Source organism: Hordeum vulgare, chromosome 5H (assembly GCF_904849725.1).
Source record: "Hordeum vulgare subsp. vulgare chromosome 5H, MorexV3_pseudomolecules_assembly, whole genome shotgun sequence".
NCBI lineage: Eukaryota > Viridiplantae > Streptophyta > Magnoliopsida > Poales > Poaceae > Hordeum > Hordeum vulgare.
Window position 1 is genome coordinate 63,279,505 of NC_058522.1, and position 72,089 is coordinate 63,351,593.

The following is a 72,089-nucleotide window of genomic DNA, read 5'->3' on the forward strand; positions in this document are numbered from 1 at the left end:
TGACGAGGCCTTCGTGCCAAATTGAGGATATGGTCGCATCTTGGGTGTGACATTCTCTCTCTGATGCACAGACGGAAAGCAGACACAGGGGAGGAACGGCGTCAGAAGAAAGAAGAAGGAGCACACGCTTGGGCTCGCTGGGGAAACACAGAAGCTCGGCCTGCTAGTGGGAGGAGGCCCACTAGTTGGCGCGAGGTAGAGGGAAAAAATCTCTGGGTTTTTCCATTTAAAACCAACACCAGAAAAACAATTAAACTCTCAGGGAAACCTATGGCACCAAAAATAAAAATAAAAATACCCCTGGTCATAAGAAATTATGACCTATTTGAATAAAATAGAAAAGGTATTTTTGGAGCAAGTAAATATTTGCAAAACTGAATTTGATCCTCTGTTTTGTGAATATTTGCACCTCACAAACCAAGTTTCAAATCAGCATCTACATAACTTCACATCCACCACAAAATATACTAAATCATGGTCATTTTTGAAATAGGTATGGGGCAAGTAAATATTGGCTTGAGATAGATAGAGAAAGGGAGTTGATTTTTGAAACCCTAGTGCAAACCAACATAGTGCTTACTACTAACACTCCATCACATATTCATCACACCACATACACACATGGATACACAAAGGCACAAACACAAGACATGGATGAATGGAATGGATGCATGCATGCAAGGAAAGGCAAAACAAGGTGACAAATGAAATAACACATGCAATATGCTCTCATTGCAATGACAAGATGGACCCAAATAGAGAAGGTTCCAAATATGGCAAGTTACACTGTTGGGGCATTACATAAAACTTGTCAACTGAGTGCGTAACCGTGATTGTCTCTTTCAGAGCTCCTTCTCTGATCGAGAACACAGTGGGGTTATGAATGACGTAAGTAGGTGTTCAGGATCACTTAGTGATCAATCTAGTTTTCGACCGTCTTGCGTAGTCCACCATATGTTAACTCTGTTCATCTAAGATAGCCACCATATAAGCTTAGGTTGCTGCAAACTCAAACACTTAACCTTCCTCACCTATTTACCTTAGTTAGATTCAATACCAAGGTCATGAAATTGCTGAGTCCTCGTGGCTGACGGTTTACTACCAACACCCACAGGTACAGGTACCCTTGATGTAGGAGATCCCGATGGCAGCCAGTTGAAGTGGGAGTTCGATGTGGACAGCGGCAGGCTGTATGTGACTTAACCGGAGGACTAGAGGTCGTGGTCGTGATTGTGGGCCTAGCATGCGAGATATCATAGCTTTTGTTGTTTATCTTGTCTGTAGCCGGACCATTCCATGTTCTGAATAATGTATGACTGTATGACTATGTACTTTATCAGATGGCAAGTGTATGCCCTACTTGTCACTCTTTCAGTTATTTATATTGCTATGATTATCTTGCTTGCGAAACGCATAGATGCGCCTCTTTCCCCTTTTGAGGCCTCGCCCCCAATTAAGGAAAGGGCCGCATATTAGTCGTTACAAACCGCCTGGAGTTTTAGTTATGTCGACGGCAGGTATGATCAAGGTTACTGTAGGATGTCCTACCTTCGAAGGAAAGGACTTCCCCTATTGGAAGAGCAAGATGCAAATGCATCTTCAAGCAATTGACAACGATCTTTGGTATATTGGGGGAAATGGTATTCCCTCCATTACTGCTACTATCTGTGCCTCTGATGTGAAGAAGTTCAAGCAAGTTGACTCGCAAGCAAAGAATATCATTTGTGGCCACCTAAGCAAAGGTTAGTATGGAAGAGTTAGTGCTTTGGGCACAGCTAAGCTTATCTCGGATAGGTTTTCCAAAGTCAATGAGGGAGTCCCAACACAGCGTGACTCTCATGTCGATGTTCTTCGCAATCTCTTCAATCGTTTCAAGAGGATTGACAATGAAAGCTGGCAAGATACCTTTGACCGCCTCAGTGATATCTCAAATTAATTGCAAGCTCTCGGAGCTAGAGACGTCATTGACCATGAAGTTTTGAAGAAACTGCTATCATCTCTTGCTCCATCATTTGACACACTGGATTTGATAATCCAAGGACGAAGATACTACAAGATGCTTGATCCTGCTGATATACTTGAGAGACTCAATACTCATGAATTCCAACAAGAAGAAAAGAGAGATCTGTATGGACCAAGCTATTCAAGACCTCGTGCGCTGAAGGCTAAGGCTGTTTCCTCATCCGAAGAAGAAGATTCGAATTGCAGTCTTGGTGACCCTGAAGAACTTGGACATGAACTTGGAATGCTCGTGAGGAAATTACAAAAGTTCACAAAGCGTGGCTAGTTCAGAAAATATTCAAGAAAAGATATGAGGAAATCAGAATCTTCATCTCAAGACTACAAAAAAAGAACCTGCCACAAATGCAAGAAATCTGGTCACTGGATTGCTGATAGTCCTTGCTGGGTGAAAGAATCAAAGAAGAAGAAATACAAGGATGAAAGTTCTGATGACTTGAAGAAAAATAAGAAGTCTTCAAAATCCTCATCTTCAAAGTCCTCAGTGCACAAGAAGACAAGTTTCAGAAAGGCTCGGGCACTCATTGGCAAGGAAATGGATTCTCAAGAAGAATCTGAGGAATGTGATGAAGAGGAAGGTTCTGAAGTGGAGACAGAATTTGGTGTGGCAAGCCTAGAACTTGCAACCACATTCGTCAGCATGTCGATCTTCAACCTTGAAGAAAATGACAACGCAAACTACACTGGTGAATATGCTGATGAATTCGCTCCAACCTATTGCTTCCTGGCAAAAGGTTCAAAGGTACCAAACCACACTTCCTCCTCTAATTCTAGTGATTGTGAACCTCATGAATATCAAAAACCCAGTTACTATAAACTTGCCAACATTGCCACTAAGCAACAAAGTGTTATTGAAAAGCTTCAGAAACTGCTAGACAAAAGCGATGATCTGTGGAATGATGAAATGAATCGTACTCAAGTCCTCACTGAAGATGTTCAAAGTCTTCAGTCTAGATTTGATAATCTTCAAGATCGCTATGGCACACTCTTGGCTGGTCATGAGAAACTTTCCTATGAATTTATTCAAATGAAGCTTGATCTTGAGAAGTTAAGAATGTCTCGTGATGATCTTCGAATGGAAAATGATTCATTGCTTGCTCAACAAGTCAATACCGCTCAGGTAGAATTCATTCCACCATGTCTGAAATGCATCGAGCATGAAACTGCTAATTCTTCACCTGAATCATCAAATGCTTATATTGCTACAACTTCGCGTGAGGAAACCACAAATGCTACTGATGAAAATGCAGGATTGAAGGAGTTGTATGTGACAGGCATATACAAAAGTCTCAAAGCGCATCAAACCCTTTGTGATGTGCTCAAAAAGCATATACTAAACAGGAACCCGAGGAAAGAGGGCATTGCCTTCGAGAGGAAACTGAATGTTGATGCATCATACTCGAAACCTGAGGAGTACCTCAAAACCTCATGGATTGTTGCTAAAGGCCCTCCCATTGATCCATCTATTCTAACAGGCTTTGCATGCGAAATGTCCTATTCCTCTGATAAGTCATTTGATTCCAACTATAAATTGTTCAAAAATCAATCTGGTGAAGTATTTGCTCGATATGTTGGAACTACCTGCAGGAATGGACCTCCCCTAAGGAAAATCTGGGTCCCCAAAAGTTGCTTGGAAAATCTTAAGGTGAATGTACTCATGACACCACGAGTGAAGAACCAGAACCCCGGATCAAATTCCTTAGGTGGACCAAAGTCTTTATGAGGATCAAATTCCTAAAATGGACAAAATTATGCTCGTACTCGCACTAATGCTTCTGATATGCACGGAAACTACGAGGGACATGAATATGAGCATTATTCCTCAAATCATTATGTTCATAAGTCCTCAAAGAATTTTTGTGCCTATTCATTTGAGTACTCTAACCCCCTTACTAAGAAAAGAAGTGCATTAGCTTCAATGCCTCCATTATCATATGGTGCTCGCAGGATGATGAACTCTTTGCCACCCCTCCACATGTGGGTGGTGAAGAAATCAAACTAATCACTTCTGCACGACAGGTCTCCAGATGAAAGCCATCATCTAAAGAATTTTCTGGAGACCTGAGGGAATTGCTTGATTAGACACAAGCTAAAACATGATGAAATGATCCAACATTTCACATGTCCTCAAATTTACTATTTATGATGAAATTCTTGTCTAATGAAATTGATATCATATTGTTCATGTCTGAAGCATATGAGATGGTAAGTTGTACTAATTCATCTACAGGATGACAAACCCAAGAACACAGAGTGGGTTCTTGACAGTGGTTGCACAAATAACATGACTCGTGATAAAATCTTATTGATGAATATACCAGTGACTCCATCACCACTGAAGCAACTCACTTACGATGGTAAAGGGCAAGGTATTGGGACTTGGTAAAGTGGATATCTCTAAGGATCGGCACATGGACAAAGTCATGCTTGTCGAATCCCTTGTGTTTAACCTCATGTCAGTCTCAATGCTTTGTGATCTTGATATGATTGTCATCTTTGGAAAATATAGATGTGTAGTCATCATGGAATCTGATAAATCCGAAGTCTTTGAAGGTTTTAGGAGAGGAGACTTGTACATTGTTGATTTTTCCACAGGTCCTCAACCAGCCACATGTTTACTAGCAAAAACCTCAGAAGGCTAGCTATGGCATCGACGATTTGGTCATGCAGGCATGAGGAATTTGCACACCATGGCGAAGAAGAAGCATGTCATTGGCATAGAATCTGTCAAATTCCTCAAGGACCATCTCTGCGGCGATTGTGAGTCTGAAAAAATGACTAGATCCAAACACCCCTTGAAGACTATCATGACTATTACTCGTCCGTTTGAATTCCTTCACATGGATCTGTTTGGACTTACTCATCATGCTACTCTAACCAATGCAACATCTTTATATGGCTTTGTCATCGTTGATGACTATTTTCATTATACTTGGGTACACATCATTCTGTATAAAACTGAAGTGCAGGAAGTCTTCAAATGATTTTCCTCATGGGCCTTGAAGAACTTCGGCATGAAGATCAAACACATCAGGAGTGATAATCGGACAGAATTCAAAAATACTAGTCTTGATGATTATCTTGATGAACTTGGTATTACTCATGAATTGTGTGCTACTTATACTCCTCAACAGAATGTCGTCGTTGAATGTAAGAACATGACTCTAGTTGAAATGGCATGGACTATGCTTGAAGAATATCAGACACCTCGTCGCTTTTGACCTGAAGCAATCAACACTGCTTGCCACATCATCAACAGGGTATATCTTCACAAATTCTCAAGAAAACCTCATATGAACTCTTCACCGACAACAAACCCAATGTAAGTTATTTCAAAGTCTTCGGTGCAAGATGCTGGATTATAGATCCTCACCATAGCTCAAAGTTTGCACCTAAAACACATGAGGGTTTTATGATTTTATGGAAAGGACTCGCACACCTATAGAGTCTTCAACACCTATCACAACAAGCTTGTTGAAACTGTAGATGTACGGTTCGATGAAACTAATGGCTCACAAAGAGAGCAACTGCCTCTTGTGCCATATAAATTGACTCGTGAGGAAGCTATTAAGCACAAGGCTACTGAAGATATCATTCCTACTGAGGAACAACGCCTTGTTGAAGAAGTCATCCCCAACACTGGTGAAACTCAAGCCGGTGCACCTCAGGAAAATGCTACAGATCAAATTCCTCGGCCCAACCAAAGTCTTCAACCAGCACATCCAAGGATTGCAAATGAAGTGGAACTTGACTAAATCCTCGATGACATCAATGCGCTAGGTCCTCTCACTCGCTCAAAAGCTTCACATTTAGTTAACTTTTGTGGGCATTCCTCTTTTGTGTCTATCACAGAACCCTCAAAAGTTGTTGAAGCCTTCATGAAACCTGAGTGGATTCAAGCCATGCAAGATGAACTTCTTTAGTTAAAGCTAAATGACATATGGGAACTCGTCAAAGGACCAGATCCTCGCAAACATAATATCATCGGCACCAAGTAGATCTACTGAAACAAGCAAGATGAGGATGGTCAGGTTGTGAGGAACAAGGCATGGCTTGTAGCACAATGCTACACACAGGTTGAAGGAATTGACTTTGATGAAACTTTTGCACCTTTTGCTAGACTTGAAGCTATTCGAATATTACTTGCTTATGCTAATCATCACAATATTACTCTATATCAAATGGATGTGAAAAGTGCATTCCTCAATGGTAAGCTTAAGGAAGAAGTATATGTTGCTCAGCCCCAGGTTTTGAGGGCCCGAAGCATCTTGACAAAGTCTTAAGACTCAAAAAGGCACTCTATGGCCTCAAGCAAGCCCCTTGGGCGTGGTATGATACACTAAAGGAATTCCACATGAAGAAAGGCTTCAAACCGGGTTCACTTGATCCTACACTTTTCACAAAATCCTATGACAATGAACTATTCGTGTGCCAAATATATGTTGACGACATTATTTTTGGTTGTACTCACAAACGTTACAATGATGAATTTGCCTACATGATGGATGAAGAATATCAACTGTCCATGATGAGGGGGCTGAAATTCTTCTTAGGTCTGCAAATCTGTCAACAATGCAATGGCATCTTCATTTCTAAGGAGAAATACCTCAAGGATGTTCTCAGGAAATTCAACATGCATGAATGCAAAGGCGTCAAGATACCTATGCCTACCAACGGCCACCTCTACACTAACGAAAAAAGGTATAGATTTTGATCAGCAGGTATATCGTTCTATGATTGGCTCCTTGTTGTACATATGTGCATCTAGGCCAGATATTATGCTTAGTGTTTGCATGTCTGCATGTTTTTAAGAAAAACCGAAGGAATCACACCGTAAAGTTGTGAAACATATTCTTCGATATCTAGCTCACACACCAACACTAGGATTATGGTATCCCAAGGGCTCAAGTCTTCACCTTGTTGGATATTCTGATTCTGATTATGCTGGTGACCGTGTGGATTGCAAGTCAACATGAGGCACATGCCATTTCCTGGTACGATCCTTAGTCTGCTGGTCCTCAAAGAAGCAGAATTGCGTATCCCTCTCCACTACTGAAGCTGAATACATTGTTGTTGGATCTTGTTGTGCTCAACTTCTATGGATGAAGCAAACCCTCAGAGATTATGGCATCAATATGAAGAATGTGCCCCTCTACTGTGACAATGAGAATGCAATCAAGATCGCCTAAAACCCATTACAACACTCAAAGACCAAGCACATCCAAATTCGTCATCATTTTCTTTGTGATCATGTACTCAAGGGCAATATCATCATCGACCATGTGAAGACTGATGGCCAGCTAGCAGACATCTTCACAAAGCCCTTGGATGAGAGAAGGTTTTGCAAGTTGCGGTGTGAGCTAAATATCCTAGAGTCTTCAAATGTTTTGTAAACATGAATACATCCTAACACTTATGCAAAATTGATGACTTAGATGTGCAACACACGAATTAACAATTTTCTTCAATCAATGAAGAATATCAATATAAGTGTGAAGAAATTAATGAAGAATTTAGTCCTCAGGGCCCTACGACAATTGTACGCGGTGCCTGAAATCATCATTCTTATACGGTGGGTCACGCCACCACCAAACTTTGAAATTCTTCAAAGTTGAAATTCTTCAAATCTGAGACTTTTCACAAAATCCTAAAATAAATTCAAAGTCTTCAAAATTTTCAAATTCTTCAAAAAAATTATGTGATGATCTTCATTGACTATATATTATATATTGAGCTTTCAATATCTTCAACAGCATTCACTTATTGCTAAGTCTTCAATTTGGTATTTCTTCTAAGTGAATGTGATCAGACCCGTCTCCCCTCTATGCTAAGCTCAATCTAGTCTATTCTCAATTCTTCATATGCATTCTATTTTACACTCGTTCTAAGTGCTCGCTGAATCCTTGTCAGTTGAAGACTTTGAAACAAAATCCTCAAAATTAAAAAAAACCTATTTTAATGTTACCACTTTAACTGCACCCACTACTCACGATAGGATAACCACAATCTCCACCGCTTCGATCGTGGGTAGCATGTGTCATGCGGAGACAAAAGGGCAAGGGCGGTTTTGTCCGAAGTTTTTTGCTTCAGACCGTTTTCACCTTAGCTATAAATAGCCCCTTACCCCTTCAGTCAAAAACTCTTCTCTCCCTCTCGATTCCTCCGCTCGAGCTCAAAACCTAGCGCCGCCACTAGCATCCTCGTCGCCGGTGAGGCACAGCTTCACCGCCTCGACATCGCCCTCCCCGGACTCACGCCGACTGCGGATCATCTTCCTCCGCCGCCGCTGTAGCTCTCTTGAGTCTCCAAGTTAGGGCACTGGAGATCTGAGCCGAAGAACTTCTGTTTTTTACTTCCCCAATTCATCGAGTTCTTCATACAGGGTAACTAAAATCCTATTTTATTGTCCTCATTTGATCCATTTATTCTCTTTGGATTCGTGAAATCAGTTTTTCCTCAAAAAATCTCTGAGCTGTGCACACCCATGTCTAGAACACTTGATGAATTTTACTAAGAACCTCAATTCTTCACGATATTCCTCAATTGTAAATTTTTGAATCTGCACAACTCTGGAACCCAAGATCATAATGCTTAGCCAAATTCCTCAACACACTGGTCAAATTCCTCAACTTAAGTAATTTTTCAATTTCCTCAAATCTGAGAACGCATATGACCTCTCCAAATTCTTCGCACCTATACTATGTTCACAGGTACAAAATGTCAGCTGATGAATTACTAGGTTCTCATCAACTTAACTCATTTGCAGCATTTCTCAAAGAAAAAGTACCTCTGTCCTCAGATTCCTCAAGAATACAAATTCCTCAGCAAAAACCTCAGCTGAAGAAAATGGAGGAACACAGAAAATAGAAGGGTGGCAAGAAACTGGAACAGAACACTGGTTTTGAAATCCTAGAGGAGATATATGATGAGTACTGCATGCCAGATGAAGAAATTCATGGAAAAGAGACCATGGCAAAACACAAGATAAGGCTTCAAAGGATTGAACGCAGATGGGCAAAGGAGTGGAAGGAATACATGTATTTCACTCCAAAGTATGCCAAGAAGTGTGCCCTCAAACCTCCTTGCAAAATATTGCCACAGGGAGACCAACAAACAACACATCCCTCGAGCGTAGCCACAATTGAGGACTATCCTGGTTAAAAAGACAAGTATTTGTCTAAGCTGCAGAAAAAGGCAAAGTTCTTGGAACACAGTTTAATGAGGATTCTGCTGCTGCTGCCACTTCTTCTGCTACTGAGGCTTCTGCTACAGAACAACCTCATATGAAGGTCCTCATGAAGAAACCATGTCTCAAGTCAAAACCCTCAACAACATTGTCAAAAGAGCAAATTCCTTAGAAAGAAGCAACAATGGTTGCCAAGTCCTTAACTGCATCAAAGTCTTCACCTCCTCTGCAGTCATAGCTCATGCAACATCAAACAGGAAATCCAAATTCCTCAGTACCATCCGCCTAAAGTTCAGTTCTCAAATCTTCACCTGGCATACTGAAGACAAAGATGACTGCTAAAAGAGGAACAAGGCCAAGCCCAAGCAAGGTTGTCAACATCCCTTCTGCATGAGAAGGAAGTGAGGAATATGATGATGAAACTCTTCAAGCCATCATTAGAAACAAGCATGAAAGGGTTGCACAAGCTATTGGCAACACCATTCCCCTCACACTGGATCTGAAAGTTGTGCCGAACTTCATCAACCTTTGGTATGAGGATCCAAACACACCAATTGATGATTTGAAACTTCCACCTGGACTCAGTCACATGGTTACCTCATTCATCAATGAAAAATGGAAGGATCAGCAAGTCAAACAAGCTCGGACTGCAAAGGTTAAAAAGGAGAAGTATTTGAAGCAAAACATCCTTAACCTGACGCTTGAGAAACTTGTTTCTACTCAGGCAGAGCTGAAAACCCTCACTGACACATACACAAGTCTTCATGCGGACCAAAAGGGTGTCAAAGTGAGGTTTGTCAAAGCCGCAATTGAAGCAATTGATGAATACAACAGGAGGGTTGCGGCCCCAAAGCAACCAACAAATCCTCAGCCCCACAATACTGTACAACTGGCTGATTCTGATGAAGATAAAGAACCAGCTGCTGATGAAATTACACAGAATATTACTGCTGAAGAACCTGCCAGGCCTGACACTGCTCATGCAATGCCTGATGAAAATGCTCCTTCACCAATGTCTTCAAATGTGAAGAAAGTGACTCTTCCGTCTGCATTAGACGCGAAGAAAACAAAAGCTGCTGAGAAGAAAGCAAAGAAGAGAAAGGCATCAACACCTTCAAAGTCTTGAGAGGCGAAACACCTAAAGACTCTGCCTACTACATCATCAGCTCCACTGGATGCAACTCCCCTTAGTGTTGCACCATCATACATGATTGCACCATTTGGTGAAGAGCACATCATTCCAGAACAGGATGAGGAAATGGATGACAATCGCTCTGCTGCATTCACACCAATAGATGAGGAAATCCAAGATGATCAAATTACTCAAGTGGCAACACCTCCTCCTCAAAACCCAAAAATGACTGCTGAAGAAAAGGAGGCTGATGAAGACATTGGCAGCCACACACCTGTTATCCATGATGAGTTTTGGGAAAAGGCTCACCCAAACTCGCCAATGACCGCTCAAATTCCTCAAACTCCCGTAGCCACTGAAATTCTAACTAGCTCTGAAGAAAAGAGCTCACATGTGAAATCAGCACGATACCAAGAATCAGCTGCATCAGCTGAAGAAACTGAAAAGGAAACTATTGTACTAGAAACTGCATCTGCTCCTTCAGCATAGTAAATTCCTCAAACTGGAGAACACACCCCTGATGAAAATGGCTCATCACAGGATAAAAATACTACCGATGAAATTGCAATTGTGGTTGCAAATCCTGAAACTGCAATTGTGGTGGCCAAAAATCCTCAAGATGATCAACACCATAATCTTCAACCAAAGCCTCATCAGCCCTTCTCAAAGAGGCCAAAGTTTTCGAAGGAAGACTTCTATGATGAACATCATTTCTTCACTGTAGAAAATCCTTATGATAGGCTTCGTATCAGGCATAGAAAGTTCTTGACTAGAACTCAACTTAATTACTATGCTTCTATGCTTTGTGGGAAAAGGAAGACATTTCACCACACGCACATTCCTCATTGTGATATGGAGGAAATTCCTTGCTTCACCCCAGTACTGAGTATTCTTCACGAAGCAGGGCTACTGCCATTCTGCATAGATATAGGTGACTAGAATACAAATATTATTCTTTAGTTCTATGCCACACTGCATATCTCTGGTGGCCCCAAAAACATCAACTCTTGGGTCTTGGACTGGATGACATAACACACTCACTACAAAGCTCCATCCACAGAATTGCTTCGAGCTCTACCTATCTCAATTCCTTCAGATGATGCAATCAACCTGTATGATGAAAGAGAGTTGCCAAATAATCGCATGGAGGTCCTCATGAAACCTTTGGCTCTGGGCCAACCTCCAAGGACTAGATTCCTGGTGAAGGAATTGAAGTATGTGCCTAGAACTGTCTACAGAATATTGGCATATTCCATCGCACCAATCAAAGCCATGATAAGGAAGAAGATGTTGTTGGTATCATGAAGAACATCCTGTTCAACGTCATTCATGGCATCAAAATGAACCTTCACGATTTATTCTTAAGGACTTTGGCTGATAATGCTTTGTCACCATTTGAGTTGAACATTTATGCGCCTTGGATCATGAGATTCATCAGAACCAGATCCGACATCAACTATCAAGCTGACTATCAGAATCACCTCGGTTATCTGCCGCCTCTCAAAGTCATCAAGAAATCTTTTGAACCAGTTGAGGGCAAAGGCAAGTCAGTAATTTATGAAGGAAATCGGCCACTAGATGGTCAATTTCGCAAGGCTGTCTCCTACTCCTCATATGATGACACTGCCACTCAAGAATCTGATGGCAGAGCAAAACCTCCAAGCCCAACTGCCCCAAGGGTGATGACTAACAGAGAGCTTCTCCTTAGTCTTCATCAAAAAGTCGATCACAATCATAACTGCGTGAAACGCCAGTTTGGCTCTTTTGTGAAAATGCTCAATGATACTCAAAATGTTGTGAAGAAAATCACTATTATCTTCATGAGGTATTTGATTGCACTTGGGCCATATTGTCCCGTATAAAGACTCCCAAGGAACTTGAAGAATTGGAATTCACTCGTGACTTTGATTGGTCATGGCCACCAAAGAAAAAAATTCAAGAATATTCCAGTTCCTGACTTGGTGGACAGCTCATTTTCTTCATTCCGCACTAACGATTCCGATGAAGAACCTGCGGATACTGCAACTGGCCCAACAAGGAAGTCTGACTCAAAGAATGCTCACGCCTCTTCCTCAACACAGAAGTGAAGTTCTTCATGGGCGTTAGTCCTCAGTTTCGTCCCTTTTCGTCACTTGATGACAAAGGGGGAGAAATCTGAGAGTTAGTCTTCAAGCGGGTTAAATTTATGGGCTTATAAAATTTATTAAGTTACAAACTCTTAGTTCTTCTAAATTTTTGATGTAATGAGTTGTAACTTAAGCCCGATGGTGTTCTGACACTTTTGAATGTTTTTCCTCGCATGCTTATTCCTCAAGTTAATTAATGCATGCATGTTGAAACTCGTGAGACACCATCTTTCATCATGCATTTCAAATTCATCATACTATATGTCAAATGTATAAAAGAATTACAAGATACAGGGGGAGATCTCCATGATATATATCATCAATGTGCATTTGTTGTTCAAAGCAAATTCCTCAAACATGCACATCTTCAGGGGGGTTTCTCTGTATCTTACCTTCAAATTCCTCAAACTCAGTATTTACATTTCATATTATTATCCCCATTGAAAACTTAGCCTATTTGTCATGAACCACCAAAAAGGGGGAGATTGTAAGTGCATCTAGTGCCCCTTAGTGATTTCGGTGGTTTCAAGACTTATAGGTTAAGAGACTGATATGTTTGTAAGTGTACACAGTCTCTATAAGTCGATGAGGAGCTTGAGTTATTCGATGAATATCGACCCCTAAAAATGAATATCTTCAGGTGAAGACTTTGTTCATTCCTTGAAGACTTTGATCGCGAAGAAATTGCAAAGAAATTGGTATTCCTCGTGAAGCTATTGAAGATGAAGAATTCGGTGTGTCCCGAAGAAAATACACTGAAGACATTGAAGCTCGAAGATTTACTCTATCCATTTCATTTTCTTTATACTTGAGTCATAGGAACACCATACTGTTAAAGGGGGGCGATGTAAAACTATGGAACGAATTTCCTCATGATGCTCAACCCAAACCTACATCCACCAAATCCTCAAAGTGAGGAACATGAGAGACATGAGGACTATCACAGTTGAAAGTTCTGACCGTTTCCGCGCCATGCATCCCAGATCTAATCCACCCAACGGTCATATTATTAAAGGGCATTGATGTCAAATCATGTCGGGATGCTCCCAGGCTATAAATAGCCGCCCCTACAACCACTAGCCGGTTGGCTGCTCAGAGAGAAACTCACTCTTTTCATTTAGAGCAACCCAAATTCCTCAGAGTCTTTGAGCGAAAATCATCAAGTGAGGAAATACCCCAAACACCCAAACCAAAACCCAAGTGATTGAGCATAACTAAAGAAGTTATTCCTGTGTGGAACCGACGCTTGTTACCTTTGAGGACTGTGCATCCTCAAAACGGCTAGGCGTCATGGTTTAGAGCATCCAACAGTCAACTGTCGATCGTCGGGTGACCGAGTTTGTGAGGGTTTGGAAGTCTGCCCTGAAGACTTACCACGAGTGTTGGGCGAGGACTGTGTGTCCTTAGCTCAAGGAGAATACGACAGGGATTGTGTGTCCCGGGACTGTGTGTCCTTTGGTTTCAATACCAAGCAGCTCCATACCAGATGTACAACTGTCACAGCAGTTGGAACTGGGTCATCAAAAATTGTCTTCATCAAGCTATTGGTTCTATATCCTCAACTAGCTTCATTTCCTCAATTGCATGTTGAAGACTTTCATCTGTACTCTTTGAAGAATTTGACTGAAGACATTCTCTGAATTCCTCACCTCAAATTCTTCAGCTGACTTATTCTTCACCTGCTTATCATGTACTTGTGACTTGCACAATCCGATTCACTGAAATCACGCTGAGTACTTTGTTGTAGACGTTTTTGCACTTCTGACTTGTACTATTTCCGCTCCACTCAGTTCATGACTGAGGACTTTCCTCACTAGGAATTTCCTCAGTGATGAAATTGTAAAAATCACCTATTAACCCCCCCCCCCTCCTCTAGTCGATATAACGCACTTTCAAGAGGGTCCGCTTCGTAAAGGTTAGGGTGGAATTAGCACGTGCACATCTGTTCTTTTGCACCACCTTTCCTTTGCTTCAATGGAGCTCCAGTTCGTTTCCCCCTGCCTGTGCGAAGTGCCAGCGGTAGTAGTTTTTTACTACCGCTCTCTGGCAGTAGTATCGTCCGGTACTACTGGGTCGGACATTTGCACAACCGCAACCTCAGCGTGGTAGGCACGGAAGTAGTTTTTTTACTTCCGTGGTTGGTGGATCTACCGTGCGGTAGTACCTCTCCTAGCAGCGGTAGTACCGCTCGTAGTAGCGGTAGTACCGCTTTTCTCGGGCTATGAGTGGGGGTAACTATTGGATTCTTTCCCCCACTATATAAAGGGGTCTTCTTCTCCAAGAATACTACCTCTTACCTCCTCAAACTCCATTGTTGCTCCAAAGCTCATTTTCGCCCGATCTCTCTCCCTAGCCAATCAAACTTGTTGATTTTCTAGGGATTGGTTGAGAAGGCCCTGATCTACACTTCAACCAAGAGATATTTGATTCCCCCCCCCCCACTAATCCCTTGTGGATCTTGTTACTTTTGGGTGTTTGAGCACCCTAGATGGTTGAGGTCACCTCGGAGCCACATTCCATTGTGGTGAAGCTCTGTGGTCTTGTTGGAAGCCTCCAAGCTTTGTGTGGAGATTGCCCCAACCTTGTTTGTAAAAGTCCAGTCGCTGCATTCAAGGGAACCACTAGTGGAATCACGGCATCTGGCATTGTGTGAGGGCGTGAGGAGAATACAGTGGCCTTAGTGTCTTCTTGGGGAGCATTGTGCCTCCACACCGCTCCAACGGAAACGTACTTCCTGTCAAAGGGAAGGAACTTTGGTAACACATCCTCGTCTCCACCGGTTCCACTTGTGGTCATCTCTTACCTTTACTTTGTCCTTATTTTAGTTGTGTTGTATTCCTCGCTTGCATTAGTTGTTGTTATTGTTAGCATCAAATAGGTTTCTCACCTAGTTGTTTATCTAGAGAACCTTTTGTTGCTAACCCTAATTTGTTAAGAAGAGCTAAAATTGGTAGTTGCCTATTCACCCCCCCCCTCTCTAGTCAACCATATCAATCCTTTCAGTGGTACTGCTATATCATGGAAGTCTTCAAAATAGACTCTCGTGGCAACATCTACAAACCATTCTGAAATAATTTCATTATTTGAAGCATCATGTGAATGTGTATGGCTTCGCAGAATGATAAACCACATACAACAGTCGTGTGGAATTGGTTTGATAGGATCACCCACCATTATCTATGAGGATAATGCGGCCTATGTTGCACAGATGCAAACATGATGCATCAAGAGCAATATCACTAAGCATATTTCTCCTAAGTGGGTTTTCCCCCATAATCTTCAGAAAAGTGGGAAAATAAGCATCTTGCAAGTTAAATCATGCGACAACCATTCTGATCTATTTACTAAGCCTCTACTAAACTCAACATTCCATAAATATGTTCATGGAATTGGTATGCGACGACTTACAGACTTGCATGCATCAAGGGGAGTCTCTTCTTGAGATATCCTTGTTTATGACATCACATTATGTTATCTCTTTGTGGGTTTGTGTTTCAGGTTCTCATCAAGTTTTCATGAAGAACTTTTTAGAGGAGAATCCTTTTTGAGATGATAGCACTACCCGGACAATCATGGGATGATTCTATATGGTCAAGCGTAAATTAGGAGGAGTGTTAAGATTAAATTAACAATATGTAATTAAGGGGAATCTCCCCTTGCCCAACCGATATTGCGGATGCACCCGCACGGGCAGGTCCCGCGCAACTGTCGTGTCTTCCTGAAACCGACGCATCCTCTCAGATCATCGCGTCTTCCCCCATGTATAAATTGCAGATTCCTGCACATCAATGGATCAAAGATTCGACTTTTCTCTAACAATATGAACCAGACATATTGTTGACATAACATAGCATTCAATGAGGAAAGAGATTGATATAACATAGCATTTCAATGAGGAAAGAGAGGTTACTCGTAGGGAAACACTTCCTATCATATATGTCTAACTAGATCATGAAAGGCGCGCGTTGCCGCGCCCGTCCATTCTACAATGGGTTAATATGAATTGTTATAAACACATTAAAGTTTGAAAGCCAAAAGTTAAATTAGCATAAATTGGCCCATATATTGTGAAGTCGTCAAAGGGAAGAAACTCAATCGGCTTGCAGTGAAGCAACACAAGGAATACTATCTTTAAAAAAAAGTGTTCCTTAACATTGTTTCTTCTGAGGTTGCTTACCATTGTCTTGTTGTTGCACAAGGAACACTTGGTATTACTATTGCACTCATCTGTCTCGAAAGATGAATGCTAGGGATATACTCTCTCCATCCTAAAATAAGTGACTCGAAAATAATTTGGTTTTGTACTAACTTTAGTACAAAGTAGAGTCACTTTTGAGTCATTTATTTTGGGACGGAGGGAGTAGTATATATTGTAAGAGGTGAGCAGATTAAAGTTTGCTGGTTCATTGTTCTTCACGTTGTAGTTATCATAGAAATGGACCGGTTATGTTCATAAAAAGAGATGATATAATCTGATACTTGAACTAAGTATTGCTAGGGAATCACATAGAAATATATGAACATACAACCAAATTTGCTAATGGAAACACCTTGGTATTTCTAAGTGAATGTATAATTTTCCTTTTCGAGATAACTACACGTTCTTGCCCTGGAAATTATCATTTGCATAAAAGTGAAACCTGATTCAGATGTAATAAGCAAAGCAATCAACATATATAATCAAAAGGAGGGGAGACTCTACCGGCTCTCATAAGGAATGAGTCAAAACTCAAAACTCCCTCTTGTGATGGCAATTACAAAACCAACAAATCAAATCCTCATAGAGCAAACCACATAATCAGACATGGAAGGACATTCGTGGCCCATAACCCCTCACCAAAGATGGAACTCATGGCCGCATGAGCCCCACCGTGGTCCTCACCACCCCCAGCTATCACCATATCTAGCAAGTTGTACCGTCAGTGGATGCTTCATTGAGTGGTTCAAGGAGTTCTTTATAACTATTGGTGGTGTTCTTGCAGTTGCTTCCCATTTTTGAAAAGTTTGATGTTCAGCTACACAATTATGGTCAATTTAGGAGGACAAAATGGAATTGAAGCAAGAGTATACTCATTATTTAAATTATTAACTGTGGGATTTTAACTATTTTCAACCTCTCGGCACTGTGAGTAGTAGTAGCAACATGAGGAAAAATGCATCTAATTAGTTGTCAAAATTCCTTTTAAGTTGGATTTGTTAAAACATACTTACAAATTCTTATCAACATAAAATCTGTCTATGTAGATAGTGGTGACAGTCCTAAAATTCTAGTACCGAGCTTTATTGACTGAATGGTTTCATCCTAAAAATAGAAGTATACATTAATTGGAGCCAAATAATGCTAGAAGGTTTAGCATGGAACTTAACTGGTCGAATGATTTAAAGCGAAAAAACACAACTACATCGGTAAATCCTTAAAAAATTGGTATAGTTGCTTTAGTTGTTCAAGGAGCTATGTGGCATATGAAATGGAATAGTTTTTGTTTGCAAAAGAGCATAAGCATGAATGTAAGACACAAAGAAAGTGCTTATCGGATTCAGTAGGAAGCTTGCCTAACCTATGGGGATGTAGAGGAGGCAACGTCGTTGTTGAGGATTGAGTCGATTGCGACAATACAAAGAGTAGCCGGTGTAGGATCTATAAATAGATTAATTTTGTGAGCGAACATCGTTACTTGAGGAACGTGTCATGCTTGGTCATCGACTCGTAGAGCAGGCAAACATTATGTTGGAGCCATGGCCAACGGGAAGGGGTGCCGATCCATAGGCAATGGTTGCAATGATGCTCCTAGAAAGATCATGGCTGAGGAGAAGGAAACACGGGTGAGTGTCTCATCTTCCATGAGCCCAATACATGATATGTGAACCATCTGAAGTGCATCCTTGGCAGTTGGTACCGCAGCTAGATTTGCCGGGCTCGCCATTGAGCACCATGGTCTCGTCACACATCTCGGAGAGGGTGGCCAACACATCAGCTATGTCCATCAACTCTTTGACTTGGGGCTACATGGGGAAAGTGTCTTCCATCGATGCAGCACCCTCCCACCCTTCCATTGCCCCCTGCGCACATGGCCCAAATTTAAATCAAGAAAAATGGTGTTGGAGCGTCCATGAGGATTGGCCGGGGAATAGGGCAAGAGCATCAGTGGGAACCTGTGCGGCCATTGGGGCGTCCGCGAGGATTTCAGTGTTGTATAGTTTGACCTTGTTCGAATGAGAAGCATGTAAACATCAATTCTCGTGATGCTGGCCAACTGTTCCACAAAATGAGCGAAAGCACTACTAAGTTAATCATTTGTGCTAATACCACATCTAAGCCAACGACAGGGACAAAGCACTCATAGAATCATAGAACAAACTACAAAGACCAGCAAGTACTTGAACGCCGAGCAGCTGATGTCCTGGAATGCGGCGACCTTGTCATCCTAACCTGCGCACAACAACAGAAGGTCCCACGTTAAGTAAGCAAATCGACAGATGAGGGGACGGTCTATGGAACGATGGTGAAAGCGAAGGCTGTTGGCGTCCTCCCCGACGCCATCCGCCTCCACGACCATGTTGACCTTTCCCTTGTGGTTGCCTTTGGCCTCGGCAACCTCTGAGGACGGCGGCGGCAGGCTCGGATACATCGTCTTCCTGCGCGACAGTGACACACATCTGCTCGGCCTCTCCTCTTCCTCTTTGGTTTGACCATCTCAGAGACCAAATCGAGTAGGTGATTCGTAGAAAACAGGGGATGCATAGAAGGAGGAGAGATACACAGACCTGTCGATGATGTACGAAGTGACTTCGGCCGCCGCCATCACGATGATCTCTTTTTTTGTGCGAGATTCGGAGAGTCGATCAAGGGCAGAGATTCGAGTGGCTCCACTTCGCATGATATGCTTGGTAGTCCGTTTGGCCGGTTGCCATAGTCAGCGCTCTCTCTTTCTCTCTCTGCGGTGACGACAGCAGCGGCGGCGGATCGGGCCTGTGGAAGTGTGGAGTGCAAGGCGCGTGCGGGGAGGGGAGAGGAAGTGGATGGGGCTACGAATAGCACAATCTTTTTTTAGAGAGCGGAGCAGAATCACGTTCATCAGTTCCGCATCCAACGTTGGAGAATGTAAGCGAACGACAAGCTTTGGATTCGGCCTCGGGAATAGCTGCCCAAGGACAGACCTAACCGGCCCAATAACAGCCCATGTGGGAGAAAAATTGCCTTGGACGGTCAGGGACAGCCGAGACACGCGATCCGACGGCTTAAATTTATGGGTGCGTGAGATGCCTCAAAAAGGGTTCAGTTTTACTGTCCTTAATAGGAAGCATTCTTCACATTGTGCCGAGTTAACGAGATGGAGTATTTTGGTACCTTGAGATCTCAGGCCAGGGATTGAAATGCATCTAAGATGCCGTTGTTTCTTACTACTCCCTTTGTACCGGAATATATGTCGCTGGAGTAGTTGAAGATCATATGTATTTTTGATTTTTATTATGGTCTACATGTTATCATCAGCTTTCGCATGAACGAAAAATCACATCAATGTTTCTCGGAAAACCTGTACATCAGTGTAGCACCTGCATTTCTGTTCATAACAGCAGCGGAAGTAGGAGATACAAGGAGCCATGTTGCCAGCTTCAGCTATACACATAGCATGCATAATGGCATGGTCTGCACTTGTGCAGTGCCACTGCAGGCAAACATGGTTACTTGAAACTTTTGTTTCTAGATGAGATTACTTGAAACTTGCGTGACATGCCATGGTTGCATTGTGCCACAATGGCCTCAAGGTATGTAAGATGTGACCAACCTGCATTGGTGTTTGTTCTTCACTTGTCTAAAACATTTGTTTCATCGCTCATTCGTTGGGAGTACCTGTCAAAAGAATACTGGCTTGTCAAATATTATTGATGTCTTTTTCAGATCACAATATATGCCATTTCATACTCCCTCTGTACCTAAATAATTGTAGTTAGGAAAAACTAGACTAGTTCTCCTTAACTATAATTATTTAGGTACAGAGGGAGTAGAAGATACGGACATGCATGTTGTCAAAAAAAAAATATCAGAACTTTTAAACAACTTTTCACAATTTTACTGTTTGTCCAGGATCATGCATATGATTTCCCGGGTGCCAAGATACTGTCCCCGCCAATCTATGATTTCTGATTGCAGCAAACTGAATCAAATAGAAGTTGGTAATTAGCTACAAGCCAACCCAAAATAACGGTGACAATGCTGAATGCCTTCTTGCCTTTCTATAAGCAAGCAAACAAGGACAGAAAGGCAAATGCATAGCAGTAATTTGTAGGAAGGAAACAAAGTATAGCTGATGGGAAGAATCAACACAGTATAGAGTCACAACAAAATAAGTAAACAAAACCGTTTTACAGGCAAAATTGTTTGGGAGGTAGAATCCCATTTAAACATATTCTATGATTTGGTACACTCAACCAGAGACTGGCCAGAAAGACTTCTCATGGCTAAACAAAGGCCAGGTACATTTAGGTTTCCTGCTTCAAGATAACTCAGTGGGGATCACTGAATTGTAGTGCTCGCCAAGGCCATAGGCATGCCTGTGGTAGGAAAGCCTGATGCTAGGGTCACCTCCTGGTTCCGACTTCTTGTTGTATTCTTTGCCCATTTCTACATCTGGAAAGGAGCCAGAGTATACGACGATGTGCTTCTTTAGGCAGTGCGTCAGAGCACCTAGCTCGAGTTGCCCACCCCAAGCAGCGGTGGATTCCATCTCCTCGCAGTACTTCTCGAAGCTCTCTGAGAGATCTGGTCCGGACTCGGCTTTGCCCTCCGATAGGAAAAATGGGAGGAAATCTGCAGCATGCTCTCTCATATACTTGGCTGTCATTTGCCGTAGCTCCTGGTGATTGTACTGTGTAGTGCCCTTGGAATGGAGTGACAGCTGGTTCTCGATAGCACGGTACAAGCAATGGCCGTCTGGCTTTATCTCATGAATGGTCAGCCCCAAGGGCTCAAGCCTCCTTCCAAGTTTCTCGTCTTCTAACATGCGATCACTGACAAGATTGGTTTGTTCTTCTTGAATTCGCTGCTCTCGAGCAGCTTCTTCCTTTGCCTTCTTCTCTCGCCGTTTTGCAGCCTTCCCCGGCTTCGCAGAATCTGCATTGCTAGAAACAGAAACGCCAGCTATGGCCTTCACTAAGGTGTCGAGGTTCCCCTTTTCAGAGCTTTCTGCGGGTTTGTACCCAAAAGAAGCAAGCTCTGCAGCATGTTTCGCCTCTAATGCAGCTGATAGGCGCGATATCTCTTCCTCGACCTGCTTTTTCTTGGCCTTCTGCTCAGCTTTGCTGCCTTTGGCAGCTGCTTTCTTCAGACTTGTTTCCTTATCCTGGAGTTTGGATTTCTCCTTCCTGTTACATGTATAAAAGGTGATTGTTCTTAGCCACACCATGTAAATCAACTGAAAACAAAGCATCCTCCACAATTTCTCAAACAATCAAGTTACCAGGAAAATAAATTAAGGATGATAGGTGAGCTACACAAGCACAATTTAACAATGAAAACAAAGTAACAAATGAATCACATTTATTTATTCATTGTTGACAAATTGTTACAATTTTCAACAGGGTAACTTAAGCGGAACCAAGAACTCTTACACGTGCTCACCCTAATAACAAAATCATTCATTATCCTTTCAATTATTTCCTTTAAAATAAGACGGTTAATGGCAAATAACTTAAATGATATTATCTCAACTTTAGAATTTGGACAGAATTAGCTATTATATTGCAACACATGAAATATTCCACTGCCTAAGCAATTTGGGTAGTCCTGTGCAGAAACTAATGTTACTACTGCTAAGTTGCAGTCACCCTGGCTGCAAGGCACACTGGTCTATGACATACTGCAGCACATACGGGATATACCTAAAGAGGGAGAAACTTGCACTGTATGGCTGTATTTAACTAAAACTTCACCATATTAAACAAGAACGCTTATAGTAGGCACTAGGCATCATTCATTAATTATCATCAATGAAGGAACTCCTAGATACCTGAAACATGTATCTGGTCTATGTCTTATGTGTAACTTACATGCACTGTGCACTGTTGTACTGGTGACCTATTTTCATGTGTTAATGAGAGTTTTAGTTCAAGTAGCGTAAGAGGAATTATTGCCATCTAGGTACAGGGAAACATGTTATAACTTCTCTCGATAATTCAATGCAACTCTGATATGGAAACAAGAACGGCTAAGATAGCGCGCCAACATGCTGCACTTGTCCATAGCACATGACGGGCTCTCAACCATCGATGGGTCATGCAAAACCGGACGCTTGCCATGCAGATGTCGCATGTGCTGATGTCACACGATGTGGCAACGTGTGCGCGTGTCGCTCGTATTGGTTTCCAAAAAGGTAGTGCAGAAACAAATATAATTACAATGTGTTGGTAACCTAATGAGATGCTAGCTATGGAACCGTGAACTTGCTCACTCAGAAGCAAAACCAAAGATACTACTCCAGGGAAAAACAAGAAAATGTCATCTTTTTCAGCTTCTCTTATTCCAGGGACAAACAAAAATGACAAATTTATAATGAGCTATACGAGGTTTTGAACTACAACCCTGATAATCATGAGAAAAGTTATATCTTCGTTTTCTCACAGGCAGGACCAATAATACTCACTAAACACATGGCTCGGACCATTGCAACCTCCTAAATCAACAAGAACAACATGCATCTCGCACAAAGCAAATGAGCAAGCTTAATTAAGATTAACCTAATCCACAGGTCAGCTAAATGCCTAAAGCACTTAGAACCAGAACAAAGTCAGGGAGGCTAAGTGATGCCTCAAGATGACCTCCTCCAGATACTACTGCTAAGTGTAGAGTAAATTATCCGAGTGTTAGTAATGGCTAAGTTGCAGGACACACTGGTCTATGACATTAGCATATACACAATAGATCTAAAGGAGGATACACTTGCATTGTACGGCTACATTTAACTAAATTTCACTGTGTAAAACGAGAATGGTAATAGTGGGCATTAGGCATCATTCATTAATTATTATCATCAATGAAGGAGCTCCTAGATACCTTAAACATTTATCTGATGTATTTTTCCTGTGGAAAGCGCTTAACAAATCAAATTTAGCGTTTCATTTATTATGTGAAAGATATAAAAGCCAGGCTTCCATCATTCGCATGCCTTATGTGCAACATACATGCATTGTTGTACTTGTGACATATTTTTCATGTGTTGATGTGAGTTGTAGTTCAGGTAGCCTAAGAGGAATTATAGCCATCTAGGAACACCGACACACGTTAATATGTTATCTCAACTTCCCAAGATAATTCAATGCATCACTGATAGAAAACTAGAAAAAGAAAGGTAACGATGAAACACATACTATAATCACAATGCCTTAGTAACATAATAAGCTAGCTCTGCAAACTGTGAACTTGCTCGCTCAGAAGCAAAACCCAAGATTACTACTCCAGTTAAGATGAAAACGTCATCTTTCTCAGCTTCTCCTATTCCAGGGACAAAATAAAACAAGAAATCTAATGAACTAATCCAAGTTATGAACTAAAACCCGATAATCATGAGATAATTCAATCTTTGTTTCCTCGCAGGCACGACCAGAATTATCAGTAAACGCATGGCTCGAACAATCGCAACCTCATATAAATCACCAAGAGCAACGCGCATCTTGCCCACAGCCAACGAGCAAGCTTACTGGCGATTAACCAACTCCACAGCTCGGGTAAATGCCTAAAACGCCGAGGACCAGAACAAGGTCAGGGGGGCTAACCTGTGCCTCGAGATGACCTCCTCGAGCGTCTCCGGCTGCCGCTCCGGCACCGCCTTCTCCTCCGTCGCGCCGGCGGCGGCGGCACCGGCTTCGGCGGCTAGGGTTTCGTCCATCGGCGTGGCGCGGGGCTAGCCGGCTAGGGCTGCCTGACCAGCGAGAGGAACCGCGTCCGGGTGGATGGGTGGGAGGAGGAAGGGTTCCCACGGCGCGAGATGGCAGGCAGGCTCCGGCGGTAGGAGGAGGAGTTTCGGCGGCGCGAGACTCCGGCAAGGACGAAGAGCTGGGGAGCCAAACAATGTGGGGTTAACTTTGGGCCCAGGTCAGGAAGCTGCGGGATATTTGGATACGACGATAGACTAACGGGGCGGTCGTGTGCGCTGGAAACCTAACTAACGCTCAAACTCTTCATGGGCGGAAATTTTCCCCTAGCGAAAAACTTACACCATGATTAGATGTAGGGAAATTAGCTTGGAACTGTTGAACATGTTAATATTACATGTACATATATAGGTCTAGGGCTCTAGGCTTTGTAAATTGCATCTATCACGTCTTTTTTTCCTTGTAACGTGTATGTATTTTGGAGGACAAGGGAGTCGTGCAACCCATGTGTCTCTATATAAGTGCCTAGTGCATCATCAGTTAATCTATCGATGCAACCCAATTCTCTAATCCAACTAGATCATTGATGGCGCGCGTTGCTGCGCCGGTTTATTTTTACTTAGAATGGTAGGTATGTCAAAAGTGTGTAAACTGAGCCATATTTTGTCAATAATCGAGTCGGAAACTTTTCCAACTTCGGTCAGTTTGCAAAAATGAAGAATAGTGATGATCAAAATGAGTGGTGAATTTCATTTGATCTGCAAAGGGGGTGTTATTAGTAATGAGCTTGGAGGTTCAACTCAGAGCACCAGGGGAGGTTTAAAGTAGACTTAACTCTTACAATAATAATCATGCTTAACATAGATTGCTTCCATACTCAGCCCAGAAACTATTTTTTATGCATTAACCAAGAAAACGCATATCCTTATTAACTGACTATAAACTCTATATTTTACTCATACAGTATATAAGATCATTGTCAAGCACATAACCATAGCAAACTTAGTATCAAATACTAAAGATATGGTGAAAAAATGTATGTCATGACTTGTAGAATCTTAACACTTGCTGGACATAAATCATGAAAACAATATATTGTATACATTTGTAGTATAAGAATTTTCCTGATATTTTTATTTAGGATCAACATTCAACTTTCAAACATATGTGTTATGTTGAGCTTCTTGCCACAAAAACGTCACGAGATAACATTGCAGGTATGTAGAGCTGATCACAACTTATGGTAGGTACGAGGCTATGATCCCTTGATACAAAAGCATATACTTGATCCGGGTCTTCTCACCAACCCATACACCATCTTTCCTTATAAAATCAACGCAACCAAGTTCCATATTAACTAAGCTTGAACCATGACGGTGGGCGTGAGGGTACCTACAAATTTATAATTCATGAATTTAACAATTTTATGATACCAAGAACATAAGAAGTAACGGACATGTAGTGAAGTGGGAGGTCAGCACTTCTCCCTTGCGAACGAACAACAACAACAACGGTGATAAATCAATAAATGTTTTCTTATCACTGAAACCTATTGGAGAAAAATGTCATCCACAAATATAAGGTAAAGTTAAGATACATAAAAGTATTATGTGGGTGTGAATCTTGATTGAGTACATGTTGAGAAGGTTAGCTCTTCCATATAAAAGGCTTTACTACATTCTTTGGTCAGGAAAGTCACAAATCAAGCTCCTGAGAGGCCAATGAAGAATACCAATGTAACAACCAGCGGGGCAGGGTATGGATCTCAGCACACTTAAGGTTTGAGCTAGCATGCGAAGAAGATGACGAAACATGGCTACACCTACCATTCATGTGTGTCACCCCCGGGCCGCTGGCACAAGCATCTTGGTGAGGTGTAGGCACCAAAAGCTACAGACATCAATATACGACTCCAATACTCTAAACAAAAGGTCTGATTCAATATCTCAATGCAACATTAAACAAACTTTCAGTACCGAGTGGAACACAAAATTGAAAGGTCCAGTAAGGACTCTTGCGGATAATAAATAATAAGTACGACAACAAACGATTGTCCTGTGATAAATATTATCAATCAACTTAGTTTTAATATTTAAACTCCCGGCGAATATATATCACTTAGACGTACTTACAGACTATTTATTAGTTAAAGCTAGTATATCCAGGAGAACATAAACTTTGCTAGTTGGTTACAAATAAGGTTGGATCTTTTATAAAATTCTCAAGATTATTTTTTGGGATTTAGTAAAGGCAGTTGATGCACCCATCGACCAATTAAGCTTCTATGAAAGAAACCATATGTGCTACTAATTTGTGAAAGAAACACCCAAAAAAAGCTATCTTGTCACACTAATTAACGAAACTGAGTTACAGTTAGCTCCAAAACAGTGGAAAGGCATGAGGTAATAGATCATTCTCTCACAAGCAAATGTATCATATCATTGTATGATAACCCAATCTCCCATTATTTTCATTAACAACCAACCAAAGAGAGCTAAATGGATTAATTGCAAATGAGTGAAAAAAAGGAGAAAAATGGACCTGGTACCATTCTAGGTACAAAAGGTAGCATTCGATTGGATGGTGATGCCTTTCTTGCACTCGAGGTCCATATATTCTATCTGTGCATAGATGCCCCTACAACCACGCACATTGTGGATCTGGTGAATCCCAGGACCTGCTACCTGTTCATTGTTACTGAGTCTTCATAGAGCAATGGTAAGTGGCGAGCTCCTGAAGCATAAGTGAGGGGCAAGGGTGCCACCAGCGCGCTTCTACAATTCAGTCGAGGTTAGAGGCATGATCGCATCGTCGTAGAGGGGGGTTGCTGTAGCACGTTTTTATTACGCTGCAAGGGACGGTCTGCACCACCGTCATAGAGCTCTTTGAGGTTCTAGATGGAGTCGAACACGTGTTTGATTCTTCTACCCCATACCTACAACAATTAAGTGACAAGCTGAAGCAAATACTCTACACAAAAAAGATATTCTAATCTGAAGATACAAGAACGTACTAAGTAAATACGATCATCAGCAGTCAGCAAACTAACCCGACAATAAAAAACATTATCGACTTCAGATTGCATTATACTTGTCCCTTGTGATGTTGATGGTGAGAACTACCTGCAGTGTGGGGAATTTAATCCATGTTGAACTTAACATAAGTACACCACTCAACCTAAATATTTGGTGGCAATTCATATATGCTAGATTGGCTAATTTTCTCAGCAATGATTCAAATGATTTACATAGTTAATTCTTGAGTAGTATATTAAATTATCAACAGTCTACAACCATAAAAAACTAACAAAGCATCAGCCAATAATTCAAAAGTAGGATCCACAGAATAAGAACACAACAATATAATGGAACATGGAACTGGAGATGGGCCTAACCTGAAGATCGTAAAAGACATTGGGGGTAGAAGAAAGAACAACTCCAGCGCGAGGTTGAGCTTGGCCACACCCGCCGGCGAGACCACATACATCGCCCGCGCCTGGCACGCATACATGGGGGTTGTCCCGTTCGCGCCACCTCCTCCATCTCCCTCTCCTCCCCTCTCTCTCTCCCCCTCTCTGCAACGGCAACTGCATAGGTGGCGCACCAGATCTCGCCCTAGGCCAAGGTCAGGAGGGACCAGGGTGCAGAATCAAAGTCAGTGGTGGACACTAGGTCATGGAGAGACACGGGATCGATCCAACCGACGTAGAGGGAGGCGGGTGAAACAAGGAGCTGGTGGCGGCGGCGTTCGTCGATCGCCATCGATGTACTCCCTCCGTTCCTAAATATAAAATATAAGTCTTTTAAGTGATTTCACTAAGTGTCTATATACGAAGCAAAATGATTGAATGTACACTCTAAAATATGTCTATATACATCCGAGAGAGGAGACCTCATTTTGTGTTTCCTTCTTTTCTTTTCATTTTTTAAAACATTTTTATCGATGACGCTGACTATACGCCAGATACCGAGGGAGCTAAATGGGCTTGTTGTGGCCAAATTAACCAGCGGGCTCCGATTTTTCTTCGGGAGTAGCTTCCCTTTAGGACATCTAGTCCATGAATCTGTACGTGGCCCAACCGAAAATGAACAGCAGATCTAACGGCCAACGACGACCGGAAACGAAAATCAACGGCAGAAAACACACATGACGTGAGAAGGCTCGAAAATGGTTCAGTTTTACTGTCCTAAATATGATATCGGTTTAGTTCATCGATCCCTAGCCTCGCTTTCGCCTCTTCCTCCCGCCGCTGTTGCATCTTGTCGTCGTCACCGTAGCCTACCGTCGTTGCACCACCTCCTCTCCCCGCATCCGCCCGCTACCCTAGCTGGCACTGCCCTCCTCTACCTCCTCCCTTTAGCCTCCGTTGCCCACCTCTCCACCCAAACCTTAGCTACTAAACGCCAGTTGCTGCCACCTCATCGCACCCATGGACTCCATGATGTCTTCGCTCTCTAGTGGCTCAAACCCCCTCGCGAGCACCGATCATCCCATCGCTGCTGACATCCATGATCTCAACATCCATGGTCGTGTTCCCATCAAACTTGATCAATATAGCTCCTCCTACTATGTGTGGAAGACCTACTTCAACCACGTCTTTCGCGAGTACTACCTCACCGAGCACGTCGACGGCTCCGTTGACGGCGTGGTCATGAAGGCCGGCCCTGAGTGGTCTACCATCAAGGCTACGCTCATCCGATGGTTTTGATGCACTTTATGAAGTGTTCGTGCCATATTTACCTATGTTTACAATACTTCTAGATGGTTTTGATGCACTTCATATGATTTAATTGAAACTAATCCGGACCGATGTTGTTTTCAGCAGAATTATCATGGTGTTGTTTTTGTACCAAAATAAAAGTTTTCGGAATCGCCCAAAACTTTTTGACGATTTTTTCTAGAACATATAAGAAATACTGGAGTGAAGAACCACCGGAGGGGGCACAAGGTGCTCCTGGTATGTCTCCAACATATCTATTTTTTCAAACAATTCTGCTCTTGTTTTGGACTCTAATTTGCATGATTTGAATGAAACTAATCCGGACTGGCGTTGTTTTCAGCGGAACTACCATGCTGTTGTTTTATGCAGGAAAAAAAGTTCTCGAAGTTGGACGAAACTTTTTGGAGATTTTTTCTAGAATATATCAAAAATATTGGAGCGAAGACCCACCAGAGGGGAGCCACCTTTTGGTGCCAAGCCAATAGGGTGCAGGCATGCCCTATTGGCTTGGGACCACCTCGTGGCTCCGTAGACCCTAGTTACAGTCCTATAAATTCTTATTTTCAGAGAAAAATAAGAGAGAAGTTTTCATCGTGTTTTACGAGACGGAGTTGCCGCCACCTCCCGTTCTTCCTTGGGAGAGCTGATCTGGAGTCTGATTGGGGCTCCAGAGAGGGGGATTCATCGTCGTTGTCATCACCAATCCTTATCCATCAAAACCATCATGGTGCTCACCACCGGAACTGAGTAATTCCTTTGTAGGCTTGTTGGACGGTGATGGGATTGGATGAGATTTGTCATGTGATCGAGTTATTTTGAAAGGGCTTGATCCCTAGTGTCCACTATGTTCTTAGATTGATGTTGTCATGACTTTGCTATGTTTAATGCTTGTTACTAGTGCTTGAGTGCCATGATTTCAGATTTGAACCTATTATGTTTTAATGAATATGAGAGTGTTTTGGATCATATCTTGCAAGTTGTATGCACCTATTACGTGTCATGATCTGCATACCCCAAGGTGACAATAATTGGGATTATTTCCAGTAATTGCCGTAGTTTGAGGAATTCATGTATTCACTATGTGTTAATGCTTTGTTTCAGTTCTCTATTAAAAGATGGCCTTAATATCTCTTAGTTTGCTTATGGACCCTGCTGCTACGGGAGGGTAGGACAAAATATGTCATGCAAGTTCTTATTATAAGCACGCATGACTATATACGGAATACATGTCCTATAAGTTCATTGCGTGTAATTATCCTCACTATATCCTTTTGTGTGGTGCTACACAGAATGAAGTTGTTTGAAATGAAAGGAGATGGAGTCTTTGACATTGGCTTCATTGACCCAAATACCATTTATGATAAGATGGTAACATATTTTAAAGATGAAGTTGTTAGAGCATATATCTCCATATGTGGTTTTGGTAATTGATGACAATTCCTTGGGCTAATGGTTTCCTTAAGTTATATTTATAGGATTTGTCCATAGGCACTTCTTGAAGTCCATCTGTTGGGTTCAAGGAGTTTATATGATGACCAAGATGGTATTCAAGGTATTATCCAAATAATGGTCATAGAGACACTAGGTTGATCAAGATCTCAAACAAAGAGTAAATCAAGATGATCAACACACAAAGCGTATAAGATGTACCGAGAGGGATCAAGTGATCCCATGGTATGGTAAGCATTGTGCATTACGTGTTTGTGTACTAACCCATGGTCTCTGTGAGAGTCCTATGTGGGGGTTAGGTGTGCTTCCATGGGCTTGCGTCAAAAGGAAGATCTCATACAACCCATGAAGGATGACGTCAAGTGGTCATCGTCATCAAGATTGTGGTGTGCAAATTCAAGTGGATCAACACGAATATATCATTGAAACTATTGTTAATGATCATGTGTTGATAAGGACAAGCTCATGTGCTAACAAGGACAAGATCAAGATAAGCATTCCTGAGCACTACATGCTTGATTCTTGTGGATGTTCACATGGTGGACAAATGAAGATGAATACATAAGCTAGGCTTTCCACATTGTGTATGGGAGAGCTGCTTGAAGAATTCATCATGTCTTGCTTTCAACTTGAGCCAAGAAGGAACAACAACATCAAGCTCAAGTGAAAGGGCTAACTCAAAGGTATCAGTTCCTTTGACGTTAGTAGTGCGGAGTGATGATCAGCGAATAAAGTATACACTCAAGTATGGATCATCGGTACCCCTTTTATAATTCTTGAGTCTTTAAGGGATCCCGCACTATTAAGAGGGGATCCCAGGTTTTGTGATGAACTTTCTCAAACTAGATATCCACTGTTCTGCTCTTACCACATCTCCACTGCTCTGCTGTTATCAGAAAACAGGACCAGTGCCTCGGACATCCGGCCTCCTCCGGACGTCCGAGTCCCGGACATCCGGCCTCCTTCGGACGTCCGAGGCCCGGACCCCCGACCAGCTTCGGAAATCCGGAACTATGCACCAGAGAAACTTGAGCCATATAACTCGGACTTCTGGCTCCCTTCGGACCGAACGTCCGACCAGCTTCGGAAATCCGGAGCTTTGCACCAGAGAAACTTGAGCCATATAACTCGGACTTCCGGCTCCCTCCGACGTCCGAGGGCCGGACGTCCGACCAGCTTCGGAAATCCGGAGCTTTTCACCAGAGAAGTTTGAGTCGAATAACTCGGACTTCCGGCCTTCTCCAGACGTCTGGTCCCTGTTCAACTCCACAGTGGTTCCAGATATATTTACTGCCCTTGGACGTCCGACCCATGTCGGACGTCCGACCCCTTGTGGACACCCGGACATCCGTGAACTGCCGGATGTCCGACCCCTGTGTGACTTAAAGTGTCCCCAACGGTTGTTTCTCTCTCCCCACTATAAATACCCCCTCCCACTGTTGGGTAACGTAGCATAAATTCAAAATTTTCCTACGCATATTCAGATCTTCCTATGGAGAGACCAACAACGAGAGAGGGGTAAGAGCATCTTCATACCTTTGAAGATCGCTAAGCGGAAGCGTTACTAGAACACGGTTGATGGAGTCGCACTCGCAGCGATTCGGATCGCGGTGTGATTCCAATCTAGTGCCGAACTACGGCACCTCCGCGTTCAACACACGTGCAGCCCGATGACGTCTCCCGCACCTTGATCCAACAAGGAGGAGGGAGAGGTTGGGGAAGAACTCCAGCAGCACGACGGCGTGGTGTCGATGGAGAGACAAGGTCTCCCGGCAGGGCTTCGCCAAGCACCGGCAGAGAGGAGGAGAAAGAAGGGCAGGGCTGCGCCGAGGGAGAGGGAGAAGTCTGTCCCCCAAGGGCCAAAACCCCTCTCTATTTATAGGAGGAGGGGGAGGGGATGCGCCACCCCTAGGGTTCCCCCCTAGGTGGTGCGGTAGCCACCATATGGAAAAGGAGGCGGCGGCTAGGGTGGGAGGGGGTGGCGCACCACCTGGTGGGCCTAAGGCCCACCTGTGCCTAGGGTTTGCCCCCCTTCCCTCTCCCCTGCGCATTGGGCTGAGTGGGGAGGCGCACCAGCCCACCTAGGGGCTGGTTCCCTCCCCCACTTGGCCCACCTTATCTTCCGGGGTCGTTGCCCCCCTTCGGTGGACCCCCGGGGCCACCTCCGATGGTCCCGGTTGTTGGGGCATAGTTTATGCCTAAGTAATTTTGGTGATTGATGACAGTACCATAAAGGACTAACCGTGTGTGTTAAGGTTTCAGATAACACGTCAACGGCACAAGACGACTCGTCTCCTCATTCATGGAACAGAAGCACGACGCTCTCTACGATTCTCTTTATTTGAGTCATAGGAAAGTCGTACTATTAAGAGGGGATCCGTAGTGGAAAGGTTTGGGTGGAATCTATCTTTGCACGCGCACACTTCACATATTCTCCCTTACCTTCATCTTTGGTGCGGCCCTCGCCACTTTGTTTCTTGTCTCTTTGCAAAATGGTCCCTAGCGGTAGTACCGCTGGACTGCTAGCGGTAGTACCGCTGCAGCCAGCGGTAGTACCGCTAGCTGGCGATAGTACCGCCCCTGGTCAGCGGTAGTACCGCTCCAGGAGCTTAGTACCGCTTTCCTAGCGGTTGTTCGTGGATGGACCTTTTTGCGAAGACTTTCTTGGCGGTAGTAGTGCTTTTGCACTACCAGGGGCCCAGCGGTAGTACCGCTGGTGTCAGCGGTAGTACCGCTGCATCCAGCGGCAGTACCGCAAGGCGGCGGTAGTACCGCCCCTGGTCAGCGGTAGTACCGCTGGAGTGCCAGTTGTAGTACCGCTGGAGCTCGGGAAGAGAGTGGGAAAACGGTCTGATTCCCCCCCCCCCACTATATAAAGGGTTCTTCTAGCTGAGGAACCCTATCTCTTACCTCTATAAGCTCCATTGTTGCTCCCCAAGCTCAAAAGTGCCCAATCTCTCTCCCTAGCCAATCAAACTTGTTGATTCTTTAGGGATTGGTTGAGAAGGCCTAGATCCACACTTCCACCAAGAGAAAAGTTGATTCCCCACCAATCCCTTGCGGATCTTGTTACTCTTGGGTGTTTGAGCATCCTAGATGGTTGAGGTCACCTCGAAGCCATATTCCATTGTGGTGAAGCTTCGTGGTCTAGTTGGGAGCCTCCAAGCTTTGTGTGGAGTTGCCCCAACCTTGTTTGTAAAGGTTCGGTCGCCGTCTTCAAGGGCACCTATAGTGGAATCACGGTACCTTGCATCGTGCGAGGGCGTGAGGAGAATACGGTGGCCTTAGTGGCTTTTTTGGGAGCATTGTGCCTCCACACCGCTCCAACGGAGACGTACTTCCTGTCAAAGGGAAGGAACTTCGGTAACACATCCTCGTCTCCATCGGTTCCAATTGTGGTTATCTCTATCCTTTACTTTGTATTTGCTTATGCTTGTGACTATATCTTACTTGTCTTAATAGCTCTCGTTGTTAGCTTCTCTAGGGTTCACCTCATTGTCATATTATTTGTGAACCCGTATGGTGTTTACCTTAACTTGCTAAGATTAATTAAAAAGTGGTCGTTGTCTATTCACCCCCCCTCTAGCCAACCATATCGATCCTTTCAATTGGTATCAGAGCCACGTCTCTTTATTAAGGGTTTAACCACCCGAAGAGTATGGAAGGCGGAGAGGAAATTAACCATGGGCAACCCGAGGCCATGGACTTGACTTCGGTCACAAGGGACGACTTGAATACGGCTATGGCAGCCCTCAAGACGTCCTTGACGAACGAAGTCAAGACCATGCTTAAAGAGTTAATTGAGGGACTTAAAAGTTCACCCGAACCAGCTATAGTGGTCAAACCCACCATCACCAATTCGGAGGCCGACTCCTCTAACGAAGCGGCTAAAGGTATGCGACCTGCTTCATCTCACGAAAAGGATGGGACTGGAACATATGCCTCAGTTCCACCCCCATGGTCTATGGAGGATCCGTTCCCGCACCTCGTCTTAATCCTGTTGGTCCTCCTCCTAAGCTTGTGAAAGGTGACTTTGCTAACTGGGTATTTTCTATTAAGTCTCATTTGAATCACAGCTCAACAAACTTGTGGAGAATCATCGAGCAAGGATATTATCCCCATGACCCAAGCAACCTCACTCCAAGAGAAGATGCAGACAATCAATATAATCACTCTGCGTTGTTTATTCTCCAGTCTGCTGTGCCACCTGAAGATCTTCCCCACTTACGTCCCTTCACGTTGGCCAAGGATTGTTGGGAGCATATTATGGTGTTGTACAAGGGAAGCTCAAGCATTCAACGATCCAACTATGAAGTGATACTTGATAAGGCCGATGAGTTTGTGACGAAGGAAGACGAGGACCCTCGTGATCTCTATCGGAGGGTGACTGCTATTGCTGTGGCGCTAAAGGATCATGGGAGTAAGGATGTGGATGATACATGGGTCAAGCGCAAGTTCCTCAAAGCCATCATGCCTTTCAACAAAGCCATGTCATCTGTCATTCGTCAGCGGCCAAACTTCCACTCCTTGTCTTCCAGTGAGGTGTTGGATGAGTTCATTGCAATGTCAATCATGAACGAAATAGCCGACAATGCACTTGCTCGTGTTCGATCAAAGACAACTTCACCCAACCTTGCGTTGAAAGCAAGAGCAATGCTTGAAGAAGAAGAAGAAGAAGATGAGGAAGAGGAGAGCTGCCCTGAAGACATAAAGTATGCCTATCATGATCACATGGCTCTTGCATCAAGGCAATTCTGGGGCAATAAAAGGAACTCAAGACCCACCTTCACCAAGAACAACTCGAGTGGATTCAAACCCAAACAACGAGTAAGGACATGTTATAACTGTGGCAACGTGAGTCACTTCGTGGCAGAATGTCCCTATGAGAAAAGGGAAGACAACGGAGGCAAGCTCATTCGCAAAGACAAAATCAAATCATTTCCAATCAAGAACAACTTTGTGAAGAAACCTCACCCAAAAGGGATGGTGGCCCTGGAAGAGTATCCTTTCGATGATGATGGTGATGATGATGATACAGTGGCAACGGCAACTGTTGCTATTGCCACTACCTCTTCCCAGAAGGTGTCTCTCTTCAACGCCCCCAACGAGAACCACATCACCAAGTGCCTCATGGCAAAAGGTATCAATCAGGTAACTCCCATCATTAAGACCAACATTGCTTCTGCTCCTTCATTGTTAAATTGTGTTGAAGATAGTGATGTTGGGGAACTTAATGAGCATGATCTTGATAAGTTTCTGTGCACTATTAAGGGAGAACCCAAGAAGCACTTTGTTGCTCTCTTGGAACAACTGGGTGAGGCCACTGACCTCATTGAGTCTCATCAGGAGACCATCTCCGACCTTCAGGGACATAGTCGTGACTATGCCGATGAAATTGCCGAATTATCTAGTGCTCTAGAAGAGGAGCGCACTCTTCGTTTGGCTCTTGAAGAGTCATATAATGATGACTGCACTAAAATGCAAAAGAAACTAGATCATGATGTTGTTCTTACTCGCATGCTTAAATATGAAAAGTATGCTCTTGGGGTTGGCCATGACAGACTCAAAGAGGAGTTTGACATACTTGACAAGGCCCACAAATCCTTGAAAGGTGCTCATTTCTCTCTGAAAGAGTCTCATGATCAACTCCAAGCAAAGCTTACCAAGGAGATCTCTACTTGTCCTCCCTTTGTGTTAATTGATAATGCTTGTGCAACTAACCCCTGTTGTGAGCATGTTCATCTTGTGGAGGAAAATGCCAAGTTAAAGGAGAAACTTGAGAAGGGCCTTGTGGCATGCATACAAGGTAAGAAGAGTCTGAACGATTTCTTGAGCACTCAAAAGGGTGTTGTAGGAAAGGAAGGACTTGGACTTACCTCCAAGTCAAAAGGTAAAAGGAAGAACAAGAACAAACGATCTCTCACCCTGATGGACATCTTTGTCAAAGAGGGTGAGGGGACTCAGAAGGTGAACAGGAACAAGGTGGACTATGGGAACCCCAAGAAGGGCAAAACCGTTCCTACTAACACAGCCAGCAAACTCAATTCTTCTTATGTTTTGTGTTGTGCTAGTGATGGGCATGTTTATGCCAGATTTGTTGGTTCCTACGATGAGGATATTGAATGGGCTATCTGGGTTCCTAAGACCCTTGTCTCTAACATGAAAGGACCCATTAAAAAATGGGTACCTAAAACCAAGCCTTGATCTATTGCAGGAGTTTGCTTCCGGTGGGGTGTCATGGTTGCTCGATAGTGGAGCAACAAATCATATGATAGGAAGCAAGGACTTAGTGGTGGATGTGCATCCTTCTCCATCTATGCCCACCCATGTCTAATTTGCCGATGCATCCTCTTCAAAGGTATTGGGATTTGGTAAGGTGGTCGTCTCTCAAGATTTATCTATTGAGAAGGTCATGCTTGTTGAGTCACTTGCCTTCAATTTACTTTTGGTTCGTCAACTTGCAATTATGGGTTTTTCCACATTCTTTAATATTGACACTGTGGTCCTCCTGAGGAGCAAGACTCTTAAAGTAGCCTATGTTGGACATGTCGAAAATGGTCTTTATGTGGTGAACTTCTCAAAGCGACCCACTAAGACCGCGACATGTTTAATGGCTAAAGTTGACGTGGGCTGGCTTTGGCATCGCCGTTTAGCTCATGTCAATATGAGATATTTGCAAAGTCTTCTGACAGGGGACCATGTTCGTGGACTAACAAATGTGAGCTTTGCTAAAGATCGTGTTTGCAGTGCCTGCATTGAAGGAAAGATTCATGAAACTGCTCATCGTCCAACGACTCTTATCTACACTAAGAGGCCATTGGAACTTCTCCATATGGATCTGTTTGGTCCTCCATCATTTGATAGTCTTGGAGGCAGAAAGTATTGCTTAGTGATTGTTGACGACTACTCAAGATATACCTGGGTATATTTCTTTAAAAGGAAGAGTGAAACTCAACAAACGGTCATCAACTTTGCTAATGAAGCGCAACGTCAACATGAAGCAAAGATCTTGATGATTAGGAGTGACAATGGCACCGAGTTCAAGAACTACACCTTTGACGAGTTTCTAGGTGATGAGGGAATAAAGCACCAATATTCTGCACCATATACCCCTCAGCAAAACGACATGGCAGAAAGGAAGAACCGGACCTTGATAGACGCTGGAAGGACAATGATGGCAGAATTCAAATCTCCATATAACTTCTGGACAGAGGCCATCAACACAGCATGTCATGCATCCAATCGGCTCTACATCCGCAAAGGCTTGAACAAGACTCCGTATGAGATTCTAACTGGAAACAAACCCAATCTCAAGTACTTCCGGGTATTCGGTTGTAAGTGTTTCATTCTCAAGAAAGGAGCACGGTTAGCTAAATTTGATTCTAGAGCACATGAGGGTATCTTTGTTGGTTATGCTACAAACTCTCATGCTTACCGTGTCCTCAACAAGTCCACCGGACTAATTGAGGAGACGTGTAACGTAGAGTTTGATGAAAATAATGGCTCCCAAGTGGAGCAAAGTGGTCTTTGTGATGTAGGTGATGAAATTCCTCCCCAAGCCATAAGAAGAATGGGGATTGGTCAAATACTCCCCATTGAGGAACCCCTTGTGGCCGAAGGAGAAGGACAATGCTCTACTCAAGTGGAACCATCACCTCCACAAGTCCCACACGCTTCCGATGAACAAAGAGAAGACTCTCAACAAGTTGAACAAGCTCAAGGTCAAGATCAATTGCCCAACAATGGTGATGTGTCCCATGATATTCAAGAACTACACCAAGACTCCGAACCTGCTCATGATCAAGATCAAGTGCAACCCTGAGATCCACACCAAGTAGAAGCACAAGATCAAGATCAAGAGCAACCACTAATACAAGAACAAACTAGTGAACCTGCTCAAGTCGAAGGACAAGATGATCAGGAGACTGTCTCACAATTCCCCTCTAGAGCTCCAACAGCCAGCTCAAGACGCAAGGGAAAGCAAAGGAAACAAGTCGATGCTCCCCCGTTATCTAATGAAGAACTCTTGGAGCGTCGAGCAGCCAAGAATGCGAACAAGCTGAGAGTCAAGTCACATCTTATGAAGAATGTACTTGGCAGTTTAAAAAGGGGAGTATCCACCCGTCAACAGCTTTGGAATTATTGTGAGCATCACGCGTTTGTCTCATATTGTGAACCTCAACAGGTACAGGAAGCGCTCGATGATGAGGATTGGCTTATGGCCATGCACGAAGAACTTAACAACTTCGAGCGCAACCAAGTCTGGGATTTAGTGCCTCGGCCAACAGAGGAACATAATATCATCGGGACCAAATGGATATTCAAGAACAAGCAAGATGCCAATGGAATTGTGATTCGAAACACGACAAGATTGGTGGCTCAAGACTACTCCCAAGTCGAGGGTATCGACTACGGTGAAACCTTTGCCCCTGTTGCCCGTCTAGAATCTATTCGCATGTTGCTTGCATTTTCTTCTCATCATAACTTCAAATTACAACAAATGGATGTGAAAAGTGCCTTTCTTAATGGTCCTTTGAATGAGTTGGTCTATGTCAAACAACCCCTGGGATTCGAACATCCCAAGCTCCCCAATCATGTGTACAAACTTAATAAGGCACTCTATGGCCTTAAACAAGCCCCACGCGTGTGGTATGAGTATCTTACTGAGTTGTTACAAGATCGTGGGTTTGAAATTGGGAAGATAGATCCCACTCTTTTTACTAAGAGGGTTAAAGGGGATTTGTTCATATGCCAACTATATGTTGATGATACTATCTTTGGCTCTCCTAACATTTCATTCAATGAAGAATTTGATGCACTAATGACTGAGAAGTTTGAGATGTCCATGATGGGAGAGTTGAAGTTCTTCCTCGGGTTCGAGATTAAACATGGTCTAGAAGGGACATTCATCAAACAAGCCAAGTATACTCAAGACATGCTCAAACGGTTCGAGCTCGAAGATGTCAAACCGGTCAAGTTCCCCATGCCAACAAGATGCAAGCTTGACAGTGATCCCAATGGTAAAGCAGTGTATCAAAAGGTATACCGCTCCATGATTGGATCCCTTCTTTACCTTTGTGCATCTAGACCGAATATTATGTTGAGTGTAGGGATATGTGCACGGTTTCAATCCGCACCAAAAGAAAGTCATTACATGGCTGTTAAGCGAATCTTTCGATATTTGGCTCATACCCCAAACTTTGGCCTCTGGTATCCCAAAGGAGCAAACTTCACTCTAGTTGGCTATTCTGACTCAGATTGGGCAGGAGATTGTGTGGAGAGGAAGTCAACGTCTGGAGGATGCCAATTCCTTGGTTGCTCTTTGGTAAGTTGGTCTTCAAAGAAGCAGAATTGCGTCTCCTTATCATCCACCGAAGCTGAGTATGTGGCAGCTGCAAGTTGTTGTGCACAATTGCTATGGATGAGGCAGACTTTAAAGGATTATGGTGTCACTTGTGACAAAGTGCCTCTTCTATGTGACAATCAAAGCGCTATCAAGATTTCCCTCAACCCAGTGCAACATAGCAAAACCAAACATATTGATATTCGTCGTCACTTCATTCGTGAACATATCAAGCTAGGTGATATTGAAGTTCACTTCATCCACACTGAAGAGCAACTTGCAGATATTTTCACTAAGCCTCTAGATGAAGCAAGGTTCCGGGAGTTAAGGAATGAGCTAAATATCATTGATTCAAGTAATGTGGATTGAAACTAGGCATGTTGCACCTCACTTTGCATTCCATCTTGGTCTAGATGTAGGCATGGACATAGGGGGAGTGTTGTTCTCTCAATGAACTTTCCCTCCCCCATTATGCATAAATCAATCTAGTCTTCACTTTAGCCATTGTCAAATGGCACTTGTGCTTCAAAGACGAGCATTGGTCATGAACCCAAGGATAATTCTTCGCGGTGTCATACCATTGTCTCAAACATAGGTGGCCTCGGCCACCGCCCCTCCACCCTTTCTTTTGTATAGAAGAAAGGATATACAATGACAAGTCAGTACATTTTTCTAGGTGCTTTCTCATTTTTTTACTTACTTGTCATGTGCTCAAGTTCCTCTCTTATCCTAAGCCGCGTTGTGACATTTGCAGCGGTACTACCGCCAGGGTAGCGGTACTACCGCCAGGGGTAGCGATACTAGCGCTAGGACCCCATCGGTACTACCGCCAGGGGTAGCGGTACTACCGCCAGGACCCTAGCGGTACTACCGCCAGGACCCCAGCGTTACTACCGCGAGGTATGGCGGTACTACCGCCAGGATTCCCATCTAACACGACCGGCTAGGAAATTTTTAGGGCTGTCTCAAGGGGGAGCGGTAGTACCGCCAGGGGGAGCGGTACTACCGCCAGGACCCCAGCGGTACTACCGCTGCATCTGGCGGTACTACCGCCAGGTAGCGGTGCTACCGCTAGGTCCTCAGCGGTACTACTGCTGGCCCGTACCCTTTGGGCTATATAAAGGAGGGGGAGCCCGTTTTTCTCATCCTGTTTCTTCTTTCTCGCGGCTCCTCCCTCCCCTAGCCCGAAATCTCCCTGTTTGGATCTCGTTTCGTGGAGCTCCTTCTCTCCGTTGGATTGGAAGGGTTGCTCCACCTCTCCTTCCTCCTCCAAGAGCCATGAATCCCGGTAAAGCTCCTCCCTTCTTCTATTTGGTTGATGCTCTTGTTCTAGGTATAGGAGCATTAGGGATTGGATCCATGTCTTTGATCTTGTGCCTTGTTCTTGGATGGCATGAAGAAGATATTTGAGGGGAGTGTAGGTCCTATGGATCGTTGTTGATTATGTTGCCATGCCCTAGGATTTATTTGTTTTAGATCTAGCACTTGAACTATGTTTGGATTAGATCTAAAACTTGCTCTCTCTTGCCTAGGCATGTACTTATTTCGGTGATACCTGTGATCCTCATGTAAGTAGGGCTGGGGTGGAGTTCTTAGTGTTCATATACAACCCATGCCCTCGTAACGTTTTTTATCTGTCAGATCTGAAAGTCAAACCCCAGCGGTACTACCGCCAGGGGTAGCGGTACTACCGCCAGAGGTAGCGGTACTACCGCTAGGACCCCCAGCGGTACTACCGCCAGGGGTAGCGGTACTACCGCTAGGCCCTAGCGGTACTACCGCCAGGGGTAGCGGTACTACCGCCAGGAGGATTCACTGTGCATTCTTTTTATGTGCTTGGCAATGAGTATTTATTTTTCTACTTTTTCAAGATTCATTGCCTTGACTCTTTTTGTCGCCTCTTTTCGTTGTGTGTTATGTGTCACACGTAGTTCTCGCTGTTCGAACCCCCCACGGGACACGCAGTCAAAGCAGTATCGCAACCAAGAGGCTCCCGAGGGGTCTGCCACCTCAGGTCTGCAACCCAAAAGGCAGTCCTTCAAGAAGACCGCGCACAAGGATAAGAGGATCAATGTCCGAACAATGTCCCCCAAGGACTTTCTGCAGTTTCGCACTCAGAACCACTATCTCAACGAGAGGGCTGTGATCAAGGATGTTGACCATGTCTGGGCAAAGGATCAGTGCAGGATCTACCGTGATGTTGTCGCGCATTTCAAGAAAAACTATGTCTCCGTTCAGTGGATTGACCTAGCTCATCTTCAGCGGAACCTAGACTATTTTGGTGATGCCCTCTCTCTGATTGACAAACTGGGCATCAAAGACATCATCACTTACAAGACAAATTTTGACCCCACTGCTATTGCTCAGTTCTATGTCATGGTCCACTTCTCTCCTGATGAAGAGCGCTCTATGGTGTGGATGACTGGGACTCAGAAGATGACCAGTACCTGGCGTGAATTCATGCAATTCCTCAACATTGACTTCCAGGGAGCTGACACTCCACTTGGGTTGCATCCTCATGCTGCAGCCCCCACCGATAGGGCCCCCGCAAAGGACAGATTGCAGAAGCTCTATGTGAGGAAGGGTGTGCTCCCCAAGCATCTGGACATCATGCATCGTATCCTTCGCAACACCCTCTTCCCTCGCATTGGTAACTTCGACGAGGTTCATGGCTCCTTGGCTGAGATGCTGCTGCTTTGTGAGGAGGCTATGTCTAAGGAGTCTGCCCCTCTGGATATTTCTGATGTGATGTTCACGGAGCTCTGGAACTGCATCATCATGCGTAAGGTTCCCATCTACGGGCCCTATCTGTTCGCATATATTCGTCATAAGTGGCAAGAGGCTTTTCCGGAGGAGGTACTCTACGCTCAGTCTGACTACATTGTGCACGACCCGATCAAGCTCCGCGTCAAGGAGAAATGGGCCAACCCATCAACTTCCTCTCAGCACATGGATACTGACACAGAGACTGCTGCTGACAGAGGAACTGCCTCTCAGTCCCGCTCTTCTACCATGCCATCTTGGGCCATCAAACTGCAGGATAAGATGAAGACTCTATTCTGTATGCAGGCTAAGGGTCAGTACCAGACGCACGTGGCTCAGAAGGAGAGCCGCCAGAGGCACAAGCATGTTCTCAGGACTCTTGATGTGGACATCTCCAGCGGATCAGAGGACGACATCACTCCAGAGGCTACTTGGATGCAGGCTCAAGGATACCAATGGTCTGGCGATGAGGCGGAAGAGGAGGAGCAGGACGATCAGGAGGGTACCGACGAGTCTGGCGATGCTGAGGATGAGGAGTAGCTACCTGTGGCATTAGGTGTGCCCCTTTTTGGTGTCTTGTGCCAAAGGGGGAGCGAGTCTAGGAGCTGGATTTGCTTTCATAGTCAAACTTTGCTTTGCTTTGCTTTCTTTCGTGTGGTTTGCTTCGAACTTGGTTTGCTTCTAGTTTGCTATCAATTGTGAGACATGAACTTACGTGAGATTTATTTCCATCATATGCTGTGAGTCATATGCCCCGTATTGTCATATATCTCTATCTTTTTGTTCTCATATTATTCTCTATGCAAATCCGGTATTGTCATAAATCCACCAAAAAGGGGGAGATTGTTGGGGCATAGTTTATGCCTAAGTAATTTTGGTGATTAATGACAGTACCATAAAGGACTAACCGTGTGTGTTAAGGTTTCAGATAACACACGTCAACGGCACAAGACGACTCGTCTCCTCATTCATGGAACGGAAGCACGGTGCTCTCTACGATTCTCTTTATTTGAGTCATAGGAAAGCCGTACTATTAAGAGGGGATCCGTAGTGGAAAGGTTTGGGTGGAATCTATCTTTGCACGGGCACACTTCACATATTCTCCCTTACCTTCATCTTTGGTGCAGCCCCCGCCACATTGTTTCTTGTCTCTTTGCAAAATGGTCCCTAGCGGTAGTACCGCTGGCCCTAGCGGTAGTACCGCTTGACTGCTAGCGGTAGTACCGCCCCTGGTCAGCGGTAGTACCGCTCCAGGAGCTTAGTACCGCTTGCCTAGCGGTTGTTCGTGGACGGACCTTTTTGCGAAGACTTTCTTGGCGGTAGTAGTGCTTTTGCACTACCAGGGGCCCAGCGGTAGTACCGCTGGAGTCCCAGCGGTAGTACCGCTGCATCCAGTGGTAGTACCGCCCCTGGTCAAGGGTAGTACCGCTGGAGTGCCAGCGGTAGTACCGTTGCAGCCAGCGGTAGTACCGCTGGAGCTCGGGCAGAGAGTGGGAAAACGGTCTGATTTTCCCCCCCACTATATAAAGGGTTCTTCTAGCTGAGGAACCCTATCTCTTACCTCTCTAAGCTCCATTGTTACGCCCCAAGCTCAAAAGTGCCCGATCTCTCTCCCTAGCCAATCAAACTTGTTGATTCTTTAGGGATTGGTTGAGAAGGCCTAGATCCACACTTCCACCAAGAGAAAAGTTGATTCCCCCACCAATCCCTTGCGGATCTTGTTACTCTTGGGTGTTTGAGCATCCTAGACGGTTGAGGTCACCTCGAAGCCATATTCCATTGTGGTGAAGCTTCGTGGTCTAGTTGGGAGCCTCCAAGCTTTGTGTGGAGTTTCCCCAACCTTGTTTGTAAAGGTTCGGTCGCCGCCTTCAAGGGCACCTAGTGGAATCACGGTACCTTGCATCGTGCGAGGGCGTGAGGAGAATACGGTGGCCTTAGTGGCTTTTTGGGGAGCATTGTGCCTCCACACCGCTCCAACAGAGATGTACTTCCTGTCAAAGGGAAGGAACTTCGGTAACACATCCTCGTCTCCATCGGTTCCACTTGTGGTTATCTCTATCCTTTACTTTGTATTTGCTTATGCTTGTGACTATATCTTACTTGTCTTAATAGCTCTCGTTGTTAGCTTCTCTAGGGTTCACCTCATTATCATATTATTTGTGAACCCTTATGGTGTTTACCTTAACTTGCTAAGATTAATTAAAAAGTGGTCGTTGTCTATTCACCCCCCCTCTAGCCAACCATATCGATCCTTTCACCGGTGGTCCCGGTACGTTACCGGTGATGCCCGAAACACTTCCGGTATCCGAAACCATCCGTCCTATATATCAATCTTTACCTCCGGACCATTCCGGAGCTCCTTGTGATGTCCGGGATCTCATCCGGGACTCCGAACAACTTTCAGTAAACTCGTATAACAATTCCCTATAACCCTAGCGTCACCGAACCTTAAGTGTGTAGACCCTACGGGTTCGGGAGACACGCAGACATGACCGAGACACCTCTCTGGCAAATAACCATCAGCGGGGTCTGGATACCCATGGTGGCTCCCACTTGCTCCACGATGATCTCATCGGATGAACCACGATGTCAAGGATTCAAACAATCCCGTATACAATTCCCTTTGTCTGTCGGTATAGAACTTGCCCGAGATTCGATCGTCGGTAAACCAATACCTTGTTCAATCTCGTTACCGGTAAGTCTCTTTACTCGTTCTGTAGCACGTCATCGTGTGACTAACTCCTTAGTCACATTGAGCTCATGATGATGTTCTACCGAGTGGGCCAGAGATACCTCTCCGTCACACGGAGTGACAAAACCCGATCTCGATTCGTACCAACCCAACAAACACTTTCGGAGGTACCCGTAGTGCACCTTTATAGTCACCCAGTTACGTTGTGACGTTTGATACACCCAAAGCACTCCTACGGTATCCGGGAGTTGCACAATCTCACGGTCGAAGGAAAAGATACTTGACATTAGAAAAGCTTTAGCATACGAACAATACGATCTAGTGCTATGCTTAGGATTGGGTCTCGTCCATCACATCATTCTACCAATGATGTGATCCCGTTATCAATGAAATCTAACGCCCATGATCAGGAAACCATGATCATCTATTGACTAACGAGCTAGCCAACTAGAGGCTTGCTAGGGACACTTTGTGATCTATTTATTCACACATGTATTACTGTTTCCTGTTAATACAATTATAGCATGAACAATAGACGATTATCATGAACAAGGAAATATGATAATAACCATTTTATTATTGCCTCTAGGGCATATTTCCAACAGTCTCCCACTTGCACTAGAGTCAATAATCTAGTTACACTGTGATGTATCGAACACCCATAGCATTATGGTGGTGATCATGTTTTGCTCGTGGAAGAGGTTTAGTCTACGGGTCTGCAATATTCAGATCCGTGTGTACTTTACAAATATCTATCACTCCACTCTGGACATGGTCCTGGATGGAGTTGTAGTGGCGTTTGATGTGCTTTGTCTTCCGGTGAAACCTGGGCTCCTTGGCTATGGCAATGGCCCCAGTGTTATCACAGAAGAGTGTCATTGGACCCGACGCGCTTGGAACCACTCCAAGGTCGGTGATGAGCTCCTTCATCCAAATTCCTTCATGAGCCGCTTCTGAAGCAGCTATGTACTCCGCTTCACATGTAGATGTTGCCATGACTTCTTGCTTGCTGCTGCACCAGCTCACTGCCCCACCATTCAACACATATATGTATCCGGTCTGTGACTTACAGTCATCCGGATCTGTGTCGAAGCTAGCGTCGACGTAACCCTTTACGACGAGCTCTTCGTCACCTCCATAAACGAGAAACATTTCCTTAGTCCTTTTCAGGTACTTAAGGATATTCTTGACCGCTGTCCAGTGTTCCATACCGGGATCACTTTGATACCTCCCTACCAAACTTATGGCAAGGTTTATATCAGGTCTGGTACACAGCATGGCATACATTAGAGAGCCCATGGCTGAAGCGTAGGGTACATAACTCATCTTCTCTCTATCTGCTGCTGTGGTCGGCGACTGAGTCTTACTCAATCTCATACCTTGCAAAACTGGCTAGAACCCTTTCTTTGAGTTTTCCATATTGAACTTCTTCAATATCTTGTCAAGGTATGTACTTTGCGAAAGACCTATGAGGCGTCTTGATCTATCTCTATAGATCTTGATGCCTAATATGTATGCAGCTTCTCCAAGGTCCTTCATTGAAAAACTTTTGTTCAAATAGGCCTTTATGCTCTCCAACATCTCTATATTATTCCCCATCAATAATATGTCATCCACATACAGTATGAGGAAAGCTACAGAGCTCCCACTCACTTTCTTGTACAGACAGGCTTCTCCGTAAACCTGTATGAACCCAAACGCTTTAATCACCTCATTAAAGCGAATGTTCCAACTCCGAGATGCTTGCACCAGCCCATAGATGGAGCGCTGGAGCTTGCACACTTTGTTAGCACCCTTAGGGTCGACAAAACCTTCTGGTTGCATCATATACAACTCTTCCTTAAGGTTCCCGTTAAGGAACGCTGTTTTAACGTCCATTTGCCAAATTTCATAATCATAAAAGGCGGCAATTTCTAACATGATTCAGACTGATTTCAGCTTCGCTACGGGAGAGAAAGTCTCTTCGTAGTCAACTCCTTGAATTTGTCGAAAACCCTTTGCGACAAGTCGAGCTTTGTAAACGATTACATTACCGGTTGCATCAGTGTTCTTCTTGAAGATCCATTTATTTTCTATGGCTCGCCGGTCATCGGGCAAGTCCACCAAAGTCCATACTTTGTTCTCATACATGGATCCTATCTTAGATTTCATAGCCTCAAGCCATTTGTTGGAATCCGGGCCCGCCATTGCTTCTTCATAGTTTAAAGGTTCACCATTGTCTAACAACATGATTTCCATCACAGGGTTGTCGTACCACTCTGGTGCGGAGCGTGCCCTTGTGGACCTTCGCGGTTCAGTAGTAACTTGATCCAAAGCTTCATGATCATCATCATTAACTTCCTCTTCAGTTGGTGTAGGCGCCACAGGAACAACTTCCCGCGCTGCGCTACTATCCTATTTGAGAGGGGGTGTAATTACCTCATCAAGTTCTACCTTCCTCCCACTTACTTCTTTTGAGAGAAACTCTTTCTCTAGAAAGGATCCATTCTTGGCAACAAAGGTCTTACCTTCGGATCTAAGATAGAAGGTATACCCAATAGTTTCCTTAGGGTATCCTATGAATACGCATTTCTCCGCTTTGGGTTCGAGCTTTTCTGGTTGAAGTTTCTTCACATAAGCATCGCAGCCCCCAAACTTTAAGAAACGACAACTTAGGTTTCTTGCCAAACCATACTTCATACGGTGTCGTCTCAACGGATTTAGACGGTGCCCTATTTAAAGTGAATGCTGCAGTTTCTAATGCGTATCCCCAAAATGATAGCGATAGGTCGGTAAGAGACATCATAGATCGTACCATATCTAATAAAGTGCGATTACGACGTTCAGACACTCCGTTCCGTTGCGGTGTGCCACGCGGCGTCAGTTGTGAAACGATTCCACACTTCTTGAGGTGTGTGCCAAACTCGTGACTCAAATATTCTCCTCCACGATCAGATCGCAGACATTTAATTTTTCTGTCACGTTGATTCTCAACCTCACTCTGAAATTCCTTGAACTTTTCAAACGTCTCAGATTTGTGCTTCATTAAGTAGATATACCCATACCTACTCAAATCATCGGTGAGAGTGAGAACATAACGATAGCCACCGCGAGCTTCAACGTTCATTGGACCACACACATCAGTATGTATTATTTCCAATAAGTCGGTTGCTTTCTCCATTATTCCTGAGAATGGAGTCTTAGTCATCTTGCCCATGAGGCACGGTTCACATGTGTCAAATGATTCAAAGTCAAGAGACTCTAATAGTCCATCAGTATGGAGCTTCTTCATGCGCTTAACGCCGATATGACCAAGGCGGCAGTGCCACAAGTATGTGGGACTATCATTATCAACTTTACATCTTTTGGTACTCACACTATGAATATGTGTAACATCACGATCGAGATTCATCAAGAATAAACCATTCACCAGCGGAGCATGACCATAAAACATATCACTCATATAAATAGAACAACCATTATTCTCTGACTTAAATGAGTAGCCGTATCGCATTAAGCAAGACCCTGATACAATGTTCATTCTTAAAGCTGGTACTAAATAACAATTATTAATGTTTAAGACTAATCCCGATGGTAGATGTAGAGGTAGCGTGCCGAAGGCGATCACATCGACTTTGGAACCATTCCCCACGCGCATCGTCACCTCGTCCTTGACCAGTCTCCGCTTATTCCGCAGTTCCTGCTTTGAATTGCAAATGTGAGCAACAGCACCGGTATCAAATACCCAGGAGCTACTACGAGCGCTGGTAAGGTACACATCAATAACATGTATATCACATATACCTTTAACGTTGCCGGCCTTCTTGTCCGCTAAGTATTTGGGGCAGTTCCGCTTCCAGTGACCTTTTCCCTTGCAATAGAAGCACTCAGTCCCAGGCTTGGGGCCATTCTTTTTCTTCTTCCCGGCATCTGGCTTACCGGGCGCGGCAATAGCTTTGCCGTCTTTCTTGAAGTTCTTCTTACCCTTGCCTTTCTTGAAACTAGTGGTCTTGTTGACCATCAACACTTGATGCTCTTTCTTCATTTCTACTTCTGCAGACTTGAGGATCGAGTACAACTCGGGAATGGTCTTTTCCATCCCTTGCATGTTGTAGTTAAGCACAAAGCCTTTGTAGCTTGGTGGGAGAGACTGGAGGATTCGGTCGATTATAGCATCATCCGGAAGTTCGACTCCAAGTGAAGTCAGACGACCGTGTAACCCAGACATTTTGAGTATGTGCTCACTGACATAACTGTTCTCCTCCATCTTACAGCTAAAGAACTTGTCGGAGACTTCATATCTCTCGACACGGGCATGAGCTTGAAAAACTAGCTTCAGCTCCTGGAACATCTCATATGCCCCGTGTTGCTCAAAACACCTTTGGAGCCCCGTTTCTAAACTGTATAACATGCCACACCTAACCAGAGAGTAGTCATCACTCCGCGTTTGCCACACGTTCAGAATGTCCTGGGCTGCTGCGGGAGCGGGAGGGTCACCTAGCGGCGCATCAAGGACATAAGCCTTTTTAGCTGCTTCAAGGATGAGCTTCAAGTTGCGAACCGAGTCCGCATAGTTGCTACCATCATCTTTCAGCTTGTTTTTCTCTAGGAATGCGTTGAAATTGAGGTTGACGTTGGCCATCTACAATGTTTATAAAGACAACTTTTAGACTATGTTCATGACAATTAAGTTCATTTAATCAAATTTAGTATGAACTCCCACTTAAATCGACATCCCGCTAGTCATCTAAGTGATACATGATCCATGTTGACTAACCCGTGTCCGATCATCACGTGAGACGGACTAGTCACCATGGTGAGCAACTTCATGCTGATCGTATTCAACCATACGACTCATGTTCGACCTTTCAGTCTCTTGTATTCGAGGTCATGTCTGTACATGCTAAGCTCGTCGAGTTAACCTAGGTGTTTCGCGTGTGTAATTCTGGCTTACACCCGTTGTATGCGAACATTAGAATCTATCACACCCGATCATCACGTGGTGCTTCGAGACGACGAACCTTCGCAACGGTGCACACTTAGGGGAATACGTTCTCGAAATTTTAAGAGGGATCATCTTATTATGCTACCGTCGTTCTAAGCAATAAGATGTAAAACATGATAAACATCACAATGCAATCATATAGTGACATGATATGGCCATTATCATCTTCGCCCTTTCGATCTCCATCTTCGGGCATCGCATGATCATCATCGTCACCGGCGTGACACCATTGACGGGGATATAGCCCTAGGGTAGGGTCATAGGTCTGACCAGTACGTCCTACCCAAGGGCACCTCATTATTAGTTTAAGGACTACAAGGGAAATTCCTACTGGATCGTGACAACATCTAATCCATTCGGTACGGATCCACTCAGACAAGTACATTCCATCCACTCGGATGACAGTCAACCACTCGGCCGTATGACTCACTCGGTCATGCAAATACCAACAGTCGGCAAGACATCTGTAGTGGGCTGACATTATGGCATCAATGCCCCATCTTGTAACATAAGAGGTGAGGAGGTGGCGCACTCTATATAAGCCACACCCCTCCACATAGCTAGGGACATCTTCTTCTTCTTCTCCCCCTGCGGGCTCATTCCTTCCCTAGAGCTCTGGCTCTCTCTACACCATGTAACTCATGTCCATGACAGATAAAACAAAGCCTCTCCGGAGCACGAGACGTAGGGTTATTATCTCCACTGTGAGAGGCCTGAACTCACTAAAACCATCGTGTCACCCATGTGCATCTTGATAGATCATGCTCCGTTATCTTACCCCCTTTCTACTGTGAGACTTACAACCACGACAGTTGGAGCCCATGTTGGGGCATGGCATCTATCGAGCCATGATGCATATGGTTATTTCTTCAACCACCGGCGTCGTCCGCCTCATGGTTGTCATGCGCGGCCACCGGCGTCCTTCGCCTTATCGTCGTCGTGCGCAGCCACCGACGTCCGCTGCCTCATCGTTGTCGTGCGCGGCCACCGGCGTCCTCCGCCTCGGTCATCGTGTGCAGCCACCGGCATCGTCCCAATCATGGTCGTCACGCGCGGCCACCAGCGTCCTCCGCCTCATTGTCATCACGCACGGCCACTGGCGTCGTCCGCCTCAACGTCGTCTCCAACCGCGTCGTCGAGCACTTGAGCCTCATGCACAGCCGACGAAGTCGTTTGCCTCATCGTCAGCTCCATCTTCGTGTTCTCAGCCGCTTGGCAGTAACCTCCATGGTGGATGCATGGGTCCGTCGCGGCGCAGGCGCGTAGTGCTCCCTCCTCTGGTGCCGGTCACCGGCAAGGGTCTCCTTGGTCGAGGCGTGCTGCGGTGACAACCTACAAATCAGCCTCGACCCATAAGGGGTGGCCGTTCAATGCCTCGTAAGTGCATGCATTACGTGGTTTTTTCCCTTGATTAATTAACCGCATGCAGGAAAAACAGTAACCAAACGGCGTGTCCCTCATAATCCTTCATGGGATGGTCTGACCATTTTCTTAAGGTAATGGCCTCATTAAATGGCTCATAAGGTGAGATATGATTGCATCAAGTTCTTAATTGTTGCATGCAAAACTTCCGCCACACTATTCTCACAAATGGTCAATATTGCATGCATGCAAGTATAACCATCCGTGGTCTTTATTCTTTGGACTTTAACATCTGCACATAGCACTTAGTTCACCCAAAAATATTCACAACTATGTTTGCTACTAATGGCCACTCATCCGTCATCGTCTCCGAACAATAATTTATTGAGACAGAATGTCCATTCGAGCTACTAACACGATGACAAACAGAAATTATTTCAGATGAATTTTGCATACAGATGACCAACATGCAGTGACTCGGTCGCCCTACATGCTGTCGCTCGGTCGGACGCGTCGTCATCACTCGGCCGCTCTGCGCACTGTCGCTCAGTCGGACACGCATCGTCCGCACTCGGCCGCCCCACGCATCGTCACTCCGTCGGACGCGTCGTCATCACTCGGTCGCCCTGCATGCCGTCACGCAGTCGGACGCGTCGTGAGCACTTGGCCGCCCAGCGCGCCGCCACTCGGCGAGACGCGCCTTTGTCACTCGACCGCCCCGCGCGCTGTCACTCGGCTAGAGACTCCTTTGTCACTCGGCAGCTTCGCATGTCGTCACTCGGCTGGAGGCTCCTTCGTCACCTGGTTGCTTTGCGCGTCGTCACTCGGCCGCCCCGCGTGTCGCCACTCAGATAGACGCGTCTTCATCGCTTGACCGCCCAACACGACGCCACTCAGCCGGACGTGTCTACTTCGCTCGACCGCCCCGCGCGTCGTCAGGCAGCTAAGTCATTTTTTCACAGACTCCATTCTATTAAATAATCGTTTCTACATTACTGAGTGTCGAGGAAGTCGCACATGACATTCACTCGGAGGCCACGCCACTGAGTTTACCTCTGCACTCGGTTGTTTATTTTTATGTGGGAACACTTCACTTCCGCTTCGTTTGGGTCCCGTACTCAAACGAGTTCAGCCGGATCCTTCACTCTTTAGACTCTTGCTGGTTCCGAACCAGCAATCACGTGGCACACCCAGCGGGTGTCTATGGGTGCAATTTACACGAACTATTTCAGAAAAGATCATATTACTTTGATGATTTTTTTTGCTGGCTTGTGTTATTTTTCATACACAGGTTACTCGACGCATCCGTGCGCCATTCTCATCGCTGCTCAGGCTCAGTCGCTGCAACGATCATTCATGCGTTTTCACGTGTTCGGAAGCCCCTTCAATGACGTAGTGGACACGGCCGCCCCGCGGGCCGTCAGTGGGTCGGACACCTCCTCGACATACATTACTTGGACGCCCCGCGCGTTGCCACTCAGCCATAATTGTCTACCTCACTAGGATGTCATGCGCATCGCCACTCCGTCTGGCGCGTCTTCATCATTCGGCTGCCCCGCGCACCACCGCTCAGCTTAGCTGTGATTCTGTATCGCGTAAGTTAAAACAACTCTGAGTGTGGACATGCTCCACACTCGGGGGCTTAGCTGCGACTCTGTATCGCCTAAGTTAAAAACAACTCCGAGTGCGGACATGCTCCACACTCGGGGACTTAGCTGCGACTCCGTATCGCCTAAGTTAAAAACAACTCCGAGTGCGGACATGCTCCACACTCGGGGACTTAGCTGCGACTCCGTATCGCCTAAGTTAAAAACAACTCCAAGTGCGAACATGCTCCACACTCGGGGACTTAGCTGCGACTCCGTATCGCCTAAGTTAAAAACAACTCCGAGCGCGGACATGCTCCACACTTGAGGACTTAGTTGCGACTCCGTATCGCCTAAGTTAAGAACAACTCTGAGTGCGGACATGCTCCACACTCGGAGGCTTAGCTGCGACTTGTATCGCCTAAGTTAAAACAACTCCGAGTGCGGACACGCTCCACACTCGGGGGCTTAACTGCGGCTCCATATCGCCTAAGTTAAAAACTACTCCGAGTACAGACACGCTCCACACTCGGGAACTTAGCTGCGACCCCGTATCGCCTAAGTTAAAAACAACTCTTAGAGACTTGACTTTGATCTAGAAATCATATAATGCAGATACAACAAACATTCAACATGACGAGCATTGGATGACTTAAACCCTCTGCCGGACTCATCTAGTCCGACAGAGGCTCGGGGACTACACCCAGTGGGTGCACTTAGCATGCCCCCACTAGAAGAGAAGAACAAAAAAGAAACATTCTGCTTGGTCAGGTCCACCAACAACATCCAAGTTCAACAGATTCCAACCGACTACCAGCAGTCAGTCAGAGTCTCAAGATCCTGTTGGTCACTCGGATCTACTTCAATTCTTAAGTTCACTCGGACGTACTACTCAGCGGAATCGATCAGGGTGAATGATGAAGACTTCAATCAACGCATAATTTTGCAAGGCCCTGAAGCACGTTCAAGTTCGGTCTGCTACTACAAGATTTACATCGACACCTTCACCACTCGGACCCTCATCCATTCGGGGGCTAATGACGGGGATATAGCCCTAGGGTAGGGTCATAGGTCTGACCAGTACGTCCTACCCAAGGGCACCTCATTATTAGTTTAAGGACTACAAGGGAAATTCCTACTGGATCGTGACAACATCTAATCCATTCGGTACGGATCCACTCAGACAAGTACATTCCATCCACTCGGATGATAGTCAACCACTCGGCCGTATGACTCACTCGGTCATGCAAATACCAACAGTCGGCAAGACATCTGTAGTGGGCTGACATTATGGCATCAATGCCCCATCTTGTAACATAAGAGGTGAGGAGGTGGCGCACTCTATATAAGCCACCCCCTCCACATAGCTAGGGACATCTTCTTCTTCTTCTCCCCCTGCGGGCTCATTCCTTCCCTGGAGCTCTGGCTCTCTCTACACCATGTAACTCATGTCCATGACAGATAAAACAAAGCCTCTCCGGAGCACGAGACGTAGGGTTGTTATCTCCACTGTGAGAGGCCTGAACTCGCTAAAACCACCGTGTCACCCATGTGCATCTTGATAGATCATGCTCCGTTATCTTACCCCCTTTCTACTGTCAGACTTATAACCACGACAACCATGATCTCCATCATCATGATCTCCATCATCGTGTCTCCGTGAAGTCGTCACGCCAACTACTACTATCACTACTACTATAGCTAACCGTTAGCAATGAAGTAAAAGTAGTAAGCACATGGCGTTGCATCTCATACAATAAATTAAGACAACTCCTATGGCTCCTGCCGGTTGTCATACTCATCGACATGCAAGTCGTGAAACCTATTACAATAACATGATCATCTCATACATCATACATGCAACATCACAACTTTGGCCATATCACATCACATGTCAAACCCTGCAAAAACAAGTTAGACGTCCTCTAATTGTTGTTGCAAGTTTTACGTGGCTGATTTGGGTTTCTAGCAAGAACGCCTTCTTACCTACGTGACAGACACAACGATGATATGCCAAAGCTATTTACCCTTCATAAGGACCCTTTTCATCAAATCCAATCCGACTAGAGTAGGAGAGACAGACACCCGCTAGCAGCCTTTATGCACGGTGTGCATGTCTGTCGGTGGAACCAGTCTCACGTAAGCGTACGTGTAAAGTCGGTCTGGGCCGCTTCATCCCACAATACCGCCGGAAAATAATAAGACTAGTAGCGGCAAGCAAACTGAAACATCATCGCCCACAACTTTTGTGTTCTACTCATGCATAGAATCTATGCATAGAAAACCTGGCTCGGATGCCACTGTTGGGTAACGTAGCATAAATTCAAAATTTTCCTACGCATATTCAGATCTTCCTATGGAGAAACCAGCAATGAGAGAGGGGTAAGAGCATCTTCATACCTTTGAAGATCGCTAAGCGGAAGCGTTACTAGAACGCGGTTGATGGAGTCGTACTCGCAGCGATTCGGATCGCGGTGTGATTCCAATCTAGTGCCGAACTACGGCACCTCCGCGTTCAACACACGTGCAGCCCGGTGACGTCTCCCGCACCTTGATCCAGCAAGGAGGAGGGAGAGCTTGGGGAAGAACTCCAGCAGCACGACGGCGTGGTGTCGATGGAGAGACGAGGTCTCCCGGCAGGGCTTCGCCAAGCACCGGCAGAGAGGAGGAGAAAGAAGGGCAGGGCTGCACCGAGGGAGAGGGAGAAGTCTGTCCCCCAAGGGCCAAAACCCCTCTCTATTTATAGAATGAGGGGGAGGGGGGTGTGCCACCCCTAGGGTTCCCCCCTAGGTGGTGCGGCAGCCACCAGATGGGAAAGGAGGCGGCGGCTAGGGTGGGAGGGGGTGGCGCACCACCTGGTGGGCCTAAGGCCCACCTGTGCCTAGGGTTTGCCCCCCCTTCCCTCTCCCTTGCGCATTGGGCTGAGTGGGGAGGCGCACCAGCCCACCTAGGGGCTGGTTCCCTCCCCCACTTGGCCCACCTTACCTCCCGGGGTCGTTGCCCCCTTTCGGTGGACCCCCAGGGCCACCTCCGGTGGTCCCGGTACGTTACCGGTGATGCCCGAAACACTTCCGGTATTCGAAACTATCCGTCCTATATATCAATCTTTACCTCCAGACCATTCTGGAGCTCCTTGTGACGTCCGGGATCTCATCCGGGACTCCGAAAAACTTTCGGTAACCTCGTATAACAATTCCCTATAACCCTAGCGTCACCGAACCTTAAGTGTGTAGACCCTACGGGTTCGGGAGACAGGCAGACATGACCGAGACACCTCTATGGCCAATAACCATCAGCGGGGTATGGATACCCATGGTGGCTCCCACTTGCTCCACGATGATCTCATCGGATGAACCACGATGTCAAGGATTCAATCAATCCCGTATACAATTCCCTTTGTTTGTCGGTATAGAACTTGCCCGAGATTCGATCGTCGGTATGCCAATACCTTGTTCAATCTCGTTACCGGTAAGTCTATTTACTCGTTCTGTAGCACGTCATCGTGTGAATAACTCCTTAGTCACATTGAGCTCATGATGATGTCTACCGAGTGGGCCCAGAGATACCTCTCCGTCACACGGAGTGACAAATCCCGATCTCGATTCGTACCAACCCAACAGACACTTTCGGAGGTACCCGTAGTGCACCTTTATAGTCACCCAGTTATGTTGTGACGTTTGATACACCCAAAGCACTCCTACGGTATCCGGGAGTTGCACAATCTCACGGTCGAAGGAAAAGATACTTGACATTAGAAAAGCTTTAGCATACGAACAATACGATCTAGTGCTATGCTTAGGATTGGGTCTCCTCCATCACATCATTCTCCCAATGATGTGATCCCATTATCAATGACATCTAATGCCCATGATCAGGAAACCATGATCACCTATTGACTAACGATCTTGCCAACTAGAGGCTTGCTAGGAACACTTTGTGATCTATTTATTCACACATGTATTACTGTTTCCTGTTAATACAATTATAGCATGAACAATAGACGATTATCATGAACAAGGAAATATGATAATAACCATTTTATTATTGCCTCTAGGGCATATTTCCAACACCCACTTCGTGAGAGGGTGCCCCAACACAGCCTTATCCTCATAAGAATTCATTTCTACCTCACACACATTTGCTCACACCAAATCTTAGATCCCAAGAGCATTTGTGAGCCCCTTTGAGAGTTGTTCCACTCAAAATATGGATCGTCTCCCTCTTCTTCTCTCAACCCAAGCTATTTGAGATTTGAGCAAGTTTTGAGCATTCCCCGTGATCTTGTTACTCTTGGAGGTTGGAGACTCCTAGGCGGTAGGAGTTCTTCGGAGAGGAATCTATCCGTGTGATTACCCCCCGGAAAAGTTTGTGAGGATTTGGAAGCCACGTCAAAGGCCTACCACTAGTGGTTGAGAAACGCCTTCGTGGTGTTATCTCAAAGGGAGAATAGGGTGAGCCTTCGTGGCGTTGGTGTGCCTTCGTGGTAACATCCACCTCTCTAACGATGACTAGCTTCCCTCCAAGGAAGTGAACATCGGGATACATCTTCGTCTCAGTGACCTTGGTTATCCTTAACCCTAACTCCTTACTTGTGGTTTACTTGTGTTACTTGAGCATACATACATTGCATATTGTTTGTGCTCATTATATTGTGTTGGCTATTTCTTGTACAAGATTAATCATTCAAGCATACCTTCTATATCCACACGTTCACACTTGCAGCTTTTGATATATCGTGTGCTAGTGTGATCTAGTATCTTCTGTCGTTCACCTACTTGTCGTGTGATATAGCTCAAGTAAGTTTGTGTAACTTACTTGTGCTTGTTAGTAACTATATTGTGTCCATCTTGGTAGATCGTGTTGTTGATACAAGTTGCAGTGCCTAGTGCATTTAGGATTTGTGCTTGACAAGTATCCTCTTAGTTTATTTCCGCATTAGGTTTAAGCCAAATTCGAAGAAGTTTTTAAATAGCCTATTCACCCCCCTCTAGGCGTCATAGAGGTCTTTTCAATTGGTATCAGAGCTAGGTCTCTCTTTAATTAGGTTTCACGACCTAGAGAGTATCGATGTCGACTATTGGATTAGTGCACAATGGCACCTTTGACTTTGATGGCACAAATTATACCATATGGAGAATCTGTATGCTTCATCACTTTCGGGCCATGGGCCCAAATACTTTACGAATTGTTCTTGTAGGGATTGCCGACAAAAAGGATGATGCATCTTCATCTACTAATGAAATGTATCTTGATTGTGAGGCTTTTCTTGCCATTCATCGAACCATAAGTCCCGAAGTGTTTAAGTCTATCTCGACTTGCAAGTCAGCTCATGAAGTTTGGACTAAACTTGAAGATATATATGATGGGTCCAATCTTGATGAAGACGATATTATGATGAAGGAGTTGGTGCATGAGCTCTTCACTCTTTTCAATCATAAAGAGTCCACCACTACTTCCATATCCGATTGCTTGCACACCTCAGCATCTTCAATCTCACAAGGTAATGACATGGTGAGTGAAGAAATATATGTTGATGAAAATGTCATAGCCTCTATGGACATGAGCATATCTAGCACCACACATAGTGTAAATTATTGTGCTGATAGGTCATGCATTTCACCTAAAGATCCCTCGACAAATGTCTGTGATGATATGCCTGCTCTTACGTGTCCTCTTGAACAAAATATCTTGTTTCTCCCTAGTTGTTCTATGACTAATCATTTAGGGGAAATCAAGAAATATGAAGTACTTTTGACTAATGAAGAATCTGATTCACCAAAAGAATCATCATCAACTCCTCCAGTTCACATGTGCCTCATGGCAAGAGGTAATAATGAGGTATCATCTTCCCTGTGCAATAACGATGATATTTGCGATGAGGATGATGATGACGACTTGACTGAAAATATCTATGTGATCAGTAAAATTCTTCATAAAGCTAAAAATAACGCTCTTCAAAGGTAACAAGATGTTCTTGCTTACTTTGAAAATTGTAATGATTCACTTAATCATGAACAAGCTAAAAGTGAACAACTTGAACATGAACTTGAGAAGAGTCATCAAGCATGTAGAGACTTAAGATCTTCAAAAGGAGAGATTGAAGTTACTCATGATAAACTTAAAAGGGATTTTGAGGTCCTTCTCCTTGAATGCAAGAATGTCAAGGGAGAGCTCGTCAAAACCTCTAAGATCTATGAGGAGCTTCAATCTACTCATGAGAAGTCTCTAATCGCTACTTACTCCTCTCATATTGTTGATGATACTTGTACATCTAACCCTATATCTTTTGAATTATCAACATTGAAGGAGAATGTTGAGCTACGTGCTCAACTTGATTTACTAACTAGCAATTATGGGAAGTTGGAAGAAAACCATGTAATGCTCACAAGCTCTCATGCCGATCTTCTAACATCCCATAATGTGCAAAAGTTAGCTCATGAGGCTATCATCACCAAGGTAACATCAAGTGAGTCTCATGTGGACAATGGCACTACTTCTAATCAAAGTACTATATTTCCATGTGCTAGTCCTCGTAATTCGTCTACTCATAATGTTGCTACCTCGTGTGATGAATTACTTTCCTTGCCTTATTGCTCTAACATTGAAGCTTACACTTCCTCTAGTACTTGCATTGATACTAACCGTGCAGAGGAAATCGAAGAGCTCAAGGCCCAAGTCACTTCTTTGAAGAAATACTTGGAACAGTGTCATGAAAGGATGTCCACACTCAACAACGTCCTGTGTGAGCAAACATCTCCGGATGACAAAAATGATGTTGGAGTAAACTCAAACAAGAACAAGAGGGGCCTAGAACAAGTCAAGAATTTGGCCAAAATCATTTGCTTCAAGTGCAAAGTTAAAGGGCACCATGTTAGATCTTGCCCTCTGAAGACTAAGTCTCAAAGTCACAAGCAACAAGGGAAGCTGCCAAAACTCAATCACATATTTAGCTACAAGTTGAAGGAAGGCCTCTTCCCAATAAGACCCAAGCCAACACTCCCCGAGGTGAGAAATCAACTGGGAAGAAAGCAAAGGGTAGATGTTGCTACTTATGTCGTGAGAAGGGTCACATCGCTTCGTCTTGCACAAGAGGTAACTTATCCAACCTAATCACTATTGATGATATCTATTCCCTTGGGAAGGATAAGGTTGGCAATGTGTTTGCCAAGTTTGTTGGTACTCAAAATGGTGTCAAGAAAAGAACCATTTGGGTTGCCAAGCCTATTGTGATTAACCTCTTAGGACCCAACGTAGTTGGGGACCAACAAGCTCAAACTTGATCAATAGGTGACTATGGAGGACATTAGAGACTTGGATACATAATGAAGAATTAAGGGGTCTTCATCATTCATATTATCTCAAGCCAAGTCAATTGGACTATCGAGTTCCTATCTTATATCCAATGTGCCTCCTTACGGTAACTTGTACTTAAACTGTTTACATTGTTAGGTGCTTGCCCCTTTGCATGTTGTGGTTTTGTACCTTGCATACGTTTGTATATGTTGTGCTTCCAACTTGCTTATCTTGAGTAATCGAGTATGTGTATGTTGGTTTGCATATCATGTACATGTGGGTCTTGTATTGAGCCTTTTGCATCTTGTTTGTATTTTTGTTGGCTCTTGTGAGAGACTAATGGATTATCCCATTGTGGGGGAGTGATGTACTTTGCACACCTCACAATCCTATAAATGTGTATACATGGGGAATACCACTTAGTTTTGATATTTCAAGATTATCTAGTTTCTATGTGGTATGTCTTACTCATGCGAAATTCAAATTCTATATGGTCCATTAATTATCTCTTGTTGGTTTCAATTTGCCACTTGTTAATATTGTTGGTTTATCACATTATGGGGGAGTAATATGCTATGTGCATATTACAAACCTAGAAAATGTGTACATTTGAGGTGTTGCCACTTAGTGTTGATATTGTAAATTATCTTGTTCCTAGGTGGCATGTTAGCTCTACAAGTGTCATTTGCTTGCATTTTATGGGTAAAGATGATCTTGGATATATTTGCGATCTACCAATGAGTATGACTTCCAAAATACTTCTTGTCCTTGACAATTGGTATTCCCATCATGTGATAGGAATTGCTAATCGTCTTTACATTGGATTTTGTGTTTCGTTTGTCTTCCTTGCCTCTTATGGATCTATTTTAACATGTCTAGTGTTTTTATAGATATAGAGAACGTGATGATCCCATTGTGTGCATTTTGTATTTAAATGCAAATTCTATATAATGCACGTCCCTTGGGGGAGCTATCCTATTTTCTTTAGAACACTCTCTTTATTCACCCATCATAAAATCTTTTGATCCCCATCAAATGTGTGTTGATGGGAGGCAAGTCTTGCACTTTATGATGCTTTGTGCCATCATGAAAATTTGTCGAGGGCTTGGTTTGTTGTAACCTAGCTCTCTTTTGGAAATTAGATACCTCGTGTTTGTTTTCCTTCAATTGGTTTCTTGTTTCCTTTTATTTGGAATGTGTCAATGGATATCTCATTCCTTGAGGTATCTTTTAATTGATATCCTTCAAGTGATAGTTCTTTTTTTTGTTTAAGATCTTATTATCACTTGATACCTTGTATTTTGGTGACTTATCAACTTTGTGTTGAGTTGATTCTTGAGAGTCTTGAGCATGCATATCTACTATATACAACTTCTTTTGCTTGCATTCCTTCTTTGACCCAATATATAGGGGAAACTCCACCTTGTCATAAATTGGCTAAAAGTGTGCATGAAATTCAAATTCATATCTATATGCACATATGTATGTGGAGTTTGTCCTATGTATTGTTGGTTTTCTAACTCTTTGGTCCCAATGACTTTGGGCACCATTTTGTTTGTTTTTGCAGTTCCAGGAACAACTGGAGATGCATTGGATGCTCGGCTCACCTATAAGGAAGGTGTTGAGACCATGTGATTATTGGAACCAAGTTAGGATGATCAAAGAACAACTATCTACTACATCAATCCAATGTTGTCTCGGTAACAAGTATCCACTTCATGCATTCTTTTCTTGCAAAGGTCCCAACCTGTCTTTTCTTTTCCAGGTTGCATCATGGCATGAATCTCTTGATTCGTTCTTGTAGTACTTGTTTGCTTTCTCAAAGCATCCGAACGATGATGTCTTACTACTAGTTGGGATGTCTTTGATGTTCGTATGTTGGAAGTTCATATTGTACAATAAGAAAATATTAGGCCATGTGCTATGCTTCCAAGCAAAAGATCTCATTGATATATTTATGACTTCCTTTTGGATATCTAGTTTGTTCCTTCTTGTAACCATTTCGTGTGTACATCCTTCTTTGTGGATATATATCATCATGATTGTCTTCTACTTAGAATCTTTTACACATGAGAGAAGTTACATCTCTAATTGATATCCTCTTTTCTTTCACGTCCATCGTTGCATTTTCTTTTTCAGTTTTTGGTGGCTTCGTGAAAGAATTTGTTTTGAGTGCGTATCTTATTTTCCTACATCTTTATGCACTCTTTAGTCGTGAAGATTATTTTTCCTCATGCTTGTCTTGATGAGGGTTTTGCCATTTCAATTAGTATCCCTCCTCTTGACAAGGTTCTTACTTCCTAGCTTCACAATGGGTTGTCACAATGTGTATGGGAATGATATGTCTTGCACTTTGTATCTCATTTCATCAAGACTATGTTGATGAGTAATGCTCATCCTTATCTTAGTCTTCTCAAGTGCTTTGCCATGACTCACACACATTACTTTGGTTGAGCCTATTCTTAAGTTGCTTCTTTTACATGTTGCTCAACCATTTGTTTTGTGCAATTGATATGCTTATTGTCTCATCTATCTTCTTGCACTCGTTGTGTGTTTTTATTCATTTTGGGGGAGCAACGATCCTATTTTGTGCACCTGTATCAAATACACAAATCTCATATTAGTGCACAAATCATGGGGAGCTTCTCTAGTTTTTAATAAAACACTCTATTGCCTTTATCATAATATCTTTTATTCATATGGTTCGAAGGACCATATGATTGTTTGTTCCATCAGAAATCTTTTGATTGCTTGCCTCTATTTTTGTATGTCTTTGTGGCATATGATCCTTTTATTTGCAATCTTTGGGTCCTCAATATAGTTTGTTTTCCTCCAACTACTTATCATTGTATTTGTGTATTTCTATGCACTCATGTGCTGAAAAGTACACACTTTTTCGAGGACCACCTACTATATTGGCTTTCTAAACTTTTCATCCATTTTGGCAATCGATGCCAATACGGGAGAAGTTTAGAGAGTTTACTTTGGATATGTTTAGAGGGTTTTGCTTTTATTGCGTAAGCATTTACATCTTGCACGCATGCATTATTACCTTGTATGTGTGCGCTTGGTTATGCTTATTTCCTTATATAAACTCTCTTGAAGTGGTTGTCTTCAATTACCAAAATGGGGGAGATTGTTAGAGCATATATCTCCATATGTGGTTTTGGTAATTGATGACAATTCCTATGGGCTAATGGTTGCCTTAAGTTATATTTATAGGATTTGTCCATAGGCACTTCTTGAAGTCCATCTGTTGGGTTCAAGGAGTTTATATGATGACCAAGATGGTATTCAAGGTATTATCCAAAGAATGGTCATAGAGACAATAGGTTGATCAAGATCTCAGACAAAGAGTAAATCAAGATGATCAACACACAAAGCGTATAAGATGTACCGAGAGGGATCAAGTGATCCCATGGTATGGTAAGCATTGTCCATTACGTGTTTGTGTACTAACCCATGGTCTCTATGAGAGTCCTATGTGGGGGTTAGGTGTGCTTCCATGGGCTTGCGTCAAAAGGAAGATCTCATACAACCCATGAAGGATGACGTCAAGTGGTGATCGTCATCAAGATTGTGCTGTGCAAGTTCAAGTGGATCAACACGAATATATCATTGAAACTATTGTTAATGATCATGTGTTGATAAGGACAAGCTCATGTGCTAACAAGGACAAGATCAAGATAAGCATTCCTGAGCACTACATGCTTGATTCTAGTGGATGTTCACATGGTGGACAAACGAAGATGAATACATAAGCTAGGCTTTCCACATTGTGTATGGGAGAGCTTCTTGAAGACTTCATCATGTCTTGCTTTCAACTTGAGCCAAGAAGGAACAACAACATCAAGCTCAAGTGAAAGGGCTAACTCAAAGGTATCAGTTCCTTTGACGTTAGTGGTGCAGAGTGATGATCAGCAAATAAAAGTATACACTCAAGTATGGATCATCGGTACCCCTTCTATAATTCTTGAGTCTTTAAGGGATCCCAAACTATTAAGAGGGGATCACAGGTTTTGTGATGAACTTGCTCAAACTAGATATCCACTGTTCTGCTCTTACCACATCTCCACTGCTCTGCTGTTATCAGAAAACAGGACCAATGCCTCGGACATCCGGCCTCCTCCGGACGTCCGAGGCCCGGACATCCGGCCTCCTCCGGACGTCCGAGGCCCGGACATCCGGCCTCCTCCGGACGTCCGAGGCCCGGACGTCCTGCCAGCTTCGGGAATCCGGAACTATGCACCAGAGAAACTTGAGCCATATAACTCGGACTTCCGGCTCCCTCCGGATGTCCGAGGGCCGGACGTCCGACCAGCTTCGGAAATCCGGAGCTTTGCACCAGAGAAACTTGAGACATGTAACTCGGACTTCCGGCTCCCTCCGGACGTCCGAGGGCCGGACGTCCGACCAGCTTCGGAAATCTGGAGCTTTTCACCAGAGAAGTTTGAGTCGAATAACTCGGACTTCCGGCCTTCTCCGGACGTCCGGTCCCTGTTCAACTCCACAGTGGTTCCAGATATATTTACAGCCCTCGGACGTCCGACCCCTTGTGGACGCCCGGACATCCGTGAACTGCCGGATGTCCGACCCCTATGTGGCTTAAAGTGTCCCCAACGGCTGTTTCTCTCTCCCCACTATAAATACCCCCCTCCCACTTCGTGAGAGGGTGCCCCAACACAGCCTTATCCTCATAAGAACTCATTTCTACCTCACACACATTTGCTCACACCAAATCTTAGATCCCAAGAGCATTTGTGAGCCCCTTTGAGATTTGTTCCAATCAAAAGATAGATCGTCTCCCTCTCCTTCTCTCAACCCAAGCTATTTGAGATTTGAGCAAGTTTTGAGCATTCCCCGTGATCTTGTTACTCTTGGAGGTTGGAGACTCCTAGGCTGTCGGAGTTCTTCGGAGAGGAATCAATCCATGTGATTACCCCCCGGAAAAGTTTGTGAGGGTTTGGAAGCCACCTCAAAGGCTTACCACTAGTGGTTGAGAAACGCCTTCGTGGTGTTATCTCAAAGGGAGAATAGGGTGAGCCTTCGTGGTGTTGGTGTGCCTTCGTGGTAACATCCACCTCTCTAACGGTGACTAGCTTCCCTCCAAGGAAGTGAACATCGGGATACATCTTCGTCTCAGTGACCTTGGCTATCCTTAACCCTAACTCCTTACTTGTGGTTTACTTGTGTTACTTGAGCATACATACATTGCATATTTTTTGTGCTCATTATATTGTGTTGGCTATTTCTTGTAGAAGATTAATCATTCAAGCATACCTTCTATATCCACACGTTCACACTTGCAGCTTTTGATATACCGTGTGCTAGTGTGATCTAGTATCTTGTGTCGTTCACCTACTTGTCGTGTGATATAGCTCAAGTAAGTTTGTGTAACTTACTTGTGCTTGTTAGTAACTATATTGTGTCCATCTTTGTAGATCGTGTTGTTGATACACGTTGCAGTGCCTAGTGCATTTAGGATTTGTGCTTGACAAGTATCCTCTTAGTTTATTTCCGCATTAGGTTTAAGCCAAATCCGAAGAAGTTTTTAAATAGCCTATTCACCCCCCTCTAGGCGTCATCGAGGTCTTTTCAGAAGCAGAGGAGAACTTGTATATGTTTTTAAAGGTACTAAATACCCAACCAGAAATACTATTTCATTACAACTTCAGGTGAGTGTTACTGTCTTGTACTATAAATTCTATTTTGCTTACTCGATGTTAAGTGTACGTAGTACTTGATGAGTTATGCATTTTCGCTTATGCAACGCATATTCCACTGGATTCTGCTAACCATTAGTGTTTATGAGGGTAAATTTGAAGTACCGGACTCACTAAAAAAAGACCCGGCGGAGTACATGGACCTGAGGTTGATGCTCGATATGTAATTTCAATCATTAGCGCACTATGTCAGACTCTTTAGTTCATTTCCTGATATCAAGTATTCAATGACTCATTTATTCTTTTTCTTTGTCGGGCAGGGTTTGGACACGGTTCATCCAGGACATTCCCGTGAATGGAAAAAGGAGCTAAGATGGACACGACCCAAGGTAATTAAGTAGTACTAGCTACGTCCGTGCATCTCTTTAGTTCTAGTTTCAATGTCATTATCATGCTTGATTATTATATGATTGAATTCTATTCTCGTAAAGTCATGCATGCAGGAGGAACATGGGACTAATTTATGTGCATACTATGTTCGCGAGAAAATTCCCTTTCAGGCCGACTAGCGTAGAGATAGAAGACATCTTTCGGTATGTAAACACTATTTACAATTTTTTTTATCATGGTATAATATATACACACACAACTAATATATTCATATTGGTCTCCTTCTTTAAAGATGTCGGAGATGCGGCAACATCTCCTAGCAAAGGACCGCATACGAGCACTTCAAGAGGAAATGACGGGATTTTTGCTTGAGCAGGTCATATCTCCCGACGGAGAGTACCACTACACCTAATGTCTGCATGTAATGATCTGCAAGTTGCAGGAGAAATTGTATATATATGTATGTGTGTGTGTACATATATATATGGTCGTACGAGAAAATCTATGATATATGATTGGTCCTACGAGAAATTCTATGATATATGCATAACATGTACAGTATGTAGTAGCGTAAAATATGTTTGAAATGAAAAAAATTAAATGTAAAACATAAAATGAAAAGCAAAAATAAACAACAAACAATGAACCCCTAAACCCCAAACCCCCAAAGCTTTTACTCCCGGTTCGTGTAACCAACCGGCACTAAAGGTCTCTGCCCCCCGGCGCGTCTGCCAACCACGTGGAAGGCCATTAGTCCTAGGTCGTGGCCAACCGAAACTAAAGGGGGTCTTTAATTCCAAGTTATTAGTCCCAATTGGTGACCCGGTACTAAAATCATTTACAACCGGGACTAGAGCCCTGTTTTCTACTAGTGGGCTGATGAGAGTGGAAGTTTGTAGTTATATTTATTGCCACTATGCACAATGGTACAATCTTACTGTATGCTCAAGAAGAAGGAAAAAATATTTTTTCTAGGTTATATGTGACTAACATTTCTAAAAACATAGTACGTTGATTCTATTGAGTCTTCATTGTTTACTTCACAAAATTATTGTAGCCATACAAACAAAGGCCATCATGGAGTGCGTATAACATGGTTTTTCTATTGTGTTAATTGTTGTGTGGCTCGTTGCTTCTAATATATTTGATAATTTGAGATGAACCCAAATCTCTCCTTCTCCGCTTAAGCAAATTATCCACCTTCCACAAAACTGTTTTGAGTAAACTTTATTTATCATAGGCATATTCCAACTATTAAGGCAATACCGTGGTCGACAACGAATGTGTATTCTGTGGAATGTGTCGGTGTCACAATCTTTACAAAATCTACAAAGATATTGTCGTGGGTATAAGTCTAACAGTAGATGTGTAGGGTACGAAAGGATGGGCAGAGCCTTAGCTACGGCGAGGTTGTATGAGTTCAGGCCCCTCTACGGTGGAGGTAAAAGCCCTACGTCTCAGTGCTCTTGGGAGCTTGTTGTTGAGTGGAATATGGATTACAGTGAATTGCTAACCCCTGCACCAATGGGGAAGGGCGGCTTATATAGAGTGCGCTACCCTTCACAACGGTTCGGTGCACAGGGGTGGAGTAGTGTTGAATAACTGCATACGTTACAGGTAACGTATGTCTTAAATGCTAATAAAGGTATATGGAAACGTATGACCGTTGCCCTCCAGGGGGGTTACGATGTATAGAGTGGAATCCAGTCGGTAAGCTTGATACGCTCTGAATGCTCATCTCCGACTGGATGATGGAGGAATTGTCACCGACTAGATGATGGGAAGTCCTTAATTCAGTCGGAACTGACTAAGGGCCTTGTCCTTTATGAAGGGTAGTCCTTGGGTAGGCCCCACAGGGCAGGCCTATGACCCTACCCTAGGACTATAACCCCATCATTAGTCCCCGAATGGATTGGGGTTGGAACGATGAAGTGATGCTTGGAGTACGGACCCGACTAGTACGGATGCGACTTTGGCGTTGTTTGCCTCGATCCATTTTATCTTCTTGACCAGTGATCCGAGTGGATGTATTTGTGAAACGAACCGTAAGGGACCGAGTGCTTCCGTGGTATCTTTTGACGTGACCAGTCAACTGACAGCGGCGGATTTTCCGGGATCCTCAAATTTCGGTTGTCGCGCGCTCAGCGGGGGTGACGACATCGTAATCGAGTAGTATCTGCCGCCTCGATTTCTGCGCCTTCATCTCCTCCACTAATATCGCAGCGACCGGTCGGGGATATGATTTCGGGGCCACCTGCTAGTGACCCAGTCGGAACCTTATTTAAACCTCTACAGCGAGGGTTTTTCGTTGCACTCACCTGATAGCTCGCACTTGCCCCGCTTCTCTCGCCACCTCCTGCGCATCTCAAGCTCTTTCCTTCTCCTTCTTCCCTGCGGGTCTGCAGCCTCCACCATGACAAAGGGGTAGATGAGCAAGCTCGAGGCGCGGAAGAAGAAGGGGAAGGCGGCGGCTCCTGCTCAGCGGCGGCAGCGAGCACTGCCGGCGGGTTGGATCCAGGGGGATTTCCTCCCCTCCACGGTGACGGAGGAGGACATGCTGGAGCTGGTGGAGCACGGCATGATCGAGCACAAGACGTGGAGGTTGCCGGCGGAGGGCGAGACCGAGCCGGCGCCCCAGGAGGGGGAGCGCGTCTTGCTGCTCAGTCACGTGCACCGAGGCTTCTCTCTGCCTCCTCATCCCTTCCTCAGAGGTATATTGAACCACTTCGGGGCGCAGCTCACCATTTTCCTCCCAACGCAATAGCTCATCTCTCTGCCTTCGTCATGCTGTGCGAGTGCTTTATTGGTTGTCCTCTCCATTGGGGGCTTTTTAAGCACATCTTCTCTGCTAGATCTCAAACCATAAAAAGGCTGAGCTAGTCGGATGACAAAACTCACCTCCTCCAGCTCTGCGGAGGCTTAGGCTTCCAAAAGAAAAGTAAAAGTAGCTATCGTGCTCTTCAGTTGTCTGAATCCGTTAGGAACTGGCAGTCGACTTGGTTTTACTGCCAGGACGTTGCTAGCCCGAATGCCACCACTGGACTACCACCTTTTAGCTTAGACCGACCGGCTCCGCCTAGGCAACTCGCGCTCACGAAGATGGAGAAGATCCAGATCCAGCCTCTGGTTGATGCACTTGTAGAGGTTGTCCGAAAGGGAGTCACTGGCATAGATTTGCTGGAGGTTTTTCTCGGTCGGCGTATCCAGCCTCTGCAAGCTCGACACCACGCCATGTGGCACTATAAGGGGCCTAAGGACTCCACTCGGACTAACCCCGAGTGCGTGACCAGGGAGCTGGTGGCGTCGTGGGTCCTCAACATCACAGGCGCCTGCGATAATCCCAGAGGAGCCCGGCGAGTGAAGCCCTTCCGCGCGGACAACCCTCCTCCGAATGAGGTGAGTATAACTTGTCGAGTGCACCCAATTGTCTTAGATTTATCGCTTTTTCTTGTATTACTGTCTGACGTCTGATGTTGTCGACTGTATCTCGTGCAGGCATGGACCAACTGGTTTTCTCCTGTCTCGAACGGGAATCCGGCCGAGGAGGAGGAAGGCAGCCAGGAGGGCAGCGTGGAGAGCGTCGAGTACGTCTCCAACAGTGGGGAGACGGAGGAGGAGTCCGAAGAAGAAGAGGGGGAATATGAGGAGCAGAACTCGCCACACCCACCTCCAGAGCCTCGAACCAAATGCCGCCATGAACCCGTGGCTCCGTCGGCTCCTCCAGCGGCCTCGAGTGCTCCGCCAGCCGCTCCTGTGGTTCCGAGTGCCTCGCCAGCTGCTATCGTGGTTCCGAGTGCTCGGAGCACAAAGAGGACCAGGGACTCTACTGCTGAGCCTGCGGGCCAGCCCTCTAAGGTGGCTAAACCGAGTGGATCCAAGCCTCGGAAAGCTTTGCCGCGGATGAGGATCGCCGTTCTCGTCGCCTCAGTGTAAGTGCATTGTTCTTCCATCTTCTTCCAGTATTTGACTGAACTCATGCTTATCGGTCGAATGAATTTAACTTGACAGAGCTGCCACCACCGCCACTTCTGTGCTGCGCCAGGAAGACGATCCCATGGATACGGACAATGTCGTCACGTCCCAGCAAGGTACGTCGTGGCGACTCCGAGAGCTTACATTATTGTTTCGCGAATTCCGTCTTTAGTCTTGCCCTTTTTTCTGTGGTCTCACGTCGTTTGGTCGGGTTTCCTTCAAAGGTGATCCATGTGGAGGATGACGACCAGAAGAGGTCCGAACAAGCTGCGGCGCCTGTCCTTGAGTCTGTTCTGTCTGTTACTACTCCCGCCATGGACGCGCCGCGAACCGAGACGATGCCGACGACTGAAACGACGCTTATCACTGCTGAACTGACTGGAGCAGGACTTGGGATGCCCAAGGAATCTCTTATGCTGCCAGGTCTGTCGACTGTCCAGTACGACGCCTAGCGCCTCCCGGAAGATCAGGTGGGAGCTGCTAAGGAGGCCATGGTGCAGGCGGAGTTGATGGCGGGTGACGCCAAGAGAGCGTATGACTCCATCGCGTCTGCGTACAAGCGAAGCTTGGAACTCCGGGACGATATCCGAGTAAGTGGGCTAGTAAGTATTTGCTTTCCCCTTGTAACCCACTGGGTGTTTTAGCCAGATACTCGGATACAGAATGATTAGTTTGCGGTGGGTTCACTCTTAGTGAACCTAGTGGGTGTAGTCCCCGAGACTTCTGTCGAGTGCTTGCACCGGCAGTTGTCTTTATATAAATTTTCTTTTAACTTGATCAGATCAAAACTAATCTGTTCGAATGTTACCGGTGGGGGCATTCCGAGTGCACCTACTGGATTAGTCCCCGAGAGTAATTTTACTCAGGTCGGGTAGTAGTAGCCTCATATGCTTGTTTTTTGTTATGTATCTCAATAGGGCGGACCTGTTTGAGCGTCATGCCAGTGGGGTCACTCTTAGTGAACCCACTGGGTGTAGTCCCCGAGACTGCTGTCGACTGCTTGCGTCGGCAGGGGTCTGAAGAACTTTGAGTTTATATTGTTGTCCTTGTTGAATTTGTCTGATCGTCTCCTCGCGCTGACTTGCAGAAGACTTGCGAGATGGGATCAGCGTACGAAACTCTGAGAGCTGAAAAGATTCAGTTTGCTGCGGAACTGGATGCAGCAATGCTTGCCTTGGCTGGTATGAAGGGTGTTCTGGCTGACCGAGAGAAGTCCTTGGAGGAGTCCCGTGAGGCAAACAAGGCATTGGTGTCTGAAGTGGAGAAAATGGAGAAACAAAGAACTGAACTGATGGGACAGATGCAGGTGCTGAACAGGCAGTGCATAGCACAGGAGAAGTACGTCAGTGACTGGGCAAGGCTTGCGCTTCTCGGTGGAAGTCTGTTTTTCCGAGTGTTTGTTGACTGTGTAGTTCATTCTGCGCTTACTTGCTGCTTGTCTTGTCTTTGCAGATTTTTGTATGGACGCTGAGGCTGAAGTGACTGGGCAAGGCTTGCGCTTCTCGGTGGAAGTCTGTTTTTCCGAGTGTTTGTTGACTGTG

General features: G+C 44.6%; 1 protein-coding gene and 2 long non-coding RNA genes across 4 annotated transcripts in view; 1 reads left to right on the forward strand and 2 right to left on the reverse strand.

Annotated features, from left to right (window-relative positions):
- Window positions 1–1,359, forward strand: part of LOC123397953 — a 16,191-nt gene extending 14,832 nt beyond the window's left edge. Inside the window, exon 2 of the long non-coding RNA XR_006610051.1 lies at window positions 1,115–1,359. This is a non-coding gene — a long non-coding RNA (uncharacterized LOC123397953). The remainder of the gene's footprint in view (window positions 1–1,114) is intronic.
- A 19,434-nt stretch (window positions 1,360–20,793) lies between these two features.
- LOC123396535 (OVARIAN TUMOR DOMAIN-containing deubiquitinating enzyme 5) lies at window positions 20,794–24,556 on the reverse strand. The gene is made up of 2 exons (XM_045091448.1): window positions 24,233–24,556; window positions 20,794–21,826 (listed from the first exon to the last, which is right to left on the reverse strand). Exons 1-2 carry the CDS (start codon window positions 24,343–24,345, stop codon window positions 20,959–20,961), a joined length of 981 nt encoding a protein of 326 aa, XP_044947383.1. The 5' UTR covers window positions 24,346–24,556; the 3' UTR covers window positions 20,794–20,958.
- An 819-nt stretch (window positions 24,557–25,375) lies between these two features.
- LOC123397387 lies at window positions 25,376–28,135 on the reverse strand. Of its 2 annotated transcripts, XR_006609947.1 has the most exons (4): window positions 27,726–28,133; window positions 27,381–27,453; window positions 26,158–27,266; window positions 25,376–25,723 (listed from the first exon to the last, which is right to left on the reverse strand). It is a non-coding gene; the product is annotated as an uncharacterized LOC123397387 (long non-coding RNA). The 2 variants fall into 2 exon arrangements; XR_006609946.1 differs by having other exon boundaries at window positions 25,376–27,266; window positions 27,726–28,135.
- Window positions 28,136–72,089: the final 43,954 nt, after the last annotated feature.

Excerpts from the sequence above, each read along its gene's own strand:
- LOC123396535 (XM_045091448.1), bottom strand. The coding sequence starts at position 24,345 with ATGGACGAAACCCTAGCCGCCGAAGCCGGTGCCGCCGCCGCCGGCGCG. Across the intron at positions 21,827-24,232 it reads GAGGTCATCTCGAGGCACAG|GAAGGAGAAATCCAAACTCC; the intron begins GTTAGCCCCCCT and ends TACATGTAACAG.